The following is a 72,089-nucleotide window of genomic DNA, read 5'->3' on the forward strand; positions in this document are numbered from 1 at the left end:
ATGACCAGGAAAGCAGCCCTTGACATAGACCCATGGGAACAAACGTCTGAAAGCAGAGGCAGCCCCACAATATTAAAAACTAAAGAGTAACCTGTATATCTATGGATGAAGGCCACACGTGATAATCAGCCCTACAACTAACCTCTGTGCAATTTCAACCCACACCATGGCCATAGAAATACGCTCTGCTTCAAAGTAGAGAGAGTAACGTCCGTAACGTCCCCCGAGTGCCCTCAAAGCTCACCTCGCATGCCTCGACTAAACCCGAGAGGAAGAAACCTAGACTCGCCTGGTCTAGTAAAACCTCGTAACCTACCATGTGAGTAACATAGACCGTATTGGTCAAAATAGCGTAATGTGACCATATACCATAATGGTCTATTTAGTAACGATATCAAGTTGTTGTAGTATATTCCGTGCCTTAGGCTACTGTATTATGTTTCAGTATGGGTTCAAGCTGAGCCGAACGGTTCACTAGCGGTCTGGTAAGCCGTCGTGACTCTATCATGGTTGGGGTGAGGTAGGAATTTGAATAAAACGCTCACCAGTAATCCACGGACACACCAAAATGACTTGCACTGTGGCCTTTGCACCGTGGGAATCGAATCAGCTCGAAAGTATACAACAAATTTACGAAGCAGATTACGGACAAATGTTAGTGCGTATAATCTAGATGGCGCTATACGTCTTCTATTGATAGTGACCCCTCTTCCTTGCATCTGGCCTCGTGTATATACACATATAAATGCATGCAATATAACTTACACTAGTGAAATAATCAAAATTCAATGCCAAACATTATAAAAAACTTTAATCGTATGGATTTAAAATTTCAGTTAATATTTCTGTAATTCCCAATAAAAATTTCTACATTTCTAATAAAAATTGCCAAATTTCTATGGTCATCGACGACATTTCTGGAAGTGAAGGACCCCTCGTGTCAAGGTCACCCTACCCCATTCAGTCACCTGCGATTTGTCTGGCGCGGCCACCCTTTTGATTAGAATTGAAGAGACGGTCGCGCCAGCACAAACCTCTTACTACAGCACAAACATCTATTACTCATAATGAGTGAAATAATAAAATATTACAGGTGACAACATACAAAAAAGTTACAGAAATTATATACCGAAAGAATGAAATTGTGTAATCATATATTTCAATATTTAAAATTATTTAACAGCAGAAATACAAAAGGAATTATGTTATTAACTGCTGCAGCAATTTCCACCCTTTTTTTGCACCTTGTCAACACGTCCAGTTGATTTTGGCCCATTCAGATGCAAAAGTTCTTTTGCAATCATCTCAAAAAGGCGGTTAACTCCATCACCTGTTTTTGCACTTGTCTCTACACAGGCAAGGAATCCTTTGTTAGAGGCCAGTTCTTGAGCAACTTTCACATTCACAACATCTCCAGTTGCAGCCATTTCTGAAATTTTGTCTTTCTTGTTTGCAACTAATACAACAGGCATCCCATCGTCGAGCTGTGGAGCAAGATACGTGTTTATTTCAGTGTACCACTTGTCAACATTGTAAAATGATTCTTCCGCACAACAGTCATATACTATCACCACAGCTTGTGTGTCTCTGTAGTAACGATTTGTTATTGACATGAATCGTTCCTGTAGAAGGGAAACAAACGTTGCAGTAAAATCATAAACACACATAAAAACCTCATGATAGACCTACATCTGCCATACTAAAGGTACTACAGAAAACAATACCTTGATAAAGGTTATATCAATAGAGGGAAACTCTGTATCATTATTCAGTTGCAAGGTATATGAACATATACTATGATGTATGTAACTAACTCATATTATATAACACTAGTTGGGAGAAAATTAGTAGGTGAGGTACTTGACTGCTCTATTAGAACCCCTGGCTGCTCTATTAGAGTATATATATTTGTAGTTGGGGACAAACTACCAAGCTCCCTACCCCTGAATGCAACGGTTTGAATCATCTGCAGACTTTACACAGACTTTAGGTGTGACCTACTAGACCTGTAATAAATATTTAATGCTCCTCCAGTCCTCTCTTCCTCCATACAAGGTAACTTTGTAGTAAATATATTTCACAAAAGGTTTATTAAATACGTTTGTTAAATTTAATGGCTACCGTTTATTTAGTATCATAGTAGGTATGATAGCCTAACTGATTGACTACTGTGTGCTTAGGTATGTCAAAGTCACAATGCAAAGTACGACAAGTATACTGACTCCATAAATGAAACACTTTCAAACCCAATATGTTGTACATCTCCTACTAATCATTCACATGCACAGAGCAATGCCAACTGTACTACTACATAGTCACTTTCAGACCAAAATTTTTTTGATCGTACAAAGTCTTTACTTAAGCTGGCCTTTATAAAGAGGTGGCCTCTATAAACAGGTGGACAGGTTTCACAGTACAGTACATACTGTAAATGGGTAAAGTTTTGCTGGGCAATAGTTTCGCGGTTAAGGCTTACTGAGGACTATTCATGGTGAAAGTTTCACGGTAAAGCTTAACCATAGTTATTAAATATACTTGATTTAGCGGGGAAACTTTTGCAGTTTACTTTGAAAACACAAAAAATTCAAAATTTTCCCCAATTACAATATATCCCATCCCTATAGATACAAGTGTACATAAGATGACATCACCGAATACCACAAGATTAATGAACCCACAGGCACTTCAATGTTTGACATCTCTATTGACCAGCTTCTTATCAACCCACACACCCCACAAATTCCCAATACAACTTTATATGGTCAAGATATGGTACACTAACACATACAGTGTAAACCTACTATACAGAACCCAGAATACTGGCTCTCTACTGTGTAAAGGATAGTTTGTGGGATCTCCACAATGTATGTTACATTCATAACTTGCACAACTTCTTGTACAAGTACATACTAAATATTAACTGGTCTTAAATTTAAAGAGCTTGGGAGAGGTGTCATGATTATCAGAGTGCTCATGTTGGCTCAGTGACCCAAAATGTTGTGCACATTTATCAGAATGTATGTCCACATGTTTGGTAGCTTGTTTTACTAGTACACATATACATATCTACAATCCTTTACTACAACTCCTTGGTAACTTGCCTGTCCTGCCGTATCCCAAACATGAAGGTTTACTTCTTTCCCGTTGACATTTATCAACTTCTTACGATCACTGATGTACCCAATGCTTGTGGTTGTAGGTGTGAACTTGTTCTCGATGAAGCGGAGAAGTAAACTAGTCTTGCCAACATTGGCATCTCCGATGATTATCACTTTAAACCAGTCGCCATCCTCAGTAGGAAATCCATCTGTCTCATGTTCTTCCATTATATCTGTGTGTAAAGTGTACATAATACTTTTAAATTTGTTGTACTAGTATTTAGTATGTATACTATACCTAATGGGACTCCTAGTCAATCATGGTACCATACAGTATGTATAAAACTCATTGACAGAATTCATAATTCACAACTGCAGAAACAGCTTGCTTACCAACGAATTATTTTTCAATTTAAATAAGTACAGGTGGCCATGCAACTAGTAGTTGATGCAATTGTACCAATTGGAGGGAAATTTTGGCAAATCAAACAAAATATCAGTTGGTAAAAAAAAAGGCAAAGTGTTAGCAAAGCTCACACCTGTGTTAAATTAACCATTTTAATTGTGGAATGCCATGCATAGGAAATGCAGCAATCAATTACAAGTGATCCCTCTGGAATAGTGGATATGGTAGCACTCACATTTCATCTGAACTCCAAGGTTCGAGAAAACCACATGTTCTACCAAGCTTAGTTGATGGTGTTGGCAGCTCAAACTCAATGACAATGGACCAGTATCCCTTGTTACTAACAAGGGACTTCTTAGTTTCATCAGCAACAGGTTTGCACACTTGAAACACATACACCTATATAACAGTTCCACACCTCAGACCAAAGGAATTCCAGAGGATATATTTGCCATGTATACCTCTTTACAGGGAGACATCTAAATGTACTTGAAATGTATCCCGGGAAAGTGGTTGCACTTCTAAAAGAGCAAGCCACTTTCATCAAAGCAAGCATGGCCTTGATGAGGATGAGGTAGTGGTACCACCCTCTGTTTGTTTTATACAAGCTCAGACCGGAATCAATTGTGGAAATAAATCACTGCTCACGTGATGATTACCACAAATTGAAGTGTTGCCACAAGAAGCACTCAAATAAAGACATTTCAGTATCCTTGCCGTTCTACAAGTTGGGAAATATTACTTAAAGGTGAGGAATATTATTACAGTGCATTCACAAGTGTTTCAGCATGTTTTTGAATGTGGACACGCCCACATTATGAACGGCATGAGTTATCCACTTTATAACAAAGCTTACCCCTTTAGGTCTTTAGTATACATTGCGATTTGAGTTTTGACAATGCGAAAGCATTAAAACACTAGTAAATTCCCCGAAATTTGCCCTACTTGACTTTTCCATGAAATCCGTAGGACTTGTCCATTTATTATAACAATCGTAGCTACAACGTTACTTGCTGCCTAACCATAATCGAATCTTTCAGGCATACATATAAAATGAATGCAGTTGTTACACTTGTATTGGCATCAAGGCTACCAGCCTGAAATGGAAGTGTTACATACTAGTTGGGCACTCATGATTTGCCTATATGTATGCCCTCAGCCCTCGGGCTTTGGGCATACATATCAGACAAATCACTTGTACCCATGTTACAACTATAAAATATATTGTAAAACTGACTTGTCTACATGACGAGCCTTCCTCCACAAGCAAAATAATATTATGGATTGGCAAACCGATTAGTGCAGTACATAAGCCCTTAAAATTGACATAATCGTTCACTTTTTGATAAAAGCACCAATTTTTTTACAGAGTATATGGAGCGTGCACTAAGTGTTTTAAGAAGGGGGGGCATGTAAAAAGTCCTCAGGAACACCCCTTTTTGCACCCTGACAAGAAAACTATTTGTTACTATTAAAAATCAATCATGTTTCTATCAAGTTAACTGCTGGGCCTAGTATCATAGTAGTACAAAGCATACAGCTGGAACATAATAGCCTATTAGTAATCTATAAAAAAAACAAATGGTTTTCTCACCTAGGCAGTAAACAAAATCACTAAAATTTCCATTTGCAGGGATTCTGTTAAAGTTTTGGACCTTCAATGCTAACGATTGTGTAGTACTATGTACAAGGATCATCCTGATGTGTATCGTTTCTTTATTAAAGGAGTATAACAAAAGTTATTTAATGCTAAAGTCACAGGTGGATAGCTCAACAAAAAACCATGAACTACAGCAGTTCAATTATCAAGCACAGAGCTTGAACAAAAGGTCCCTTGTCCTTATACTGGGCACCATATGAAAGGTAATTAAATTTCTAGTTTAATGAAGGCAGTTGCAAGTTGTTTCAACATCTTGTTCTCAAGTTACAGTGCTTTCAATTCAGTGTAATATAGCATAAGCAAGAAAAGCACACAGATGAGTATTAAGGCATTTCTTAGTGCTGTGATAATGCTCAAAATAAGCATAAAGGAGCTGGGTTCCAATGAAGTGAGATTTTGAGCACTAAGAAGTACCTTATGACACATCCTTGTGCTTTTCTTGCTTATGCTATATTACACTGAATTGAAAGCACTGTAACTTGAGAACAAGATGTTGAAACAACTTGCAACTGCCTTCATTAAACTAGAAATTTAATTACCTTTCATATGGTGCCCAGTATAAGGACAAGGGACCTTTTGTTCAAGTTCTGTGCTTGATAATTGAACTGCTGTAGTTCATGGTTTTCTGTTGAGATATCCACCTGTGACTTTAGCATTAAATAACTTTTGTTATACTCCTTTAATAAAGAAACGATACACATCAGGATGATCCTTGTACATAGTACTACACAATCGTTAGCATTGAAGGTCCAAAACTTTAACAGAATCCCTGCAAATGGAAATTTTAGTGATTTTGTTTACTGCCTAGGTGAGAAAACTATTTGTTTTTTTATAGATTACTAATAGGCTATTATGTTCCAGCTGTATGCTTTGTACTACTATGATACTAGGCCCAGCAGTTAACTTGATAGAAACATGATTGATTTTTAATAGTAACAAATAGTTTTCTTGTCAGGGTGCAAAAAGTGGTGTTCCTGGGGACTTTTTACGTGCCTCCCCTTCTTAAAACACTTAGTGCACGCTCCATATACTCTGTAAAAAAATTGGTGCTTTTATCAAAAAGTGAACGAATATTTGGCTTAGGCGCTGGACTAGATAGTCATTTGCAAAATCCACCAAGTTTTATAACACCAAAGTTTCCCTCCATATAATAACTAGTGATAGGAAAAACCTTGATACATGTTTCTTTGAACGTACACCATTCCTATGAATATGTTCAAAGCAGTGTTAAGCAGAGTTTGCCCTATTACAGGTTATGTGCACAGTACAAACAGAGAATTCATAATATTTGTATTAGGCCCATAAAAATATTATGAAATCCAAACAACAAAAGGCATGGGTGGGGAAAATGACTAAATACATGACATTATAATTCCTCATCAACACTACAACCAACTGTAAAAACTGTACAGACAAAATCTAGTGAATCAGGACACAAAATACATGCATCCAAACACATACACTTTGAAACTTCAGGTGAAACCTTACTAACAGGGCTGTACTGTAACTATGAAATCTAAAAAATGTATAGCCTCAGTAATATGAGATGGCCTTATTACTGAGGCTACATAGTATTTTTCATACTTTTATTATAATAAGACGTAAGGTTAATTCATGAGGTAGCCACAAAATGAAACTTCATGGCATTGTTGTAAACCAAAGATGGGCGGAAACACACATCAGCACGTTTATTTGTATGGAAAACATAATGAAGCCTTTAAACAAGTACCAGACGACTACCATATGTTGGAAGCACACATCCAAGTTTCATGTATTCAGTTAATCAACAACACTACTCCAAGCATGTAAACCATTCTTGTATTAATTCTTAGGTGATTATGTATGTAGTAAATTTAGAGGTGGAATCAATGCGTAATATTATAGAGATACGTACCTTGTGTGTTTGTTGTTGAGCCCAAGAAATTAGATGTTTATTTATGTCTTATCTCAGGGTAACAAAAAAAATTAAAATGGAAGCTGTTAGCCTAGCCTGGGAAACCTGCTTTCAATCAGAATTTTTCTGTTCATTACAAGAAGCCTATTGCTAACACATCTTTGTCATCTTGGTATTATAAATACACAATTAACAGTAATAATGTCAGAGTAGTGCTTAAGCATGTATATCATTAGTTGTACAAAACTTGAAAGTATTCAGAGATATGCACAACGAAGATGTGAGCAGAAAACCAAAACAAAACAACAGCTCTAACAATGCATTGACTGAATCCAAGGCCAGTTGCTTAGCAACCTGAAAAGTTCTTTTACCAGCACAACATTCCAAAGATTTAGTCAATTCTTGCAAATTTAATAGCTTTATACATGTCATAAAATAAATTGCATATATGTAGTTACCTCAGAGAATATCAACATACAAAATATCTTCAAAGGATTAACATTTTACTGTGAGAAACGTGTGCACTGATAATTGTGTAATGTGGTAAACTGACAAACTAACAAGGAAGTTTTTAAAAGTGTACATACATTGCGCATACAAGCACGTGTATACATGCACGCACGTACATACACACACAAACAAACATTTTAAGACGTCCTTCCCATCACTAAGACAAGAAGAAAAGCTCAAGAGTAACAGAGGTGCTCCTACATGTACATAACGGACACACTACACACTAGGGCTGAAACGGATAGCAACTTTTACTTTAACTAAATAAAGGTTACCCAACTGCCTAGGGGAGGCTGAATAACCTATTCAGAAGACAGTTTGGCAGATACGCATGCCTCAGTCAGTGAGCAAAATCTCCAGGATAATAGCAAGGCCTTGGTCATTGACCTAGTCCAAATCCTTCTACTAAAAGTATGTCAATTGAGTGTACACATTATGTTGTTGACTTGCAAGAACTCTGTATGGTGCAGTCAGGGATGGGGGCTGCTGCGCAGGTGGAATGTTAGCAGGCCCACAACAAGGACGTCAACAGCAGAGTCATGGCCACTTGTGTACTACCCAGGTGCCAGGGAAAGCCTAGGCATCCATGTAAAACACAGCTATTGTCACCCAGCAAACCAGCACTGGGACGTCAGTGCACCATTCAGGCACTTGAGCCTTGTGCAGGCAAATCCTCCTGGAGCAGCCCCGTAATTACGCCATATTATAAATAAGGTGGGAGATTTTGTACAGAGAGGTATTGGTAGAGATGGCAGTTCACTATGAAAGCATATATCTTCAAACAGGGGCATTAGGCGAGACTATGTTGCGCTGTATAGCTACTTTCCATAAACTGTATAAGCACTGCATTTGTACAGTAATAATACCATGGTTTCATGTTGATTTATACGTATATTATTGTATCACGATTAAAACGCATGCAATAATCACAACAGACAATATATGAAATATTCTACAGCACACAACACTAAAAGGAAAGTTCCTTTACAATTACTGCATGATGTTATCACGGTCATTCTGTCAAACAAATGCGGAAAAGGTCTGTAACTTTGATAACAAATATGGCTACTATGGATGTGGGTGGTATTAACTATTTCCAAGTTGCTATAAGTATGGATGCATACTACGAAATATTAATACCTACTTTACCCTCACCATTAGACATGCTGGCTATAAGAGGTATTGTAGGTTAGCTCAAGGCAAGCTACGGTTAGAGGGTATGAAGCTATTCTTCTCTACCCACATGTACTATATTTTTCCAAACCAAACAAAAGGAAAAAGTTGTGATCTAGCTAAGCAAAACTAACCATCACATGGTATAGTGGCACAACCAAAAAAATTGTGTACTTTTTCAAAAGACTATGAAACTTTCAACATAATATATATATAGTACTCCGTATTTTTAAACATATACCATACAGCGGGTTACTGTTGCAAGATCCAAATTTTTTGCGAGCAGAAATATGTTATTGTGAAATCTGTGAGACACGAACCATTTGTCTGCAATTCTATGAATCTCCTTGGATACTACGGCAAAGTTACAAAAACTTAAGAATGCTGATAGTTTAGGCAAAAGTCTGCTCACTTGAAAATATAAGAAATTCAGCTGCACAGCAGGCTAAGCTTTGACTTGCAAATTCCACAAAAAATTGGACCTTGCACACATAACCTGCTGTACGCTATTGCAGATTTGACTTTTAGTGACCCTCATGGCCATTTTTAAACAGCAAATTGATCATTTCTGCCTTTAACTACCTGAGGCACTAATTAACTGAAACATGGTACCAAAGTAAATGTCTTGTTGAAGAAACAACATGATTTGTTTGAAGCCAATAAGTGCCAAAGTTATATTACCCATGAATTTTTTTTACATTCCCAAGAGTAATTATACCCCAAGGGCAGGTAAATTTAAAGAATGAACATTGCAGCAAATAAAAGTAGTTATAGCTTCACAATGAATCATCTATTGTCTTCAAAGTTTTTTTTTTTTTTTTTTTTTTTTTTTTTTCTATTTTTTCAATAAGAGCTATATATTGGTACAATGTTTTACCAAGCTTAATACACTATAAAGACTGACATTGATTTTCTGTGCAAAAATAAAGTCACTGAAGGTCAAATGTGCGATGGCACAATCTAAAAATACATGTCATGAGGAGTATACTAGCTGTTCACATGGAAAGGTTTCATGGTTTGATGAAAAGTTTACATAATTATTTTGGGGACTATGCCACTATAACACCTGCATAAGTCTCCCAACTGTGATTATGTGGTGTTTCTTGTTTCAAAAGAATTCAAACTTTTGTCTATGTTTTTTACTGATGTAACTGCCATCAAAATCACAGCCACATATGCATGTGACCCACTGCCGACTTATTTTTGCGTTTTCATTTTATGACTTTTGCTGTCTAGAGCAAAAAAATCAATGGGCTGTTACAGTTTCAGCCTTTTCTGGTAAGTGATTTTGGAGTTATAGTGATAGACAACAAGAAGAGCAAAACAATTGATTTGGACAATGCCTTACAGGAAAAAATCATAGGAGCTTGTTTAATCGATCATAAGTCTCGAGTGCAACAGGCTACAGAGTTGGGACTTGTGTTATTCTATTTACCATGAACTGGGGCATTCATTATGGTATAGTTTTTGGCCTTCATACACCCATGCTATTAAGCAAGAAGGTTGATCAAGCTTAGAAATGGTGACAACAAAGGGATGTTTTACTGCATGTTCAACATAGCCAAACACACATAACTCACACTTGCTTCAATGCAACATAGATATTTTCTTACTCTTCATAAAGGTGCGAATTGATTGGTGTTTACTGAACCGATTAACACATTATTTATGTAGCATGCATTGTTACCCAATGTAGTTCAATGGCATTTATCTCAAAAACAGAATATGCAAACAAGTCGGGGGCCATTATTTGTGTGGTCAGAAAGTATAGCTTAGATATGTTTGAAACTTAGCCACTATAATGAGGTGGTCTCAATTAACGATAAGTGAGGTTTGCATTTCTCACTTATTTGATAATACCCACAATAACATGTACCATACAACAACAACCTTCACAACCTGCAACATGAAACTATTTTAACTGTTGGAAATTTAAAGATATAAATAAAAAACAGTTAATGTATGCTACCAAACATAAGCACAGTGTTGCTGTTCATAATCACAATGATTAGAAATGAAATACAACATATCTCCAAGCCATACTATCAGCTGGTAAATACAGCCAAGTAGAGGATATTATTATATAACAGTCTCGTGTAACCAGACTGCTATCTCACCTCCTTGTTCTCTTCGTGACGTCATTGGTCAGCTTTGGTGAATTACAGTTGACAAAGTTGCATTCACGAGTGAACAGTTCTTGCTGCTGCTGTTGCAGGGAAAATGCTATGTAGCAACAGTACCAACCTTGTTCATAGTTTGGCGGTAAAGTTTACGTTCTGCCACACCAACGTTCAGCCAATCAATAAAACTTTGGTGGAAAGTCACAACTGTGCCAACAGTAATTCACCAGACCCTATAGGTATCTCACCGACCAAAGAAAAAGAGGAGGCAAGATAGTGGACTGGCAAATTACATCACAGCTAATATATATATATACATATGTATGTAAATGTATCAACAAAACATATCGAATATCTTTTGTCATCAAATGTCAAGAGAAATTTAAGGATACAATGACCACCGGTACCTTGTATATAAAATAAATTCCAATAAGTGCCTAGTTTCCTTGAAAAATTGTTGACAGAAAGTCACACTCACACATACACAACAAGGACACCTAATACACTGAATGCTACAATTGATAACTATTGCTAGAGAAAACTGACTAGCTTATAATTTAAAAATTGAATACCACAAGGGATTGCATGTTACCAATAGTTGCAGATAATCAGTTTAGTGAAACAGAGCCAAACTTGTTTATGTACCATCAGTTTTGCAGTGATGTAACCCAGTAGGGGAAGTTGTACACATTAAGTCACATGATTGAGAATTTAACAACAAAGAAAGATGACTAAATCTCTATAGTGATAATGGGATTTACAGCGATAATAACAACCTGGCAGTCCCACCATTTCGGCTACCACTATACACAATGCTGAGATACACAAAACACAGCTCACAATCTGTACTACCCATCTACCCTAAGATATGTGTGGGGGGAGTATAGTATATTGTACAATTCCAATAACGCACTGCAAGAACTTTAGCGCAGTGTGCTTTTATTGAAATTAAATCTGGATATTTCCACCATCACAAAACATCACATTAAAAACTACACACGACTACAATAAACACCTTCAAAAAAAACAGTGTCTTCAGTCAACTAACGCAGTAAGTGTGACGGCACTGTACTTGGAAATATTTGTAACCCCGTACAAAATCGCAATCATCGCACACCCAGATATAGACATTTACAAACACGTTCTTACTCACGTATTGGATTCTCTTCCACACGTAGACAGCGGACAAATGGTCACCTTCTAATCGCGGGCCACTAAAAGGTCTTTCACCTGGAGGGACAGCCCTAGATAATTTATAATAGGATCACGTGGAAAGCCTATTCTCACGTGATACTTTAAAATGGTGATTTCTATAAAGGAGATGTTTCGTTGAATGGTTTGCAACATCATAATTTACCTAGCTCGTTTCTTCGCTAGATACTGAAAACGTTGCCATTTCCACGTCCTGTGAGGTAGTTTGAGTGTGTTTGTGTACTGTGTCGATTGTTTTGGGAATTTTTTTCGTCCTGCCTGCGTTCTTGTTTTGTTTCGTGCCTGTTTCACGTCTGCAGTGTGTGTAATGTTGTTGGTATGGAGTGCAGATGTTTCGCAAGTCAACAGCATATTGTTAGGTTGTTTGTAAAGCGGGTACGTTGAAGGCGCCAAGTTTTCTTTACCGCTTTTTTTTGTTGTTGTTTTCTGGTTAGCCCACGTGTGTATTGTATGCTCCGAAGTTTGCTATATCTTTCACCTATGGTCGAAGGCAGTGCCCTAGCTTACATTCCCTAGCCCAGTCCTTTAGAAGGTAGTAAAAACCTTTGTCGTAATGCAAATGTTGAATAGTTTGTGTGTGCACACTTTGTAAAGAGGTGCTATTATATGAAATCTGTTTCACACCATGATTAGTGCTAGTGTTAGGAATTCTGCAGTAATCCTTTTTTATGTGTTAAATAACACTGTGCACAAGCCGTAAGCTGCTTCAGATAATGTAGCATCAAAATTTATACGTACCTTTATTTGAGCTTGACTAACATAGTACCACTGATGTTTTATTATCTCGTTGTTTGTGAAGGTTAAATATGTGAATATGTTGTGTATGGTTATTGATGGAAATTAGTATAGAAACTAGTGTATGTGTAAATGTGTGTTGTATTGTGTCAGCTTTAGGAAACCTGTTTGTTTTCAATAGAGAGGAGACCTGTGTAGGTTTTGTAATTCGCATTAATATCCTGTAGGGAGACCTTTGGTGGTAGTGGACATATGTTTAATACAGACTTGTTATTGCCTTTTAAAACTACGATTGATAAGCCTAAGTCAAGCCTTTTTTTTTTGTTTGTTTTTTGTTTGTTCACATAACTGATATGTTCCCTCAGCTTGCTATATATGGAATTATTTTACTGGGAAATGAAAATATTGTCATACTGTATAATTGTGTAGAGCAAGTTGCACAATGTTGAGTAAGATTGCTGATAATATTTTTGTAAGGCTGAGATGGTCCCTTGTATCTGGGATGACAGTTTGTTTGTGCTGTATGCTATGAAGCAAGGAACTACACATTTCATGTTGTATTCTACAAGGAGACCTAGCTGCAATGTCTTTGTAGTACTTTATGGAGAGACTTGTTGTAGCTGCCTATAATAAATGATATCACTCACTTCTTTCAGTTTCGATTATATATCTTAGCCTCCACCCTGCTATTGGTGACTACTTGTAGGTGTTTAGGTGACTGCATTCTCAAACAGCAGTGTCACCCTAGGGACAGGATGGTGGAGGGATGTGGGTTGGGTTTGCCCTTTTGTGGTGGAGTCACACGAGGTGTTAATTACATCATATCAATTGTTGGATTGTAGAGTGTGTCACTCTGCAGCACAGCTTGGAGCATTAATTGCAAGGTCCTAGGTTTGATGCCCAGTTGTTATTTTTATTTCCTTGAGCAAGAAACTATACTGACATTACTTTAGGATGTCGGTCCAGGTGGGAATTAAAGGTCTTTGCATCTTTAATAGTACAGCCTCCTGTGATGTACACTGTGCTAGTCCTGCCCAGAGCTTTCACTGACATGTAGTACCTGAGAAGTGCATGGCTATTGCTTCACTGGGTAGGTGTGACCGTGCAACCATGACGATGACTACTGTACCCTTTCATTTTGCCTTACTGTATGTATGTGCATGTTCTAAACATTCAAAGTATTCACATGTGCACACACACACACACACACACACACACACACACACACACACACACACACACACACACACACACACACACACACACACACACACACACTGCACATGCTTAGATGCTCAAGCAAATATGCAATATGCATTGACTATACATACTTGTATTCACTTTCGTATCTTATTGATGTGCAACCCACATTACTACTGTTCACAGAGTTGATCCAGTCATTGGCAAGAGGTCACAATGTACAGGACACAGCTGAAGATGCAGCTGCAGAAGCAGCATGCTGAGATGTTGGCTAGGAAGGAAGAGGAGGAGGAGAGGAAGAGACGTGAAAAGCAGCGGATACCTCAGTCACACAGTGTTGATGTACCTGTTAGTAATAATACTGTCACTCCACCAGCTGTACCAACTGATGTACTGAAGGTCTGTATAGGTGTATTGTGTGTTTTTGTTCATCCTTCCAAATATGTTTAATAGTTACGTTTGTAAACTGATCAGCTCCTAGGTTGAACAGCTACCACCTGCCATGCATACAGGAACTTCACAAGTGACATCACACTACATGCAAGTGGCTCACTAGTTTTTGAGTCACCGGTCTTTGCAATAGCTTACAAGTTACTCACATGTAAACAATCAACCTACTGCAAACAGCAGGGCATATGTTAACTCACACAGCTGTATGATTAGCTTAAGCACTCGTACAAAATGATTAGTGCCTAAGGCTTGTGATGTGCATGTAAGATGCCACATCTACTCATTTACAACTAAGGCTACTATGTTATGTGTTACTTTTCTAAGTTACCTATCACAAGTGATGTTAAAGACTCAAGTCCATTGCCATTGTGGCTTGTGATTTAATTTTTGATAGCTGCACCATGCATAAAATTGAATATATTTCACCATTACCTGGTAAGTCCCCTTGTAAGTTGATGCATATGTGCAGTTACCTGGATAATCATTTCCATTATTTTATTGATGCGTAAACATAGATATAATAATATCTATGCATGGCCATACAAGACTTCTTTAATCCACTTCGTAAGGTGATATTTCGTCTCTGTACAAAGCTGCATGAAACATGCTTGCACCTCATCATACAGGTGTGATACATATGAACCTGTTAGCTGCTGCAAAAGTGATGCAGCAGTTGCTTTGCTCATCTTCCAGACTGAAAATTACAAGGCAATTATAACAATGCCTACAAGAAATTCGCAAGTTACTGTAGTGTTATTTGTCTGCTGTACTGTACATGGAAAGTTAGGCTTTTGTGAGCTGATTTGTCCAGTCTACAGAATATCCGTCCAGATTAATTTGATAATGTGGAAGTGTCATAGTCTAGTCCTGAGAGCCACACCCACTTAGAGATTATGTGTTACCTGTAGACATACATGTTGGAGCCATGTCCAATTATTTGTAGTCTGTAGGTATGCACGAATTTATGTCCATTGCTGTCTGTAGAGACATACCAACTAATCAATCATAGAGTCTTGCAGCAGGCCAGCTTCTTTTATGAGCCATGCCCACTTACCAGAAATGTGTATCTGAGGTATGTTAAGTTTGTAAGTATGCATAGAGCCACACCTACTTTTGGGATTATATTGTACTGTCTGTAACCATACCCACTGATTAAAAATATTTGCCTGTTCAGTTATCATAAAGCTACCCATTTCCTAAACATATGCTAGTAGAGTACCCAAAATGTAGCTCAGTTATAATTAATCTGGGTAACATTTGGGTCTGATATACTGGTCAGCAGTACTAACCCTCACTGGCCCACACACATCCACCACATGCACACACTCGCGCGAAGCCTACGGCAGCCATACAAAACACAGCTATTGCCGCCCAGCGAACCAACACTGGGATGCCTGTGCAAAACTCAGGCGCTTGAGCCTTGTGCAAGCAAATCCTCCTGGGGCAGGGCTAGTAACCAGCAGTAGGACTGTCCAAGTCTCACAGAGAGAGGTCGCAGAATCCAAAGGTCCACAACAACCTCAACATCACTAAGCGAGACAAGGACAGTTGGACATTTGCTTCCCCAGTTAATACCAGGTACCTGTTGTTGTTACAGCTGCTTCCCCAGTTGACACCAGGCCACCAGGTCCCCATTTAAACAGCTGGGTAGACTGGAGTAATGTGAGTAAAGTTTCTTGCTCAAGGAAACAACAACAACACCAAAATGGCATAACTGGGAATCAAACCTGTGACCTCTCGATCACCAGGCAGATGTCCTAACCACTCGGCTATGCTGCCTTCACACAAGCGCACACACACACACACACAGACTCGCATTACAAAGTCTTCTATCCCTTTGTGGCAAGTATTGTGTAACTTAGTGTGGTTAATCTAAACAAATTGTGATAATTCAGTTACACATCATGAGAAGGTTAAACATAGTCACTGTGGGGATTTACTGAGCACCACATGACACAGAACACGTGATAACAAATTATGACAACTATTAACAGTTGTGGTTTGTATGCTATAAACACCCAGCCTATATAAAAGGACTGATTAACTTAACCAAACCACAAGTTAGTTAGGGTCATGTGCCTTACCACTAGGTTTCTAAGTGGTTACTAAGCACATGATAAACTAAAACTCCATAGATGGACCAAGGTTTTTTATTTTAAGTCATTGTTACTATATATGTTGTAAATCACTGATATGATTTCATCCATAGTTTTGGTGACTGATCCTTGCATACAGGAAGAGGGTAGCATTCTTTTTAAAGGGTTTATTTCCTGATTGAACATTGTTTAGTAACTGAAATGAAATTGTTGTGCTTTTAGAGTTTCTGTTTAGTTTCAACTGTTTTGTTGGACTAAATTCTTTTTTTTAAGTTTTACATTTAGTTTAATTTTTCCTCAGAACTGCTGAATAGAAGCTAAAATCCTAAATGCATCTGAATACAATACAGTACCTACTGAGCTATGAAATTTTACCCACAAATAAACCACACCCTCCATATGATAGTGTGAAAATGGTGTACCAAATACAGGGGCGTAGCTAGCCAGAAGGTGATGGAGGGGCAGGCATGCCCCCACGAAACACTCAAAATCATTCATAATTGCAAAAAAGGCTAATGACCCAATGGTGGGCTAGCCAACATACGGTGTTGTATTATTACAGCTTAAATAACTAGCTACGTAACCATTTCAGTACTGACTGCTTCCAATCGAGGTAGCTATATTCGTCAAGCATCATCGCACGTGCCACAACTGTACTCCAACAAATTCATCCACAGTCCGGTAGAGCTAATACTTTAGTGCAAATACAGGTTACTTTACGTTAGCCACAGCCTGTGCTGCAGTCCTAGCACACTGCTGACAGGATGACGTATTCACTCACTTCACTCAGCGAAATTCAAATGCCATGTATTGCACGAAATCCCACCTGTCTTGCTAGCAGAACTTTTAAGCTTGACTGATCCACCTGACCGGCTGACTGACAAAGTAAAAGCAGACTGCACTGCCGTACGTACAAAGGTCCAGTGTGATCGACTCGATAAAATAAACTTGGTACATTTATTTAGCTAACACTTTATCACCTCGTAGACAGTAGGTTCGTAGCATCATCTGGTCTCCTTTGTCACTTGTGAGTTGTGACTCCTTCCGTGGAGAAGCGGGTCACTCTTTTTAGATTCAAAAATGTTCTATCACGCGAGTAATCTAGGCTAAATATAGAAGTATGTGTCTAATATTTTTGTTCGATGGGTTCATGAGCGAGTTGAATGTTGTGTGTGCGCATTCACTAGCAACCCCTGGTGATATCGCGTAGTAGTGTACATAATTTACAGTCATTTGCATGTCAGTTTAATACTGGTAAACTTGTGACGAAGGTTTTAAAAAAAATCATTTAGTGATGGGGGGGCAAATTCCCCCCCTTGCCCCCCCTTAGCTACGCCTCTGACCAAATATGCAGTGAAATATAAGAAAGAAATGAAATGAATGTAATATTCTGAACTACCATCTCCTTTAAAACTGTGGATGTTTTCTTTATTTACTGTAATTAGTGACCACCTCACTGAGTGGCCACCTGTGTTATAGTGGCCAGTTCTAGGTGGTCCTATGCATTGCATTAGGACATTGTTTTGGGATCATTGCATGGCAAAATGTATATTGTAAGTTTTTCATTGAATACGTGTAAATGTTATATCTTGCCTCCTTTTGTTAGTATTGTATTCTCTCTACAGGTACAAACTACACTACAACACCCTACACAATATCACGTCAATGCTCTGAGACAGGAAAATGTTGATCAGTACCTTGAAGCCTCACCACAACAAGGCAATCATTTCATCGGCTCAAATTCATCCCCAAACTACCAATCGGGTACTAGTCCACACAATGCCTATCGTGGTACCAGTCCTGGCCAGTACAATGGTGGGTTTGTCAACGTCAGTTCAGCAGAGATCAATTATGAGGCATCGTCAGTATACAGGCAAGCACAGAACATGCTCAACACTAATGGTGGACGAGATCCTTTACTAACATCTAACTATCAACCAGTGAGTTGTGATCCCTGTCGAGTTGGTTGTTCAAGGTATAAAACAAGGTGCATTGGTTAGGTTAGTTAAAATTACTGTTGCTCGTTTGACAGTAAAAGGGCACCATTTTTTTATACACCACAGCTTTAATTTTGTGATAGCTTTGTTTTTGTTTAGATAGAATAGTTATCATAGTCTCTGAAGTCATAACATGTTGTTGATGACTTATTGCTCATGTTAACCATAGACTGTTGAGAACTTTGAGAGGTCACCAGTTGACTCTCCACTATTCCTAACTGATACGGGCACAGCAGAAGACATGCAGGAACAATACATGGATGATGTGATGCCGTGAGTACATGTGTGAACTATATAGTATGTATGCCAGTTGTTGTGCTATCTGTGACATTATGTGTTGTTTGTGGTATGTTGTATATGTGTAAAAGTAGAGGCGTGTGTGTGTGTGTGTGTGTGTGCATGCGTGTGTGGGTGGGTGTGTTTGTGTGTAGCATAGTGTGCGTGTGTGTTTAGTGTTGTATGTGTATGGGGGTAAGCGCATGGTATAGTGAAATCTAGCAGCTGGTCATTTTGGACATATTATGCAATAACAGGGCTTTTTAAGATGGCTGGTAGCCTCTTTACACAGTTGCCTGATTATACTTAAAGGCCATGGAACACAACAAAGACAAAGGAGGACTGACACAAAGTAGCGCTATCAAAAAGATTTCTTGTTAATTCCATAACTTTAATTGCTGAAAACAACATCCTAACCACTGTTGTATAGATTGTAAGGATCCCTGGATACATTTAAAATCTGTTTGGCTGTGTTTGTCTTCTTTGGTGGATTACACTAGTGTAAGAAACACTTTCAATTGGTGCATATATTTTAGCATTACCTTCCCCAGATAAGTTCTATGTACAAACCCTATGGTTCACATGAATGCATCGGACCTTCTCTGCAACAAGGCAATACAATTGTGCTACCAGAAAATGATAATAGGAGTTTACTATAAATTTTGTTGTTTTGGGGCTTCTAGCATGGCTGTGGATTAATGATTTCACCTTTTGCTTTACATGTACTTGTTTGTTGGTGGGTTAACAGCAAGACACTGTGTATGATGTCATGTTATTAGTGATGCCAGTGTTATAACCATTTTAGGGATTCAGAAGTTAAGCCAGTGGTTTGCACTTTCTTTCACTGTTTGACCTTGCATAGTGCAACAGTATTTCAGTGAAAATTTTCAAATTGTTTTAGTAACCATGTCTTTATATGGGCAAAATGAATTTTCATTTCAATATCCATAGGAAGTTGGCATTGTGTGTTTTTAAAAGTATATGGCTGGAGCTTTTTTTTATTTTAAAGAAAACCCTTAGATTATGAGCAACCACAATAGACCAGTCTTTGTCAAACTTAGTCCCATTTTTAACCCTGCCACACATTTATCTCTACCTTACAGAGGTTTAACTATGATTATAATGATTATTTGTTGTTTTTTCCCCCTTTATCAATCATTAACACATTGATTTGATTTGTTATAGGTTTCAGAGTGATCAACAAAACAAGTTGGGTGAAGGATTCCGTTTCATGGATACAGGCAATGTTTTCATGCCTTCAACAGTAAGTTTGTATGTGTGTGTGTGTGTACACATGCTATTTTATAGTGCACACACTATCACCAAGAGTTAATAATAGTAGGGAGGACTCCCTACTATTATTAACTCTTGCTATCACCATACATAATATAGTACAAGTAGGGATTCACAACAGTGACATCATATTCATAGGAACTAATAGTTTAATGTACGGGAATCCTCGTTACGGGTTTGACTTGGTCTTGGTTACAGGTTCAGAATCAGCCTCGCTTCACAAAATATAACCTTTGTACAAATCTTCAGTCATTGGAGACTTTGTTGATGCTTGAAAAGTTCTTGTACCTTGTCACAATCCTCAGTAGTATAGTGCCACTAAAATTATTGGTGCCACGTCTGAGTAACCATAGCAAAGAAGTTACAAGACAAACTAGCTGCAAACTGCTGTGATTTGATAACACTCACTTAATCTAATAGTGAATAGGAAACTGTCAAGGTAAATTCAAGAAGAAACAAAGTAGACTTAGTGAGATATGGCTACTCAAAATTCCTACCCGCAATGAGGATTGCCTGCAGTGATGTCACTGTTGCGAATTCCTACTTGTACTATATATTATCTATGTTATCACACTAGTATCCTGAGTACACTGGATACCTCCACTTTCTTACTGCACTATGTTTTTAACACATTGCACTCTTTCCTAGCTACCAGTCACCAGCAACTTGTTTGAGGCGTTCACATTTGCTCCGTCACCTAGCAACACGGGCTCATCACAGGTTTCATCATCTTGTCCCATTGATACAGCTCTTGAGGACTCTCAAGACAACTTTACCAACCCACAATCCAAAGGTTTGTTACAACTTTTATTCCCTTATAAGGGATGTTACTAAATATATATTATTGATGCTATAGATGACACGAAACATTTACAAAGAGAACGGCAAAAGAAAGACAACCACAATATGAGTGAGTGAATGTTATATGTATTGTTTTATAGTAGTTGTATTATCTACCATCCGTTTGGCCTGCATATGCCATTCACCCTACATATACTGGGTGGTTTTGTTATTTGTACTTGAACTGTATCCACTCGCCTAATATAGCTCAAAACCTTATTCAGTTTCTATAGGTCACTCTCTAATGGTATTAGAGGCCTCCCATTTGTAAACTGTCACCTGCCAACTACAACCATCAGATGTTGTAACTTGATAGATAGCACATGCTCAAATACACACCATAAAGTGGCTTCACCACTGGAAGTACAAAGCTTTGTATCATGTGGTTGTGTATGGCATCACCAGTAATGTATAATATATGTGTGTGTGCATGTATGTATATAGAAACCCTGAATACATTGCAGTGAGACCTCTCTTTAACTAGCTCTCTTAATCATACAGTACATTGGTACTTTATAATAGGGATCATGACTGTTTGAGTTTTTTTGTCTGAAAATATCACCCCAAAACCAGCCTCACTTCTCCTTCATAACAGCTTGACGGTATTAGTTAGACATATCCAAACCTTAAAATGCCTTTAGAACAACCCCAAACTCTTCTAATCAGTTTCTATGAAATTGCAAAACATTTTCCACTTCACTAAATATCCTACTAACTGATGCGACTATGGTTAACACTACAGGCTTGACTTCTTCACTGTGTGATGTCACTTAATACCCTTCCACCAAACATGGTAACTGCAGTGCAAGCATACATCATGTACATCCTTTGTGTCCCCACTACTGTGTAGGTGTTAATTCACTGTAAAGCATGGTGGCTTTAATGCAGCTGGCTGTCTCGAGAATCGTCCATAATTTCTGTATTGACTACAGAGGACTGCAGAAGTGCTTCTTTGTAATGCTGTGTAACGGGTAGAACATACCTGAAAACAAAGCAGACTGAGCACTTCACTTTTCAGTAATTGATAGTCAGGGCTTGCATTTAGTCACCATTTGGATTGATTACAGGCACTTCTAATATTGTTCATTACTTGTAATGTTGTATAACAAGTGGAACAAAGCTGAAAACGAGCAGAATGGCTGCATCGCTTTCTAGCAATTGATGAAACGAGATAGGTCATCTACACCTGCAGCTATGTTAATCCCTACTTCGGTCATGGCTATACTCTGTGTATGACTAAAGTAGGAATGAAATGTCCGCTAGTGTAGCTGCAGGTGTAGATGATCTCCCTTGTTTCTAGTAATGCCATGATATATTGTATATCTTGATAATCGTGATAGCAGCACTTCATGACAATCATAATAGAGAAAAGCACAAATTTAGTGCGTATCTAGACTTTCCCTATTGGTAGGGAATAGCTAGGGCCTTGGCTAAGGCACTGTATATGCTGCTGAAGACAGGGATGCCCCCCTCCCCCCAAGAAAATTTTGAATTTCAACAGCTGCAAATGGCATCTGAGGCTATTTCAGCTACAGTACAAAAAAAAACATGCTTTTTGATTTTCGTAAAATAATTTATTTATATATTTAACCTGTTCAGATTGTACAGTAACACTAATAGCATCAGAACAAGACAACACTACACCTTATACATGATGAAACGCTAATAGATATGATGATTATAAATTACAAGAACACTTGTCCTTATCAATATCACCATTTAATCACATGCTCAATTGGTGGGCATTAATTAGAATCATAATTATTGGCTTCATGACAGCTTAATACTAATAATTTGGTGAGTAATTTAGTATAAAATAAGTTTCACTTGTTAGATAATGCAATGACCTGGTGATTGTGAGTTTAGTAGTCTTCAGTTTGGTAGGGCACTAACCAAATTTAGCAGGGTCTAGGCCCTACAAAGCCCTGATGTAGATTAGAGGTGTACCGATATACCGATACATATCGTATCGGTGGCCAATATAGACTTTTCTACTATATCGGTGGGAGCCAATATTGTTGCTAAAAACTGATATGATATACCGATATACAACTGAACTATCTTTAGGACACTGTCCAATGATCAAGCCACATTATAAACCCTATTATTTAGCTAACAAGGGCGGGAAACAGTAGTTATCTTCCTTGTCTAAAAGCAGTACACTACGTGAAGCCATCCAAGTGTGTGGATAATTACTGTTTTGTTGTCACAAAGCTTACCAATCATACAACAAACACTCATAGTGGTGGGCCTGGGGAAACAGCAAAAAGATGAACCAAGAGCACAACATAAAACAACCGGCCATCTCTACAAGCCATCTCTACAAGCCATCTCTACAAGCCATCTCTACAAGCCATCTCTACAAGCCATCTCTACAAGCCATCTCTACAAGCCATCTCTACAAGCCATCTCTACAAGCCATCTCTACAAGCCATCTCTACAAGCCATCTCTACAAGCCATCTCTACAAGCCATCTCTACAAGCCATCTCTACAAGCCATCTCTACAAGCCATCTCTACAAGCCATCTCTACAAGCCATTAAAATGCGGAGTGCATTAAAATGCGGAGTGCATTAAAATGTGGAGTGCATTAAAATGCAGAGTAATCCAGACTAATCTTGGCAGGGGCATGTATTAAATATTTGTGGGTGCCTTATAGTCTGAGCTGTCAATAGAGGCCACACCACCATGGGTAACCAAGCTTAGCCAATAATCATAAGACTGTCTTCAGTTGTTTCTTCAGTAGTTAAAATAAAGTTGAACATGGCATATGTCGTTCCTCAAATATAAATAGCTACACTTAGTATATCGGATCGGTATCGTATCAGTTTCAAAATGATTAATCCATATCGGATCGGTTTAGTTTTCTTATATCGGTACACCTCTAATATTTCACTAGTCCCATGGAATCATGAAAATTTATATATCGTGGCAATACTACTTGCTTTTTTATCCCTACTCAATTATAATTTTCCTTACACTTGTATAGTACACAATAGAAAAACACTTGTAAAATATGATAAAAGATTTTTTTGGTTAACTGATTTAGTTCCATACTTCTTTATCCTCTAAACCTGTACATTGCAGCAAAAATTTCATGGTCCCAAAATGTCTGTTATAGAAAGGTACAACTGTATTACTCCACCATATACAACTGCAGCTCTCTTATTGAATTACTAGGAATTGCCTGTGTAGGTCCCAAATCAAAAGCAGCAGGATTTGTACTTGTGTGTAGTTCACTAACATTTTAAAATTTTTTATAGTTGAGAGAAGAAGGAGATTTAACATCAATGATCGCATTAAAGAGTTAGGAACACTTCTGCCTGCTTGTGAAAGGTTAGCAGTAAATGGCTACAGTACATGCACCATCAGCTACTTGAAAACTTAGCCACCATTGTATACTGTCATATTTCCATTCCAGTGATGCTCGGCAGAACAAGGGTTCCATTCTGAAGGCCAGTGTTGATCACATACGACGGTTACATCGGGAACTTGGTAAGGTGAAGACTTACGAACTAAAACAGCGACAGTTGGAGGAGTCTAACCGACTGCTACAAATGAGAATTAGAGTGAGTACTGTTCGGTGTTCTAAAATATGTATTCACCATGTACACAGTATACACAATGTACTCCTGATTGTTCTATTAGAATAATGAATGTTATATTAGGATAGTCTTCTAGACTATTCTGAAGGAGATTTATTTTAAGACGTCCAATAAAATGTGTTAGATATTAGTGGTCATTGATGTGTACACTGATCAATTACACACTGTTCTGACTTGTAGGAGTTAGAGTTGACAGCTCGGGCTCATGGCATATCTACACCGGCGTATACAGCAGACACAAAGAAACTTGCAGATTCAGCCGATATGTCATACGGTCATCTCACCCCACGCAGCACTACCCCTCATTCAACCAACACTACACCTCTAGATCTCATCAATGCTGGCATGTTCGGCAATGAGGATCCAATCGACAAGCTAACACGCCAAAGCCCTAGTATAGAGAACCTTCGACAAAGTCCTGGAATTTCTGAGTTCTCCAAATTGAACATCAAAACAGAACCCCTGGATGGTGATTTCTATCATGGCAGATCAAGTCTACCTAAGATCGAAGAACACCAAGGAATGGAGGAAAACAAAGATATACTTCGTTACTTTGGTCTAGAAGAGGGACAAGACCCTTTAAATGAAATCACATCACACACCAGCTAACAGTGTATATAGGAGGCACTTGTATATTTTTTTTCTGTTGTATAAGATCTTTTGTATGCTATATAATATTATTTTTGTGTTGGGAAGTATTTGTAGTTGTGTTCTATACTGTGTGTTAATGATGTAATTGTTATCACACAAGATTTGAGTTACAATTTATGTGTAAAACAATTTGATTGGCTACTTATAATAGCGATGAGGTAATGATTCCAATGTTTTGGAGCCTATAATTTTTTTCTATGAAAATTATTTATGCTATCGTTTTGAGACATTAACACCTACAAAGTGCTTTGTTCGGGTAGCTAGCTAGGGGAAGCATTTTAAAATTGTGTATTGCAGCACAACTTTTAGTTTAATATATACCAATGTTCATTTCAAGAAGACATCATTCAGCTGCTAAAGGATTGGCACGTTATTTGGACAGTCTGAAGTTGCAATTCTAATTGTGTGATGATTCAAAATGGAAATGGCACACCTTTCAAATGGGAGTATTTGAGGAAATATTGTTGCTCAACATTGGTCCTTACCAGGGATTCTACTTGGACCAAAACTAATTGAAAAAGGCTCATGTTTTGTAGCAAGTCTCTTTGTAAAATTGACTCATGTTTACTATTTCAGTGACAGATAGCACTGTACAACCTTTTCTTAGGCACCACTATAGTATAATTATATTATTAATTTGTTGCAACACCTCCACCTGTGAAAGCCATATAGATTTGCAATTGTGTTGATGCATAGCTACAGCAATCAAAAGTCTCATTGTAAAAATTGACTCACATTTAAAATTTCAAATAGCTACCATTGTTTCATCTATAGTAATTCATAGCTAAGTGGTCTGTACAAGGGAAAACGGTAAAGGATCTGAATTCTCTTGAACAATGCACTGATAGCTACATGGACAATGCCAAAAGTGTCTTGATCCAAATGGAGTATAGCCACTGCAGTTAATCATCCATACAGCTCTGCGTTATTCTTTTTTCTTTCTTTACCTTTTTTCCCTAATATTTCTGGGCTGATATACTCTAATAGAGCAGTCACATTACATTTGTGTAACTGCTTACTATGTTACTATGTAGCCACATGTGACAAGGTTTTTATTCATCAAAATTGATGGTTTTGAAGGGTAAAGTGAATGCTCTATTACAGGATCTCGATCTTTATTCCACCCCTATTATTCCGGCATTAAACGTATTTCTGATTATTTTTACCACCTATTATTCCGGAAATTATCATAATCTGCAGGTCCCTACATAGTTACTTTCAATAAACCAAACTTATTCTGCTCTGAACACATAAAGCAGATCACCACGTACTAAGACAGTATTATAGGTCAAGGCACTTTTTAGTGACCTACCAGGGACCACTCTCATTTAGATAATATTGATTATCAAGATAAAATAATGGTCACTTATTGAGATATAGGTTTTACTACTATCACACAGCCCTAATATTGAAGTGTCTGTTTATATTTATATGCACAGGTACTTGTACAGTACAGAGGTGTTTGTGGAGCAGTCTACAGACTTGTAGTCGTAGTTTAATTTGCTACACACACTTGAATGTTGCAGGTAATTTTACATAGTCAGAATTTTTGTGCTCCAAGTCTGAAGGTTACACGTCTAGTTGATGTACATGTACTGATAAGTACAATTGATAAAATTGTCTCACCACTGTTATAATATTGTGTTGCAAGTCTTGCAAGTGCATCATTTTGAAAGAACCATTGCACCACAGCATTGAGTGTTGTGTGAACGTGATGTTATTGTAGAGCTGAAACAAACATTCAAATCATTTGGATATACTTTGCTCATGCTTATTAATTGATATAGCATATCAATGGCAATAATATAATTATTATATTCTTTTATAGACAAGTTATTTATTTTATTATTTCCAAATGTACAGTACTATATAACATTGTGGAATACCGTATACCTGGAAATTTTCGCAGTATGTATATTTCACGGTTTTGTCCTTAGTCAGTAAAGTGTGGAGGTATCCTGCTTGATGAAGATGAATGGGTGGGGAGTGGAGGATGACCATGTGAGGCTAAGAGATGACTCTCATGTCCATATTGTATCCCAGAATCATTGTGCAAAGAAAGAAATTACTCTCTAATGTTTTCTTCTTCCATTTTAGTTTCTCCTTCAACACTATGAAAACGAAATTGTGATGGTGACAAAGCTTGGAATATTTTTCCTCCACAAGAGGTGCGCATGAAGATAATTCAACTATACGTAATGGAATGGGTTTAAACTGAAACATGTACTACAGTAAAATCAATATGATTCTGCAGTTGTTAAGCGCATGTATGTAAACGGTGGCTTGCATATATCTCTTCTGCAGGATTCCAAGCTAGACAAATCGGAATAGTAGAAATTCTTATCAATGAATATGGAATAGATACTAATAGCTTGAATAAGGAGAGTAACCCATGCTTCCTTGAGTTGTTTTCAGGATGTGATTCCTCTGAGGTTTGCCAATCTCTCATCATTGAGTTTATCAAAGAAGTTAACCTTCATGTTAACACAGAAGTTATAGGTAGTTTTTCAGCAATTCACTAGTATGCTGTTCTATGCATATACAAAATGTTCCCTGTTCTCAAAGTTTTAGTAGAAGAATGCAAAATTGATGTGAACCGACAAAATATGTTTACTACATATAATACAACTCCCTTGCAGTTAGCATATGGCACAAACAGTTAGATGCTGCAAAGTATTTAATAGAACATGGAGCTGACCAGAGTGCCATAGATACTGATGGGAAGAACCCTCAACAATGTCTGCTACAAGGTGAAGAAAAAATAAATATCGCCAACTTTCAAAATATCTGATTAAGTGCAGAAAATTATTAAATAAAATTGTAAGTAAGAAATGTGTTCATTTTGAGGAATTATGTGACACAGGCATTCCAGAACACAAAGCTGTAGATATCACCTTTGAAAAATTCCCTGAGTTAAATAATGAAGTCACCCCTACCCAGCCACTTGACCTAGAGGCAATCCCAACCATGAACAAGCTCAACCACTATACATTACTGATATGGCACCATATTATCATGCTATTGGGTTGGAGCTTGATATTCCTAATAGTAAACTGAAGGTGATTAAGTGTGATTCCAGTTTGGCTAATCTTCAAGAGAAGTGTCATAAGATGTTAGAAGTGTGGTTTGAAACTGACACCTCAGCTAGCTGGAAGAAACTGTGTAATGCTCTAGAGGACCATAAAGTGTCACTGTGTACTCTTTCTGAACAGACCATGTAGTTTATATAACGCCATGTGGTGTCCCGTCCCTACAATGTAGAACAATCTCCCTTCCTGTAACCGCAATAATGATAATTATTTTAGTATTTTAGTATTTCTGTATATGTGTGTTGTTCTAAACATTGAAAAAGGTTCTTAGTATTGTTTGTTGCAATATTGGAATACATTGTGAATGTGCATCTGTCCATCCATTATCGGTGTTCCAACACAGAAATTATGATTTTTGATTGGTATGCATACCTCCAGCACACAAATCAGTGGCTAATCATTCTAGCTATATAGCTATCCAGCTGCAGCTCACTATCAGTATTGCTTCCAACCAGACTTGCATGTAACTAGTGGAATGGAGTATATATTAAGAGCCTTGGACTTCTCACACTCCAACATACTTTACAACGAATGATATTAAGAGCTTTCTAGATCTGCTTGGTGTAAAGCTCATGCAGTGTCGACTCAAAACTCCATATTCATACATCCCAGACCACCTTCAAATTCGCCGAATGACAACTACACTGGACTTACTTAAACAAAATCGTCAAAAATTCCCTAGATTCAATCTCTGCATTTGAATTGATTGCATATATTATGGCTGTTGAGCTCGAGGTAGGTTCATAAGGCAATTGCAAATAACATGAAGTTGTGTACTGACATGACACTCTTGCACCCTTGCCCAAAGGAATGTAATTTCTTCCTACGTAGGTGAGCATACAGGTAAAAGGTTCCCTTTTGGCAAGGTGTTCATGTTTCAGCACACAACTTCATATAACTTTCCTTGTGAACCTAACTCAAGCTTGTCAGTCAAAGATAATGGCAGTGGAATTAAAAGCTGCTCATGAGGAGTTGATGAAGAGGAGTGGGTAGGTAGTGGAGGATGATCATGTGAGACTAAGAGATGACTATCATGTCGACAGCCATTGTACAAAGAAAGAAATTACTCTCAAATGTCTTCTGTTCCTGCTCTAGTTTCTCCTTCAACACTAGGCAAGCAAATTGTGATCTTGACAACTTTGAAAATATATTTTTTTACTCCACAAGAGGTACCCATGAAGATAATAGCAACTATACAGGATTTTGAACTGAAACGTAAAATCAATATAAATGCATACCAAAAGGCTGAGCTGTGAAAAGGCCAAGGGTGTAGCCCCAAAAGAGGCCAGGGTGGAGAAAGTTGTGAAATCAAAGATGGCAAATTATGCAAACGTCAATGATCATTAAAGCATCTTGGCTGCCACCTTTGATTTCACCACTCTGGCCATAAGCTGCAGCTGGTTTTTAAACTGACTTATTACTTATTTTTACTTCAGGAAGAAGAGCTTATTATTCATGATGTGTTCACTCCAGAGCATAAGTTAATAATCCAGCATTTGAAGGAATGCATGATGAATGATGTTATATTAAAGAACTCTATAAATCAGCCTCTGGTGTGCCTGGCTGTTTTATTAGAGTACATGACTACTCTGTTAGAGTACATGACTACTCTGTTAGAGTACATGACTACTCTGTTAGAGTATCCTGGGAGGTGAATTGCTGATTCTGAATAAAAGTAGAGAGGCTGCAGTCCATGCAGCTAATCCACTCCAATACATCTGCACGCACATGTGATAATTAATAGACAGTCTTGTGCAGCCGTTGAGCTGGAGTGGTGTTGAAAGTTAACTATCAAGGCGATTCCAGGAATATATTAATTATAATAATTGTGATTATAGGTTTCCTGATTTTCTGTGGCATGTACATTATCAATAAATCTAGGAAACAATATTTATCCTAAGATTGAATATTCTGCTTAGTATGCTTGCTTCTGCTGGAATGTTATCAGGAGCAGGCCGGCTAAAGAGTTGAGAGGTAGAGCAATATGAAGTTTGAAGCATAGCTATGACAGATATGCACAGATGCCACTTTGCGGATCTGAGGGAAGGAAATATATATATTTCAGGTTTTAAATACTCTTAGATATTTAATTTTGTTGGTACAGGTAAACCAACTAGCTAAGTACCCAAGTTTTACAAAATGTGACGGTCACTGTGACAGGATTGGGAAGAGTTTGCTTCTCTGCATGCCCACAGTTTGAGCAAGGCATATAGACTTTCTTTTTCTTTTACTGGTCAAAATGCTCAGTATATTTGTTAGAGCAGCTCCAGTTATTAGGGTTGTTGACTGCTCTATTAGAATATCTTAGCAAACATGATTAGTGCAAAACCAATTTTAATTACCTGAATATACTGAATTATTTGACCCGTCAGTCTGTAACTTTTTTGAACCTCATGTTGTTATGCACATAGTCTGGCCAGACCACCCCTTCAATTAGACTTCACTCTGAGGAGGTAGGGCATGCATGTGTGCTACTTATTTTAATTATATATTTCTATTTGGAATTTCACATGAGTCTCAATAGTCGCAATACAAAACCAGCAAACATTGGAGTTCAATGGGGCTTGGTAGATCTTTATAGTATGTTCACGTTGAGCTGAATCCTCAAAAACATTTAATAACTCATGGATGCAAATTTCACATGATCTTGAAATTTGGCCCATTTGTAGTACTGTTTGACCCCCTAAAAATATTTCAAAATCTTTTTGTTCAAATGTTTGACATAATAAGGCCAATCAAAATTTTCACAAATACATTTCCTATGGGAAGCCATATAAGTACAGTGTCCATTACAGCCCTTTCCCGAACTTGTGATGGAGCCAAACTGTACGTGTCTGTTGTTGACACCTTTGCTGTTACCAATAATCATCTGGTTGGCTGAAATGATAATTCTGTTGAGAAAAAAATCCACTTTTAATTTTTAGCTGTTTTTCAGGATTTAGCTCAATGTGAACATGCTATAGATAGTGCTTCGTGTAAGCTTCATAATCCAGCGCCTAAGCCACTAAACTGTTCACTTTTTGATAAAAGCACTAAATTTCTTATGGGGTTTGTAGCACGTGTACTAAGTGATTTTAGAAGGGGAGGCATGTAAAAAGTCCTTTGGAACCCTATTTTTTGGAAGTTGAATCAAGTTTAAAGGTTGGATCTAGTATTAGACCAGTGCAAAGCCTGCAGCTGTGACATGATAGCCCATTAAAATACCACATGAAGCAAATTGTTTCCTCAGCCTGGCAGTAAACAAAATGACTGAAAATGCTATTTTCAAGGGGATTTATTAAAGGTTTGCATTTTCAATACACACAGTTCTGTAGTATCATGTACAAGGATCATCCTGATGTGTATTGTTTCTTTATTGAAGGTGCTAACAAAAGTTATTGAATGATGAAGTTTTAATTGGTTACAGGTGGACATGAAATTATTGAAATCCCTCTGTATATGCATAAATCAAGCAATTATCTCTGCAATGTTGATCAAATTTAATTAGTATATTGTAGAGATAACCTGTTGTTTGGTATATACTCTGATATTCTAATGATTTTATGTCCACATGTAACGAAATAAAATTTCGTCATTTAATAACTTTTGTTATACAACTTCGATAAAGCAATGATACACATCAGGATGATCCTTGTACATGATACTACAGAACTGTGTACATTGGAAATGGAAAAATTTAATAAACCCCTTGAAAATAGCTTTTTCAGTCATTTTGTTTACTCAGTGCCAGGCTGAGAAAACAATTTGTTTCATGTGGCATTTTAATGGGCTACATGTTACAGCTGCAGGCTTTGTACTGGTCTAATACTAGCTCCAGCCTTTAAACTTGATTGTTTTACATGTAAACAAATAGTTTTGTTGTCAAGGTCCAAAAAATAGAGTTCCAAAGGACTTTTCATGCCTCCCCTTCTAAAATCACTTAGTACATGTGCTACAAACCCCATAAGAAATTTGGTGCTTTTATTAAAAAGTGAACGATTATCTCAATTAGACGGTCTTAGGCGCTGCACTATCAAGAACATGCATGTAAATATCCATTATGTTAAGGAATTTCATTAGTGGAGTTTTTCAGACTGACATCCTAACTGAGCATGACCTTATACTGCTATAACTTTGGTGTGTAGCTAGTGTTTAAAGATATAGAATGCCAGTACTTTATCACTTGGGCGTGCAGAATGAATCCATGCTATGCATATTTTGTAGTTATACTGTTTTGATTGTAAGTCATTCCAATTGTATCAGTGGATTCATGGTTCCTATGCCAGTGTAGTCCGGTAAACATAACTGAAAAAAGGGGTGAGTCTGGAAAAATTCAAAGAAAGCTGATTTTGGTATCATTAGAAAGCAAATTTTTGATAGAATAACATATCCAAAATCCTCCTTGGGGAAAAAAATTTATGGCCAATTTAGTATTGAGGCATATGTGAATGGATTCAGGAAAGTGGATCTTCCACACATATTCAATTTACCAACTTTGACAACTCATAACGTCAGATTGGAAAATGGTATTGACTTGAAATGTGATCAGTAGTGAGCACCAACATCACTTATTAGCTGGAGAAAATTTCAGATTGATATTCAACTTGAACACTAAGTTGTGGTTTCTCAATTGGATGCATTTGCAAACCCATTTTTGCAAATCTGGTCATTTGTGACCAACAAAAATGTGTTATCCTTAAATATTTTTTCACAAGAAATGGTTTCCTTAGCACTTCTGCAACTCTCTCCCCCACATTTTGCAACACGCTAATAATCCATGTTTGCAACAAGAGCATAATATTGCTACCACAGGATTTGCAGTGGAAAACTTGCATTTATATTGTATACAAATATATAAGATCTCTGGGACTGGTCCCATGTCTATCATCATCAGTTGCAGCCTTAATCCTTCTAGTTTCTAGCCCCATATTAAGTTCCTTCCAATGAATAACTTCTGGCATCAGCTAAAATCATTGATCCTTGAAACTCCACCCAACTGCAAGGGTCAGCACACTTTCACAGCTCACATGTGTAATAACTTTCTGATGCCACCATTTCCATGTACTTTGTTTTGTATACCTGAGACTCCTCAATGAATCAGACTGATTCCCATCAAACTCCAACTTTTCAACATGTGCAATTGTTGCATTATACAATCCATCAATAACTTTTCAATTGTTTGCACATCATTTGATTGCTGATTAGGCCGACTTTACCTATTCAAATGTTGCAGACGTTGTATCACAGCCACCCCAGGCATGTGAAAAGAGGACCTACGTATGTGCCCAATAATGTCATCATTTTTCCAGATCTTCAAATGTTTACAACCTCTGAATGAAAAGAGATACGTACTTGTCATGTTCTGCTTCCAGCGTGTACCAGAATGCACAAGAACTTCACTGTTGTCATCAGCTACAACATTCACTCTACTTCCTTCAATTGCAAAACTGAAGTGCGCATTGGACCATCAGTATGTCAGAATCCCCATGTGTGCAATCAGTGTGTAGGGCTGTCGGCATCCCCGGATATGTTAAAATGGTATGTGCAGGTGCAGATATTCAGTCAAGTGAGTCTATGGAAGTATACAAGTCAGGAAGTTTTCTTGCAAATGAAAAGAACAAACATCAATTGATTGTCCAATATCTGAGATGATGGCCAGATTGTGCATCAGAGTAATTTGGATGCTGACACACTGATTGTTCAATGTGCATTTCAATTTGCAATTGAAGGAAGTAAAGTGTGTTGTAGTTGATGACACTGCAGATGTTCTTGTCCTCCTGCACGATGCACCAGAACATAGCAAGTATATATTTTCTTCCAGAGGTTGGGAAACATTTGAGCATTGGAAAATGACATTATTGGGCACATAGGTCCTATTGTAACATCATAATTACATCTTCTCTTTTCGCATGCCTGCATGGAGTGGCTGTGATAAACAGGGTAAAGTTGGCCTAATCAAGAAGAAAATGATGTGCAAATGATTGCAAGAGGAGCACACTTTCACAACTTACATGTGCATCTACAAGTTATTCATTAGAAGGAACTTAATGACTAACTTGATCCATTACCATATAATTATGAAGCTGGAAACTAGAAGGATCGAGGCTGTATGCAACTGATGATGACAGACATGGGACTAGCACCAGAGATCTTACTTAAATTTGTACAATATAAATGCAAGCTTTCTACTGCAAATCCATGTGGTAGCAACATTATGCTCTCAGTGTAATCATGGATTAAAGTATGTTGCAGCATGTGGCAGTTGCAGGGGAGAGAGATGCAGAAGTGCTGAAGAAACTGTTTACAATAATTGTGACAAAAATATTTGTTCAGAATTTACATGATAGGCACCTTTTTATTTCTATAACCAGTCTTATTCGTATTTCATACAGCTAATATTATTTGCAATGAATTTCTTATGAGAATACATTTTAAGGATAATATGCATTTTTTAGTCACAAATGACCAGATTTGAAAAAATGGGTCTACCAAATGCATTTAATTAAGAAACCACAACTTAGTGGACAAAGTGAATATCAACCTGAAATTTTCTGCAACTAATGAGTGGTGCTGGTGCGCACTACTGATCAAATTGCAAGTCAATACCATTTTCCAATCTGAAGTTATGAGTCGTCAAAGTTGGTAAATTGAATATGTGACTTTCCCAATCCAGTCACATACATGTACAGTATACTAAATTGGCCATAAAACTTTTTCCCTAAGGTGGATTTTAGAGGATTTTGGATACGTTATTCTATGAACAATTTGCTTTCTAATGATACCAAAATCAGCTTTCTTCGAATTTTTTCTGGGTCAAACCTTAATTCTACCGGACTAGTGGGATAACTATCACTTACAGATGTCTAGACTCTAATTGTGTGTCTCTATGTGTTATGTTGTCTGTTTCCACTAGGTATGTATAGTACAAGCTCCACCCCAGAGGCACTTATAATTATATAGCTATGCATGTATTATTTTTTTTGCATAAAATAATTATAGAGTTTTGATTCATTAAAATATTGTGGAAAGTCTCTCTGGGGGTTGCACCCCCAGACTCCTGGTACCTCAATACTGTTGTTGGAACCCCCCTTCAAAAAATCCTAGCTACGCCCCTGTAGTGTGTAATGTTCCCCTGCAGTCAGGGTGAATGATGATTGCTGCTGGTTGGCAAAGCCCTAAACTTCTTAGACCTGTTAAAAAGTGACGCTCTAAGATGTTTAGGGCTTCGACAATCAGCATCCACCCTGACTTTTTTTTTTTTGAAAATTAATACTACTTTTCGGCAAATGAATAAATACAAAAAGAAAAACAAGAACAAACACTATATGATAGTCACCAGGGGCAGATCCAGAAATTTTCAGGTTTCTGGTTCTCTGGAATTGCAACTTCAGCCTAGCTGCAAGTTGAAGACCAAAAAAAAAAAAAAAAAAAAAGAGAGAAGGTCGCAAATGCTGTGAAGGTGATTTCAGAGGTAAAAGTGTGAAATTTTGCCAACAGAAAAGCCATAATATAATAAAGTATGTATAACTCTCTGTAATTTTTTTATCATCCAGACGAATCGTAGGGGGTGCAAGCTACTTCAGAGGGGGTTTCTGGGGTTTACACCCCCTAAAACCGCCCCCTGGTCACCATTTAGAAAGCTGGCAATTTAGTCTCATCGTGGATAAGATCAATTGGTGCTGTTCCTAACAAATGATCAAAGCGGCCCATTGAGGACCTAGATCCCCTTAAACATCTGATTGCAGACTTCAGAAGTGAGGAGGACAGGCAGCACCGCACCCATCCCATTACAGCTGCATAATTTGTGTCCCACTTGTCAGATAGCAGGGAGGCTGTTGCTTCATTAGCCATTCCTCCTGTGGCTGAGAAAATTAAAGGAGTAAAGGAACTGTGTTCAACTTCATGGATACTAGCTTCATACAAATGTTTCTTACTCAATTCATGTTTTCTGTAAATGCTCTTGGCATTGGTGGTTCGATTACTAGGAGCATGAGGATTGAAAAGTTTTACGTCAATGTAGGTTTTCTCACATCCACCCTGACTGCAGTCCCAGACTGCAGTGGAACGTTACACAGAATTCTTAATGCAGGTGTACCAGACCCTTTTTTCCCAATGCCTACATAAAAGAAAAAAAGTGGTCGGTCTGGCTATATACTAGGCATGAAACTAGTAGTAGTAGTAAAAAGCTTTATATAGTGCAGTGTTAAAAATGCATAATGATACAAACAATAGTTATAGCTGCATGAGCAAGTTGCACTAAAGGAATCTGGTAACAAGTACCAGACCCTGAAGTTATGTACTTAATAACTTATAATAACTAACTATTGTGTGTATTAAAGTTAGGTGGCTTGGGACAGATGCTGCAGGGACAAGAAAAATGAAGACTGTGTAAGTTATCAGGATTAAAGTTCTTTATAAAATGCTGCCATAAAATTTGGATTAAATGAGCTTTGATGGTAAGAAATGGTTTAGTTAAGTCAATTGTAGGTAGGCTGTTGAAAATTTTAGGTAGGCTGCTGAAGTAAAAATTTCTTTGTTTGCTAGATGATGTGAAAACATGTTCAAGTTTGTTACAGGAAGAAGACCTGATAGAATGGTGGCAGAATTTAATGAAGGTTAGGATGTCAAAATGATCGGATGGATTTTTCATTGATTTAATAAAGAACAGGATGTCACATAGATCATAAGTATACATTAACGGTAACAAGTTGAGTTTGATAAGGCATGTTTTGTAGTCAGAGATGTAATCATTCAGGATATACTTGGTGGCTTGGCGCTGTATTCTTTCAAGAGCAGAGATATCTTGGATAAGATAGGGATGCCACAATGGGGAACAATATAGTAGTTGGGATCTAACTAGTGCTAAATCGAGGGTTTGCTTTGTTGTAATGTTGATAGATTGACTGAATGTACATCTAAGTAATCCAAGTGTTCTGTAAGCTTTGGATGAAATGTGATTGTAGTGATCTTTCCAAGACAAGTCAGTGGATAAAATAATACCTAGGTCACGATGGGTGTTGCTAGACATTATCAAGGAATCGTCTATGTTATAAGAAGTGGTAAGCTCTGTGTTAAAGGAAAGGTGCCTAAATTTGTTGGTGTTGAAAGATAAGTAGTCATGAGACCAGTCAGATAGAGAGTCAAGGTCATCCAGAAGTTTTAGGGAGTCAAGTAGTTCAAAAATAGATTTGAATAATTTTGTGTCGTCAGCAAAAGATAATGCATTGGAGTGATGGATGGATAGGAATAAGTCATTGATGTAAACTAAGAACAAGAGTGGTCCAAGGATACTCCTCTGGGGCACACCTGATAAGACAGGGAGAAATGTTGAATAAGAACTATATTGAGGTGCACACATTAGAATCGATTATTAAGATGAGATTTAAACCACCACCACAGGTCACCAGTAATACCCGGCAATTCACCATAGTTTTAGAAGCAGTAAATTATGTGGAACTCAGTCAAAAGCCTTGGAAAAGTCTAAATAGATCACGTCGGTTTGGGTTTTTTGCTCATAGATATGTTTAAGAAAGATAAGTTGTTGTAGGGTTGAGCGTCCTTTCATGAATCCAAATTGAGAGGTGGAGATACGATCAAAAATAGAATTGATGACTCTGTCGTAAATAATGCATTCAAGTACTTTAGACACAATGCAGAGTAAGGATATGGGTCTGCAATTTGAGACACTATTCTTTTTGCCAGCTTTGAAGATAGGGATGATGCAACGGATCTGCCATTCAGAAGGAAGACAGCAATTTAATCAATGATGGCATATGAAAATAGGTAGTGCAAAGGTTTAGCTAAAACAATTGCACAGTTTTTTAGGACTGCAGGGCTAATTCCATCAATGCCAGTTGCCTTTGTAGAGTCAAGTGATAGTAAAGCATTGTAGATTTCTTCTTCAGTGATGCTACTCTGGACATCGCTGATGCATTATTTCCCTCCCACCTGTTCAGAAACCATTCAATTGCAGCCCTCATCTGCTCATATATAACTACATCCGAGACTAAAGCACTTATACTCGATAGTTAAATTCCTTTTTTGGGTAGACGAGTCAGTTAGCTACGGAGTTCGCATGCTGTAATGGCGGTGGATTTAAATGCATCTTTATCACAGCAGCTGGACAAAATCAAAACTTCCCTGAGCCCTGGAGACTACCTTGTCGACACTGAGGAAGATCTTTGACAACATTATTCAATACCCAAATGATGACAAGTATCGTCAAATCAAACTGGCTAATAAGATATTTAGTAGTAAAGTGTGGAGGTATCCTGCTTGTGAGGAGTTGATGAAGATGAGTGGGTGGGTAGTGGAGGATGATCATGTGAGACTAAGAGATAACTCGCATGTCCGTATTTTGTCACGGCTTCTGGAATCACATGGTGCATTGCTTCCCAATGAAACATTATCGGATGCACTGTGTAATGAAATAGTGGATGCTATATACCAAGGAGATGGTCCAAGACTACGCAGTATACTACAGCAATGCAAGACACCCGTTCGTGATATTTACCTGCGTCAAAGTGGACCTCTATTGTCATATGCACTATCATTTAAGCAAATGGGGATTGCTCGCATATTAATTAACGAGTATTCTATCGATGTTAATGCTATAAACAAGGTTGGCACGCCATGTGTTTTTTCACTTTTTAAAGCATTTACAGAGTCAGAAATAATTTCCTTTGTTAAAGAATTTAGTCCAAAAGTTGATGTTTTCAATTCTACAGATATCAGTATGATCCAATATGCAGTGATCAACAAATGCTTAGATGTTGTAAAATTTTTTGTGGAGGAATGCAAAGTAGACATCGACACTGTTAGTAGTGCACCTGACTCATTCTACTGGACTCCTTTACATGTTGCGTATACTGTAGATGACCCTAGGATTGTTACTTACTTGATACAACAAGGAGCCAATGTAAATGCGGTAGACATTCATGGTAGAAAACCAATTGAGTATGCTGGAGGAGAACGAATTATGATCGAGCAATCAACAGCCTTGATATGTCGCAGAAAGATATTCGAACAAAAGTTTGAAAGCGATGAGTTCAAATGTTTTCTGTCATTCTTAAGTGAAGGACATTCTGATAAAGAGGCTGTTACCCTTACATGTGAAAAGTTTCCATCTCTCAAAGATAATGGCATTCAGAGTACCCCAACCATGAACAAGCTCAACCATTACATCACTGATATGGCACCATCTTATAATACCATTGGGTTGGAGCTTGATGTTCCTAATAATAAACTGAAGGTGATTAAAAATGATCCCAGTTTGGCTGACCTTCAGGAGAAGTGTTGTAGGATGTTAGAAGTGTGGCTTGAAACTGATACCTCAGCTAGCTGGAAGAAGCTATGTGATGCTCTAGAGGAACCTGGAGTGGGATTGAGTGTTCTTGCTGGACAAATAAAGAAAACTTATTTGTAGTTTAGAAACCATTTCCTGTCTACTTTTTCTTTCTTTCATTTCATAAGTACTTTTTATGAACTAATAGAATCACCTACATACGTAGTATATTTTATAGCATGTAGTACTTAGTCTTGTTAAGAGTATAACATTTTGTACTGAGTATTATTGCAATTACATTTAGTGTAACACATGCAAACATTGCTACTGTACTTTTCATTTATCATTCAAGTTATTGTACCATTCCTACTGTTACAACGTACATGAAATTATAGCACTTGTGCTGCAGGCCATATTTTGATATTACATGCAGTCAGCTGTAAAAAATTATCTCAATATTGTTATAATCCTTTTGTTATAAATAATACCACTAATATAGTATATATATAAAACTATACATGCCGGAGAAGTCATGTGATATGTATGTACAGACTAGATGAAGGCGTTCATATTACCAGGGAGACAAGGTAGGTTGCCATGGCTACCCAGTGACTAGCGAAATCCAGCTGTGCCCACTTTCTTAAAGTGTGCCACATTGAGAAGCCCTACAAATAATATTACAAATTTACATAAAAGTATTTTGAGGATGTATAGTACATGCATAACATAAAACACCGTACTAGTCAGACACATTCTTTTTCTACATTTTCCTACTGTACATAAAAGTCAAACAGTAAATGTACAGTACACATGCATGTATCCATACACTCATGTACTAAAATGATAGTATTTTAGTGCCTAAATAAAAGTTTTGTGCTCCACCACATACATTATCTTATTGATATGGCAACAACGCACATTATATTCATAGATGAAACTCAGTCATGCATTACACAGCATAAACATTGACATTTTGATTTACTGTAGCTGTACAGGTTATAATGGCCATGAATTATGATGCGGATTCAGGCATACCTTTGATACAACAGTTAAAAGTATTTAATAAAGCAACCAGGATAGAATCAGTATACCTGAATCATTAACCCACTCATTTCCATAACAACTGTCATCAGGTGGAACCAACTACAACTGCTTGTAGTATCACTTTGTAACTCAACATGTGATAATCACATGGTATCCCACCTGATAGTCAAACTCCTGCATGTCAGGTTCACTCCTAAACATCAGTCCCAGGTAGGCCAAGTGGAACATCACTAGTAGTGTGAACTGTATGTTGACCAGCCACACCCACCACGTGTCCTGCAATTATACACAGTATGTGTGGAACACATTGCTAAAGTGGTAGGAGACTGCTCTCTATTCTGAACATGTTGGTACATACATACATACTATCTCTGGTCCCAAACACATATTTTATAGAGGTGTCCTACATTCATAATTTACAAGGATCTATATCGTTGCCTATTTACTCACTCTATCAATAAAGCGAGCACAACAAAATAAAATACTTTTGTAGTCCTGTACAATACAGTACTGTAGTCCTGTACAGTACAATACTGTAGTCCTGTACAATACAATACTGTAGTCCTGTACAATACAATACTGTAGTCCTGTACAATACAATACTGTAGTCCTGTACAATACAGTACTGTAGTCCTAATACAGTACTGTAGTCCTGTACAATACAGCACTGTAGTCCTGTACAATACAGCACTGTAGTCCTGTACAATACAGTACTGTAGTCCTGTACAATACAATACTGTAGTCCTGTACAATACAATACTGTAGTCCTGTACAATACAATACTGTAGTCCTGTACAATACAATACTGTAGTCCTGTACAATACAATACTGTAGTCCTGTACAATACAGTACTGTAGTCCTGTACAATACAGTACTGTAGTCCTGTACAATACAGTACTGTACGCAGTCTGTGTGTGGGCAGACAAGAACATAATTATGTTAATTGACACAGCAGTTTCAGCATCACAAACACATGAATACCATTATATGGCAGTGTGTGAATGTAGTTTATGGTCATAGGGAAAGATTATATGGCAGTGTGTGAATGTAATTTATGGTCATAGGGAAAGTTTTACAATCAGAGTAATTAGTAATTTAATTTGAACAGCTGTCTGGAACAGACTGTTGTCAAAGGTGATATTTTAGCCACAAAACAGAACTGCTGAGTACAAGTCTACGTTGTGAACCTATCACAGCAGAAAATGTTTCTGCTGCTGAAATACTGATAGCAGATGTTGCTAATTACTGAATCCAACATAGTTTAGCTAATACCAAGAATTCCATGCTGAAATTGATAACCAGTTGACATTGCATTTTACTTCATTTCTATCCTATGTTACTGAAGTTCTGTCCAAATTCATGAACACCAAGGTGTCAGGATTATCAACTGTAACTCATAAGCTGTAAAACATCCAGGCGATGTAATTTTTAAATTATATCATTCAAACTAACTCTTGCCCCCACCCCCTTCTATTTGCCTGTGGGCACATAGTTCTACATTACTATTATGTTGTAAGAAACTGCTCTCCACAACAATACTTGATAAGATTACACTCAATTAAAGATATTCAAACCATTTACACAACCCTCAAAATAAACTTTGTATAATATATATGTGGATACTGACCAGATTTGCAAAGGGGTCTTCCACGTACAACCAAATTTATGAACTTGGAAGAGCATAACCTAGTGTTACAGGAACATTATAAGCCTGAAATTTTCTCCATCCATTAAACTACTGTATGTTGGTGTTCACCACTAACCAAAATTTCAAGTTGATAGACTTTTCCAATGAGTCATCAATTAGATGTACGGAAGACCCCTTTTTTCAAATCCAGTCACAATTATAGCGTTTCATGAGTCATGTGAGAATGCAATGCAAGGCTATGTGTAGATGCTTACATTAGGTGTGTGGCTGTGTCCACACTCTGGACCACATGGTCTGTCTAGTACACAAGCATCTAACCTCTTACTGAGCTTGCTACGTAGTCCTGTAAAGATCCAGTAGATGATTATAATAATTATGTAGTGTGTATGTGTATTGTGTGTGATGTGTAGTGTAGTGTGTGTGTAGTGTGTGTGTAGTGTGTGTGTGTGTGTGTGTGTGTGTAGTGTGTGTGTGTGTGTGTGTGTGTGTGTGTGTGTGTGTGTGTGTGTGTGTGTAGTATGTGTGTGTGTAGTGTGTGTGTAGTGTGTGTGTGTGTGTGGTGTGTGTGTAGTGTGTATGTAGTGCGTGTGTAGTGTGTGTGTAGTGTGTGTGTGTGCAGTGTATGTGTATTGTGTGTGATGTGTAGTGTAGTGTGTGTGATGTGTAGTGTAGTGTGTGTGGTATGTGTGTAGTGTGTGTGTGTGTGTGTGTGTGTGTGTGTGTGTGTGTGTGTGTGTGTGTGTGTGTGTGTGTGTGTGTGTGTGGTGTGTGGTGTGTGGTGTGTGTGTGCATTTAATGTGTGACTATATATGTAGAGATACGTTTCTGCTAACAATTTACACTTACTATTCTCAATGTATGCATACACTCCAATAGAAAGCAACACTGCAGCTAGTTGAAAGTTTAAACCCTATAAGGTGCAACAACAACAACAACAACAACTGTACAGATAACAAACTGGACACACACATATGCTACTATACAGCACATATAGAATATGCACTGCATATACAATGTATAGACACACAACTATACATGAATAAACAAAAACCACAGAGGTCAACTGCTTTTATTCATACTGTGCAAACCTCTGAAAGAACATGATACACAAAAATTTAGATTTCATAATGTGACCTGTTCTGACAAAACCAGTCTTATAGCCTTTCTAAATATCCAGCTTTTGGATCTCATAATTTCTTTAATGAATTTACTTGAAACTTTGTCATGCTATTGTGCCATGCATTAGCTGTAAGCTGACAAAATTTCTTCAAGTTACTATGCTATTCACAAGACAAGTTGTGACATGTCAAGTCATGCCATTTGGAAGGGCTACAGTATATGACTGGTCTTGTCAGTTGGGTCATGTATAAGATACTGTAATGTACATGTTATGTACATGTAAGTATGTAAATGTTAGACCTGTTACAGTGGTCTCTCCATTATCTGAACTCATTGGGGCCTAGGTGTGTTCAGATAATGGAAACTTTCAGATAAACGACGCCCATACTGTATATACAGAACTCAGTTAAATACTCTAATAGAACATACACTTTAGGCAAAATACTGTCACTTCCACAGTTTGGATAACAGCCTATACGGGCATTAAAAAGCTTTATCTTACAATTACTGTATGTTGCTGATACATCAGGGGCACCAGAGCAAAGGTAAACATGGTATCTAAGGTCCCTACTGATATAGAGGCCAGAACGTTCGGATAACCGATGGTTGGGTTATAGAGGGACCACTATAGTTGTAGCCATGTTTACCCAGTAAAACAGTTGGGCACCCTCAATTACTCAGTTTCTAGGAGTCCATGGGAGCAAATCCTCCTGGGGATAGGACTAGTACCCTGGAGGAAGTTGTACTACAGTATGTCTCACATGCACAGGTAAAGAGGGTAATTTAATGAGAACCTCACCCATTATGAAGGACATTAACAGATGTTTTCAGTAACACAACTGATTGAAGTAATGTGAATAAAGTTTCTAGTTCAAAGAAAACAACAACTGCAGCACACACAATTGAAAAAGCAAAGCCATGGCAACTGTGACATGTTGCCAAGGAGCCAACACTGGAATATCTATATACACATGTACATGTACTAGGGTACTAGAGTCAGACCAGGGAAATCCTCCATATGCACATACTAGGGCTGGGACAAAACTTCAAATGTTTCGTGGGTTCAAAGGTTAAGTAAAGTTCGAATTATAAAAGTATCCTTCGAAGCTTCGTAATGCACTTATAGTCTACGAAAGAATTACAAATAAACGACATCATTGCCTTTATTGCAGCTGCTTATTCCTCTTGTGTGATCAATGTTCGTCTCTTCGCGATCAATCTTCGTCTGCGACGCCCACTTTTAAACCATCGCAGTTCAGCTTGCTACCATAGTTGCAGCCTTAAAACACCTTATAAAGTGATAGATAATGCATGGAAAGCGTACTTTTAGCCATTACTTGGTGTTTACCTATGCATGATTACAGTATAGCGGACACGCCCATTTGAAATTGATCGATCACACCATTCAGTACTGCTCACGGATAATATATATGTTGCATTATCTGTGGTACTGCTGCTATGCACTTTCCAAATGCTTACAAACTTATTAAATAGGTTTAGAGTTTAGAAAGGTAAAACCTAATAAGGATGTGCATAAATACAAGAAAACCTGTAACTTGAAAGCTAACACCAAAGATTCGAATGTTTGAACATTTTATTAGCGAATATTTGAAGGTAAATTTAAATATCCGTCCCAGCCCTAGCACATACGTATATACCACACACACACAGACACACATGCATGCAGACACACACTACACTGCACACACATGCAGAAACGGACGCATGCATGCACATTACTCACATGCAATATCGAGCTAGCAACAAAAGTGAGAAAAATGGCTCCAAATGGACCAACTCTTCTCCTAGCAGGTTTGAACACATCTGCAAATGAAAAAAAAAATACAGTATGTATAATTCAAGAACACAAATTGTTAACAAGTGTTTGCATCCTGACAGTTTGTATTCTAGGGATGCATGTATTTAACTGAAAAAGAAAGTAGAATATGAGCAACATCTAACCAAAGCACTACCAGTCCCACACTTTCACTAAGCATTGCTACCAACTTTAGTTAGATACTGAAGGGTAAACACTGAAGACAAATCCTATATGAGGAGTTTACCACAAGCTAGAGAGCCCAACAGTTTAGGATAACTTTTATTCACAAAGGAACAAACAGTACTCTACGATGCCCATACTTAACTAAGTACACTGCTGGTATACAGGGGACAATTGCCTATCAATAATCCAGTGGCGGATCCAGGGGCATGTCCCCCCCCTCCCCAAAAGGAAACCATTATACAAGATTGAGATACTCTAATAGAGCAATCAGTCAAATACTCTAATAGAACAGTCACCACACACAATGCTACCTTCATAGCTGTGGAATAAAAAAAAAACTAACATCTACAGCACTATTCCATGTATGGGCACACTTAGCCAGCTAAGGATATTTTACAAATGAAATTCACATGGTCTTGTGTATGCCATTCTTTAGGTCCAGCTATAACTAGCTCAACTACATGACTGTAACATCCCTATACAACTCTCGATCAATGTAGTCCACTTAGAAAGCAGTATGATTTAGATATTTGTGTATAAAGCCACTCTACATCAATTTTTAAGCCCTGAAACATATGAAATAGCTTTAGCTTCTGGGGGGCACACCCACTGCTCTATATGCCTACTACCTTGGTGCACCCCCCTTGCCAAACCCACCCGCCCCTGTAATCTGATGCTTGTTTATCTCTATATTCTGCTTATACAGTTTATTTTGTTACAATTACTGTACTTACAATTCTTCAAGAATAAATGCATTGACAAATTCCAATTAGTGATCACCATACTGAATGACCGTGGCAACTCAACATGTCTTGGATGACATACTGCCAACTTGTCCCTATAGCAACAGCAACAACAGTGATGTCACATCTCAGTTACAGGTAATCTACAAGAATCAGAACTACAATGTCACAAGTTGGAGTACATTACACACATAATATAGACATAATCTTCTAGATGTAAATTAACTGAGCGGGAGGCCAACCAATTTACACACTACATACACTATGTGCATCAAAACGGGATAGAAGCGTCCTATATGTACTGTACACATTACACAAAAGCAGTTACATATACAACAATTTCGTTTCAAGTGTTTAAAGAAACCAAATTGTCGTAATTCAATTAAAAATCATAATGGATTGTAGGTACAAGAGGACGATAATATTATGTTGTTACGATGTAAATATTACTCTATCAATAAATATAACCTATGGTTTTGCATGACGACTTCTATAAACGTGCAGTAAACGTACAGTACAGCATGTGTTGGTGAAATACTGAAATCAGAGTCACCAATAGTTACCAGTGTAGTGACATGAAAGATTATGTACACTGTGCATTGTTATCTGACCAGCTCAGGACAAAGAAATGTTAACTTACAAACTATTGCTCAAATACTCTAATAGAACATACATGTGTCACACAACGCTCTAAAGTAAACAATCACACTTGGCCACCATAACTCCATCTTCCTTGCATGAAAATGCACAATTACTTACAGTGCATGTTCTTGTTGGGTGAGGATCGGATTCCATTCGTGAAATTTGAACACCCCACCCAGACCATTTAAAGACATGTGACTTCAAAAAATCACAGACCAACGATATATCACTTTGTAAAGACCTCACATACTGTACATGTGATGGTAACTAACTGTATTAGCATCAGTGTGCTTTACATAGAAGCACACAGCTGTGTGTATAGGGTATCAAAGTTACTATATTTTCCATACCAGTCTTGTGATCCATCAGCTCTATTCTCGTAACCAATACCAACAGCTGTGGCAGTCACTTCAGACAAGTAACACACAAAATAATGACTTGTCCTGAATGACAAGGCAGCTGAGTAGGCTGTCAACCATCTGTATGACAAAACAATGAAACCACAATCAAAGATACACTTATACCAATGTCAAACCCTTAGTATATGTACTGTATCAGTCTGTATGTATAGCAAGGGTACATTGTTTTCTTCAATTACAATGGAAAGTGTGAACAATGTAAATGACACCTCCCTTATATGGACTTCTATTGGAGTGCACATCAGGCAACTTTAAAATCCTCACCCTATTGTTCTAATACATTATCTCTGTACTAAAAGGATACGTACATAGATATTTGGACTAATTTTAAGCGGTGGCTTGGCTGTGCCAATAGTATTATTTATTATTACTAGGACCGCGTCACATACAACCAAGTACATACACCAACGTGACAACCCCCTAGTGAGGCTATTAGGTGGTTAAGGCACGATCAAAATAATTATGATCCCAAATCAACTCAACCAATGGGACAAGCTAGCACACTGCATTCAAGACAATAATAAAACAGTATATAGCTACTCTTAGTGGTACTATATAAACATCAGTCACATAACAGTACAATGCAATTACATTACACCTACATAGATTTTACCGAGGTAGTAGCTAACTGTAGATGTGACAGCTACAACAGTTTGAAACTGTTTAGGGTAAGTGACTGTTCTATTAGAGTATATATCAATTTGAGAATGTCTGCAAGATAACACACTAGCTACTTTAGCGACCTCACTTTCTTGTAAATAGTATAACATAACTAACCAGTAGCCAAACGCACACTGTGGGTAATTAAATGTGTGTGCTCTACTACAATTAAGTGACTGCTCTATTAGAGTATCTCGATTGTACATTACTTTATAAGAGACTTACTTCCAGCCTTCTTATATATTCTGCAAGCACCCTCTCTCCAAGTTATGACTCCAATAGGCTGATGAGCTGGAGAAACCTGACACTAGCTAGCTAGCATTATTTATAATAAGTCGCCTGTAAATAACCAGCCATAATGAAGCACTGTCACCTGACTAATTAACACTAACCCATTTTACATCTACTTTCCAGCCCATCTTCTCTCTAGGATCCATTACTTCTCTAAGATTGACAAGCAAACCGAAGAGTGAATATGTCACTACAATGGTATGCATGTCACGTGCTACTTGTTTTGATTGGCATTAAACAGAATCGTCATACCATTTCACTTACCATCACAGATAGACCTCACTATTATACAACTATGTCTTCGTTCAACAAGGATTGTATTCCCGGTGAGTACGGAGCCTTAGGCCTTCTAGTTTCCTCAAACATTATTTATTTATTTATGACGTAATTTCAACCGCATTTCATATTATTCTTAGTACTTGGTTGTATAACTAGGCCCGGGGCAAATACAACCAAGTACAATTACCAACGGGACAACCTACTAATGGGGCATGTATAAACAGTGCACGGCCAACACAGTGTGTTCAGGTAGAAAAGGTGACCCTAGTTATGTGAGACTAAAGAAACAAGACTATCAAAGTATTTTAACCAACACAAACTAACCTCCAGCGATTAGTAGCAACTTCCAATCATGTTGTTTATTAAGCAGGCGTAGCAACCACTTGTCTTCCAATCGAAATAGTCGCTGTCGCCCACTTTCAAACACAAATGAACAGTAGTTCACTTGTCTTGCAGGCGTCACGTGCTAACTGTTTTGATCGGCATTAAGTAGAATCGTCGCACATTCCTATCACCTCCACGAAAACACCCGTCCATTATACGATTGTCTCTTCATACAACATGGATTCTATTCCCGGTAAGTGTGAAGCTTTAGGCCTTGTAGTTTTCTCAAACATTATTTATTATTCATTCATTATCAGAGCTCAAAATAATGGTCGGCAGTCGGCAGTTTTCAGTACAAATGCCACAAATAGCCGAGCAAAATTTGCTTTGATCTGCAATTACTGCCAGGCATTTGAATACAATAGCATGTCTTGTGACAAGTGTGTACAGCTGGAACTACTTAGAATCAACATAGGAACAAGGCGTGAACTACAAGAACAAGCTTAATAAACTTGGGAAAGCAAAATTGCTTGCCTCAATAGCTCAATCATATTGTAACATTGCAAAGTGTAGGCCAACAATCAGTAACTGCAAGACAAAGTCCATTTTGGTCTGCAATTACTGCAGTACATAATTTTTTTGGTTATTTTGAGCACTGCATTATTGACGTAATTTTAACCGCATTTCTTTAGTACTTGGTTGTATAATTATTTATGGATGTACATACATAATAATTCAAAAATAAAGGTTTAGGCTCCACGCCTTTGTTCATACCCACGTCCTGTAACTTCCCAGAACTCATCAAGTTTTTGTTAAAGGAAGATATAGTAGGTGCTGAGACTATGTCGGATGGTAAGGGATTCCACTCATTAACAACTCTCTGGCTAAAGAAATTTGCTCTCAATTGCAGTCTGGATGGTTTTTTAAAAAGTTTCAAATAATGGCCTCTCATGTGGTGTACAGTGCTTAGTGTAAAAAAAATTAGACCAGTCAATATTGTAGTAGTACTAGCAAGAGTTCATAATATTAGTATGGGGGGGGGGGGGGGTGTAACTGTCAATATAAGCACTGCTACAAGTTTACTTTTGATAATATGTACACTAGCCCGAATCTACTGATGATCGGTTTTGATAAGGTCAAGCCTGACGTGTTATGTATAGCAGTGCTTTTGCTAAATTAGACACTCGATCTCCCCCATACAAATATTATGAACTCTTGGTACTAGTGTACTGATGTGACTATTCAATCAGCCAGACAGTGAGTCAGTTGGTCAGTCTGTCCATCTGTTCGTTAGTCAGTCAGCCAGACACATACAGTGATATGCAGTCAGGCTTACTTGTTCCAAACAGGTGCGGGAAACAAGAAGTTGGCTATGCAGACTGATACACATACGGCAATGACTGCTTTGACCAATGAGAGGACCAGCTTGAAAAACCATGGATAGGTCTGTGATGAAAATAAAGATGATAACATCAGCAAGTGAACACTTATTATGAGGTCGTGAAGTGTACGCACACCTTACATACATATGCATATAAACTGAAATAGAGCACACAAACACATCTCTCTTTCTCTTGTATGTAGGTGTTAACATTAATTGCATACATACATGGTTAACAGAATGCATGCAAACACCACACACTAGCATGATGCAATACTCTGTGCGTAAACACCCAAGCACACACACACACACACACACCAATGGGGTAGGATTCAGAAATCCAAGATGAGTTTGGTATGAGATAAAAGGACCAAACACGGTTGTTCCAGGCATGATGCAATAACAGCAGTACTCTAGGAAGGTAGGCTTAGCTTGTGGAGGTTGTAAAGTAGATGACTTGGAAGAGTGAGGGGTGGGTCTTGTCTCCATGTCAAATCCAATAGAAATCATCTTCATAATCATCAGTAAAATGGAACCTGAAATTACAAGACTGATAAACTACAGGTAATAAACAGTATGACACAAATACCTCATTATTACGTTATTTAGCTATGCGTTTTATAAGTTAATCATAGGATACAAAGAAGTGTTTAAAACTGTGCTTATAAATACTGTACCATCAAATTTGGAGAAATCTTCTCAAATTGGGCAGTGCATCGCCATGTAGTTAGGGGAGTATGGAGGTATACCTCGTTGAACCATTTAATTAATATCGGTATTTGCCTAACCAAATTTGGATAAAGGTACATGTGCCAATGGCCTTTAGTGGCCTTCTTGCGGATAGTGACTAATAAAATGGGACAATCATTAATGACTTATAAAAGATACCCATTGTTTACGAATGGTTGAACAATTTCTAACAATTTTGCACACAATAACATACAAAAGGACACACATGGAATAATACTTGCCTCTTATCTTGTGCCAGGATGCTGGGGCAACAATTAACTGCTCACTACGGAACAAGCAAGAATCTTTTGTATCCACAAGTACAAAATATTAATATGGTACTTAAGAACATTGTGTGCTAATATAGTCTATTAAAGCATTCACAGAGTGTGTATATATACGTACATTCCCTACAAACTCCTTACCAAGCGATGATAAATGCAACAGACAAAACAGCCACAGATGTTCCCTTCTGGCTCACAGTAGCAATAATGAAGTAGCAGACGATACAAAGGACAAAGAAATATATTGAACTTTCTTCATAATAGTGAACCAACACTGCTGCACCGGATAATGCTCCCATTAGGTTGATGTGCCAGTCAGGCATCAGTCTAGATGCAACCATTAGTCTTAGAAGTAGGCATGGTATTAGGATTGGAGTCACTGCTGCAACACCTTGATATGCTACCGGTGGCAGGCACTCTTGATAGATAAACCACCAACTAACTGAAGACATCACGTGATCACGCCAATCCTACACAACGTAAAACCTGAAAACTAAGCCTGTCTTCGCAGAACAATAAGTATATAACAAACACAGAGCACATTTCCTATTTGATACAACACATAGTTCGTACGTACGCTTGGTCTAGATCTTCACCGAGTTTCGAGGCAGCCGACCACCTGGGAACCACAATCGATTTAATTTTGAGCTGCGCAAGAGTGCTGGTAATCTCAGTCGGGAATAAAAAATAAAAAAATCCATCACAGATGTGGATGCCATGACTGACGAAGAAAGAGAACAGATGATACATTCAACGAACTCGAATCTTAATGTGTTTTGAATTCCGAAGCGACACCACATACTGCTATGATACATCATAGACAGCTTTTTTTCCCGGGGTAGATGGAATGCCCTTGCCTACCACCCCCTATGGATAGACGGTTAGTTAGCTAGCTGACCTATTTTACTTAGACTCTCTGAGACACAATCAAAGAAGGAGATAGAGCCAGTTTGAGATACTGGAAGTACTAACTTTGAGTCGATGTCAAAAGCACTAGCCTACGTGCTTATACCAATTAAGGTAACAAGAAGAGCTAATTAATACTGAACAGATTTGTGAACATTTATTTATTTAATTTGTGTACAGGACTCAAGAACTGAGTATAATCTACATGTACAGATACAATTGATTAGAATATTATCGGCATTGAGATGATTTTCGAAAAGTTGCTCCTGATGGCATCAAAAGCACTTACACAGACTGTAAAACAGCAGTGCAAAATCTGGGACTAAGTGTATATGGCGATCATCATTTAGCTAAAAACCAAAGGACTTCCTAAGAACTCATGCAATAAATGACTGACCACATAAATGCATACAGAGAACAGTATTGGATTTTTCAATGCAGTCATGCTGTACAGTTACGTAAACATGTTAGAATACTTTTCGAGATTGCCCTTATTTACACATACTACCTTAGCACATGATATCACAACACATGCACAAATCACTGCTGCATGTATATCTTCTTTCATAGTTTTCAAAAGTGAAGTCTCTTCTACAAACAGTTTCATTGTTCAAGTCTTTGATTATATTGTCATCTAGATGATTTTAGTTGGTCTTGCAGCATAGAGCAACAGATTACATCACATCCTACTCTTCCAGTCTCTTGCATGTATATGATTTAGTTGGGGAACTAATGTATAATGGTAATTTTGATGAACACCTGAACCATCGATGGCCATTTCAAATGTGACAATGGCAATAAGTATATGATTCCTTCATAAATTCCTTCACTTCTGCATGGGTCAGTGAAACTCATAAACATATCTGCAGCAAATCCTTTCAAATGTTTCTTCCTTGCATAAACCCCATGATTTTGAATATTTGATTTAGATGTCTAAAACTTGGTATATTTTCTCTATGTGCCCATGCACATGCCCAGTTTGCATAAGACTGGTGAAATGTACAGGAGTGCATGATATTGTCTGCACTTAGACCTACCTACAGGGGCGGATCTAGGATTTCTAACAGGGCCCGGGGTTTCCAGTGGCAGTAGGACTATGATGCATAGGTGCGGGGATATACCCCCCAGATGTTGGCATGGTTTTAATTTTATAATGCTTGAAATTTAATAAAACTAATTGATGTTTAAAACTACTATATACATTATAGTTTTGGTATACTGATCCTCACTACTATATGCCATCACTTTCTGAGTGTTTCTTGGAAATTCTGCAATGCAGAAATACAATGGTGTCTTGACTATAGCTTATCAATTTTACCTATAATACTTACAATATTCAGGGGCGTAGCCAGGGGGGGTTCAAAGGGTTCGGACGAACCCCCTTTTCAGAGTTAAGTTTTTTAAATCGTGATACTGGTTAACTAGAACTGAATTAACTTACACAAATCCACTGAAATGGGTAGCTACAGGTCTTCAGGCAGAGGAATTCAAGTACCTCTACTCGCTATTGCGAATGAATTTATAAGAATACACATGTTTACACGTGTACACGTGTTTACATGTGCACACCTACGAAATTCTATACTTAGGGCAGAACCCCCCTTTTGGAAATCCTGCCTACGCCCCTGGTACTTACACTCTATCTAGCTATATGTGTGGTAAGTATGCAAGCCATTCACACTCGTGTTCAGTCTTCCATATTCTATATATAGCTAATCTTGTAAGAAACTTAAAAACACTAGGTAAAATACAATGGAAATCAAACTTAACTTGGTGCTTATAAAACTTCTTTTCATCTTAGTTAAAGCCTTCTTCCAATAAAATTACTGATGGAAGTCATTTGTTGCCCTTGTAGCTACTCACTGATCTTACAAAATAAATTTCTGAATCAGCAAGGTTACTATAGCTGACCAGTAGTTATGCAGTTGGCCATGGATATCAAGGTCTATATAGAATAGATTACAGATAAGTCAATCTATCTACTGAGTTCTTACAATATAGTTAGCTTATTTAGCTAGCTTTACGATAGCTATATATAGCTCAGCAACATTTTTTACAATTGTTTTGGAACATTTATATTAATACTTGTATAACTAACAAAAAATTGAGTAGGATTAGTAATTACTGTTCATAAGATATAGTTGGAAAATGTGTTCAAATTCAGTTAGTGTACAATCATTAGTAATTGGCAATTTGTTCCACAAATTTATCAAACTAGGAAAGAAGCTAAATTTGTAAGAATCAACTGTGAAGTTCTGAAAACAAAAAAACAAAAAAACAAACAGTGAAGTGGGGTAAATTAAGTTTATTTTCATTTCCTTCTGTACCTGATCTGTTACCTATTGGAGATGTAGCTGAGCAAGGAGAGTTCCACTAATTGTGTACAATCTTGTATAACATCAATAATCTCATTTTTGTATGCACAATACAATGGCGGATCCAGGATGGGGCATTTGGGGCAAATCCCCCCCCCCCCTCATGGAGGAGCCAGCCATGCTTCTGATTAAAATAGCTACGAAACTTTGTCAGACCAAGATCAGTTTATCAACTCATGAAAATATGCACATTTTACTAGCATTTATTACAAATTCACCTGAAACCAAAGTCAAACTAGCCGTGAAATAGTTATCCAGCACCTTCGTGCGTACTAAGCGCCTCCAAAAATAATTATCGTGTTGCTGTTTGAGACATTCGGAGCCTTTCAAGCAGCTTATAAGACTTCACAACCATCTGACAAGGCCAAAATAGCAAAAACCAGCAGTGAGACACTACTAAGAGGTGATTATTTGCTGCTTCAAAAATGCAGCACTGAACTAGAGAATATGGCTCTCCCCAACCACCTACAACTTACCCTGTTTGTGCCCCTCCCCTTGCCAGCTCCTGGATCCGCCCCTGCAATAGATTTTAGACCCAGAGTTGTGCATACGCCAGACACTACTTGTCCTTTGGTAGTCTTTAAAAATAAAACAAGCTGCTCCTTTTTGAATTCTTTCAAGTTTGTTATTACAATATTGTGTATGGGAAGATCATACGGTCTCCCCATACACAATATTTTTGGTACTAATGACCCAAGGATGTACTTGTTTATTAAGATATTACCCAGATTCCCTATAGTCTCTTCAACCTCTAACTAAGTGGTTGAAATAACCTTGTCATCATGGTCATTTTAACCATCAGTTGTTAAAATTAACTCACATCACAAAATATTAGGTCTTTTGAAGCGGTTGTATATAACGAGCAATAATTGAAGTTGCTCATTGCATTTTAAATGGTTGAAAGCAGTCAGATTGTTACTGACCAACACAACTGTAATGGCAACCGGTTATAATGCCTGTTAAAGGACAGCATTTGTAATGTGGGAAAAAAATTATAGGTATTACTATAAGCACAATTGGTTTTGGGCACTGCAAATAAAAGCACAACAATCACATTTGTATATAATAGTCTTGTACACTTATTAATAAATGCCGTTCCAAGTACAGGCTTGTAAGTTAGATGATGCAGAATCAGATGATAAATAGTTATACAGTGGTCCCTCGATTATCCGGCCATTGATTAACCGAACTTTCCGTTATCCAAACTGTAGCGATGACTGCTCTATTAGAGTATTTTTATATATAAGGTGTGCGTTCTATTAGAGTAACTGAGCAAGGCTCTGTATATAAATGAATGGGCTTTGATTATCCGAACTTTTCGATTATCTGAACACACCCAGGGCCCAACGAGTTCGGATAATCAAGGGACCACTGTATATTGCACAACTTAAAATGAAAACATGCAAACGTAGTACTGTCACTTTGTTAATTTTAAACCTAAATACTAGGGCTAAAACATGGCAAATGAAATTTAATGTTGACAAGTGTTGCATTCTCCAGTTATCCAAACACCACCATAAAACAACATTTCTTTATCACATGTCAAACAAACCCCTCAAAGTTGTTGAACAGCATTCTTACCTTGGAATAATAATAGATCACCATCTTTCTTGGGGACCACAAGTTAACAATGTATGCAACAAGACAACCAGACTAATCGGTTTTTTACAGCGTAACTTAAGAAATTGTTCACGTGCACTTAAAGATAAACAATTTATCTTACCTGTGCTGGAATATGCTGCTGCAATTTGGGACCCATACCACCTAAAAGACATAAATAAAATAGAAATGATACAACATAGAGCAGCTAGATTTGTCCTGAATCGACCATGGAGAAGGAATATGCGAGATAGTATAACTGAAATGCTAACATCATTAGGATGACCACCACTCCAATTAAGGAGAGAATGTGCAAGATTAACTCTTTTATACAAGATTATCCACAACCTAACCGAAATACCTAACAGCTACTTACCAACATTATCACCTGTCACCATTACAAGATCTAATCATGAACAAAAATTCCTACACTATCATACATCAATAGACAACTATAAATTAATACTCATTTTTTCCAAGAACAATACCAGAGTGGAATGGATTACCACAAGACATCATCAACCAACAAACTATTGACAGCTTTAAACAATTATTATACAATCACTTTTGATTTTAATGTACATTAGCACTTATGCCCCAGGCGGGCTCTGCTAATTAAACAATATAATATAATAATAAAAAAAAACCATTCTATACAACCTTAAAATTTCAAAAATTTTGCAGCTTCTACCTTCCATCATGTACCACAGGGAGCCAGCCATAATTACTGTGTTAGATATTCCATGTTTGAGTGTGACCGGGCCTGCAAAAATAGGGAATGCATACTTGGATGGTTGGAAAAGCGGATACGGGCAGACACAGACATGAGCATTTTCAAAATACACTTTTGTATCTATACAACATTTAATTTTCATACCTAACGTAGTTCTGTACAGTAGTCTTCACTTCTAGGCCCATGCATACACTGTTAAAACTGATGTGCTATGGTAACACCTAAAAGTGCTATGGTAGCTAGCACATAAAAATGTTATGGTAGCACCTAGAAGTGTTAAGTTTTGACTGCACCTCTATAGGTTCCACCATAGCACTTTAGTTTTAACAGTATATGTGTCCCAGTGTTGGGCAAGTTACTTTTAACAACTAGTTACATATTACATATTACTTGCAACAGAACTATTTAGTTACAGTTACATATTACCCAAAAAATAAAGTAACTATAATAATATTACATATTATAGCTATTACTTTGTGTCCACAGCTTTAAGCTGTCACGTGTGAAACTACCACCTTATGATGGCGTTGTTGGGCGATGTGCAAATCTTGGTTATAAGTAGGAAGCTGGTGAGTAAGCTTCATTCAGTAGGCTTCATTACTTCGTTGTGGCTAGGCGTTACTCAGTGGATTACTAACGAGATCAGTAACTTCGTTACTTGTAGTAATAATATTACGTAATATTAGACTCGTTACAGTAACTATATTAATTAGGTAACGCGTTACATTTGTTAGTAAAGTAACTTGAGTTATATTACCTGTTTTTATAGCGTATTTCGTTACATTACTTGTTTACTACAAAAGTAATAATATTACGTAACGCGTTACATAAGTAACGCATTTAATACTCCCAACGCTGTGTGTCACACGGAAGGTCATATCTCAGTTCTGGGGTAGAATGTTTGCATTCTATAACTTGTATTATAAATGGGTCAGAAGGCTGAAAATTTCATGGCCAAATCAAATATTATGAACAATGACAGCTTGAAAAATTAGACATTTTATGTGCTCAAATGCCATGTTTTCGCAGGCCCAGTTAGTCACATAAACAGTTTGACATACGCAAATTTGTATATAACACTGAAACACTGTGTACATTATTAACATTGATCTATAGCGCAACAAGAGGTTCCTGAAACTCTTTATAATTGTATGTCACATCTGGTGGAACATGTCTAAGTTGAATTTGCTGTATACTGTTTGCTGATGATGACTTGTTTAGTAAAATAAAGATTTTTTTAATCCTTTTAGCAGAATTAATGACATCCACATGCTGCAAAATGTGCAGACAACCATGTCTAAGTACAAGGTATATCAACAGCAAGAACGTTATTGCTATCAACACATTAACTGCAATGGCATTCAAACTAAAAGTAGAATAATTTGCCATTGTGAAAAGAATTTGAAGATTTAGTAAGAGAAAAAGCTCAAGAACATTATTGGTCTTATCTTTGAATGGAAGAACATAAGCATGAATGGATATCATTACACCAAGTAAGGTAATGCTAATTGTTAAATTAGTGCTCCTATCCAAAGCTGACAGACCAAAGAACACAGCTCTTAATGCAAGTTGTAGGCCAGTCCAGTAGTAGAATTGGTCCTTGTATGGACCTTGAAAAGCATCCAATAATGGCTTGAAATAGTTTATAAATTTTGCTTGTGACAAAGTTCTAGTGAACAGCAATATTACATTAAATGGTATCAATGCAAGGAATAACAGAAAACATGCTATAAAGAGGATAGTGAACTTCGCTTCAAATAGTGGAATATTTGCATCCACTGACCAGACAACTTTAGTTTGTCCACCTGGCAGGTGAGTGATTGTAGAGTAGAAGAACATCACACTGCATACTGTACGCAAGATCTTAGTGTAAGATAATAAGAACAATGTGGCTAGTACTGGTAAGGCTCTACGTGCAGTAATTCTCTGTATCATAGCAGAATAGCGACTGGCTATAATAAGTGATGTAGCAATGAGGATGATGAAGGTGGGAAACGCTAGTTGTAGCCACATTTTAGCATAGTCATCCATTCCATTGTAATAGCAGGTTTCAATTCCCAAATCAAGGTTGGCCAGTGAGATGAAAGCATATGGAAATATAAATGAATCAATATCATTTTGGAAAAAAAATGCTGAGTTGATACTAATGATGTTAAAGTATAGTAGGAATGCATTCACATTTCCATCTGTAACTGTAAGGTTAAGAATAAAAAGTACAAACACAAGAGTAATTCCTGCTATTGCAAATGGTATAGTTATCAATAAATAACCATTAGAGCAGTATTTGCAATTAGAGGAGCCAAATACAGCACTGAGATCTGGCCGACAATGTCCACACAATAAACCATGTCTATTAAACTGGCATGATGAGTCAGGGATGGACAGGTTAATGTGTGTTGAGTGAGGCAGACAGTAGTCAAATGGACACTTCAGTGACACATCATACGTGTGTGAGTTGTAAACTGCTGTAGCCGATATCCAGCCATTACTAGGACATAGTATGGTACCACTATTTATGTCACAGATAGTAAATGTTAATGCATTTACTAGAACAGGATCACAGTTACAGTGTCCTATATTTGATAATGTGAAACCAATAGGACAAGGGAGTAAGAGAATATAATATGTATCACGGATAGTATTGTAATGATAATGGCCTACTCCTTTCTCACTAACTGTCACATATAGCTCACAATAACCTCCTGTTCTGTACTGCATAATGTATTTTACAATGGAACATGTTTTGTTATTAATAACCTGGTCAATAGACACAGTATGACCTCTGCAAGCACGTTGTGGAGTGTCCTCGATTCTCAAAAGTCCTTCACTGTATGAATTAACTAGTGTAAACTGAAAAGTAATGAGTTCTCCAGGATATACTGAACCCAAACTGTCTTGTGTACAGTTACTGCTATTCATGTACATGTGGTGACATATACAAATCTCTTTGTATTCATAGTTTGTAAATGTATTGTTATGAAAATGAATAAATTTTTGATTTACATATTGTGGATATATCTTTTCAAATGCAGTGTTTGGTTGCCAGCTGCAATATGATGTCCTGTACTTAACATCTAAAAAATTCCATGCTTCATTGCCGGAAACCAGAATGTAGTACTTTAGTAGTAGTGACTTATTATCATTTATACTATCAACCATTCCATGTGTACTCAAATACTGAAATAAACATGGCCAAACCAACATTTCAATGGGTATGGTTTCCCTGAATGATAATGGAACTAAAGTCTCTCTTGGTAATGAAAATAACGATCTTGCTTTGTTGTTTGTAAAGTTAAGAGTTGTTTCTTCTTTAAGATATATTTCAGTAGTGTCTATCAATTCAACAACAGAGTTGTTTGTCATTTCAATGTAGGTGTGAAACTGTAAATAACTGCTTATCGCTTTGATAATAAACTTACTACGTATGTTACTAAAAATCACTGGTCCTTCAAAATACATGTTAGTCTTAAAGATATCAATTATATGGTGGTAACAAGTGATTTGCAAAAACGTAGTATTTTTAATCAGCACATTTAAGCATGCTGGAATTTTATTTTCGAAACAGCCAGCTGTATCAGTTTTAATAATACGAATATATCCATATTCATATGAAGAAAATATACAGTTTTCTACTAAAATTAACACATACCTTCCACACATACCCGTGACAAGTTTTTTGCGATCTATTCTAATCACACTTTCACCAGTGGGAAAGTTATCCTTACATTTACCTTCTGTGTAGGTAAATTTGCACTTGATGATGCTAATCAAACATTCTTTATAATAGGGAACGTTGTAGTCGTCTTTATCTTGAATTGATATTGCTGTGCAAGAATTGAAATTAGAATCAGATATTTTCATTGTTATATTGTAACTGCCAGCAAATAAAATTTGCATGGAGTAGATGGAAAGTGCATATGATGGCATTGCTATAATGGTTTTGTAGTTACTTATTTCTACTGCAGCATTCATATATACATACTTGTCAAACCAATACAAATATGTATAGCTCACTACAAGACAGTCTGACACAATGTTGCGGAGAACTAAAAATGTAAAAACATTCTCAACATATAGACTACATCTGTTTGCATACGGATATGAAAATGTATGAAAATTAGTTATGTTTATTCCATAACAGTCCAATACTTGCAGATTTACTACATTATTATCATGTGACACCCATTTTTGCATCACAATGTTGCTGACCAAGACATTTTTGCTATTAACAATAGTAATACCTCCACCTGGTGTGCAATTTATAATTGTATAAATTTTACCGGTTGGCTGATTTCCAATAAGTGAAAAATTTGCAATATTTTCTAGCTTCAATTTTGTATTAAGGTAATATTTACCTGCCAAAAAATGCAACTCTGTTCCAGAGACAAAGTATTTACTGGTGTTGTTAAGGTAGTGCTGTAGAGTATATGTGTTAATGTTGGTAAAATGATGATTATCAGGTACCACGTAATAGATATCACAAACAGCTAATTGTACCAGTTGAATTCCTAGAATCAGTGACTGAATGAACATAGTTATACCTGGGATAAGAAAACACAATGGTAGCTATCAGTGCACAGTAATTCCATAACTTTCAACAAAAAAAACCAGAAGGAGGCACATTTTTACTATATGTGCTGCATGATTAGTCCAACTACAGATCAGCAGTCAACACGTTTACACTGTGTGATATATATATAATATATAAACATTATACCTTAACTGTAGAGGAGATCCATGAAATCAATAGCTATAGTTAGCTACGTAATTACTGATAATAGCTGTAAATACTTGGCTTTTTGTACCAAAACATGTATAGCTTACATACTGCACATGATTTTACTTTCATTATTGTATACTGCAAGTTCACGCCTGCCATGTTCATCAAACATGCATGCATTATGTCATGATGATATCATGGTACTACCATACAGGGACTGATCCAAGGGGGATGGATGGGATGTCTATAGCCACCCACTGCATGGAACTACATACATGCATTGACGTTACTGAAATAATAAAGTACATACTGCAAACTAGTTAGCCACCCTCCATGTATGGTCATACAATTACATAGCTACTTAGTTACAGCAGATACTTATGCATTTGTTTGCTGAAAAGATGATGAACTCATTAATATCTGAAGTACACATTCTTCTGTTTATATAGTTAAATCACAAAATGATTATTGTATCATCATATATACTAAATCCCCAGCATTGCCGATTTCAGTTAAAAGTCAAACCTGTTTCTAGGTTTAATCTCAGGAAGTCAAGTTAATGTTTTAGTTTTTCTCTAGGTGAGCATGCCCCTGAAAGCCAGGTATGCTTTGCATGCTAGGTGCACTCCTAAGGAGCTCCTCAGGTAACTGTCTACACTGCAAGCTGTCTGAGGCCATGGATCAAGTCTATACATTGTTTGGCATAACAGTCTTCAGTAAACTGCTGATATGACACTTTTATGAGTAATACTGACAACGTGGACCACCGGCCCCTTTGATACTTTTCTGGATCAACTAGTGCCTGCCGTAGCTATACTGTGCTTTAAAGTGGTGCAATTCATTTTAAAAACATTCAAGTTATGTTGCTTTGAATGATCACAAGTGCAGCAAAAGAGAATCTGATAATAAATAAACCATTTCTGGGAAGCCATACAAACAATGGATGAACGGACACATATGACCACTTGGGATACCCACACACCAATTTTGTCCAATTTTGAGGGGGTAATGTGCAAAACTTGATATGGAATTACCCGTACAGTAAATCTTTGCAACACAAAGGTGGTCTTTCAATACAGGTGGTCACTAATACAGATTGCATTGTACTTGGACACCTTCATTGTGTAAAACAAAGTTGGCATGGCCTTATCAGGAGTGGTTATTAGAGGTGTACACTCCCATATAGCAATAATAGACTACAAAATTCCACTACATATCACAACATATGTGACCTGATCTTGGAAAACCTACCTTTTTGGCACATGGGTCAATTCTCTGTTTTATAGTTTAAATGAGGTACTAGGTGCTCATCTATCTTATATTAAAATTTCAGCTTAATATCTTTAAGCATTCCTGAGATATGGCCGATTTTCTGTCCTGTACATTACAAACTAACTTTTATGGTAATGTATTGAGTTCTGTGGGTGATTAAGTTTGACAAATGGTGACAAATCACTTTGTTTACTAATAATTCCATTCTTATCATCTAAAATACTTTAAAAGACATTTTTGATAGATTAATGAAGTATTCTTGGTACTTTTCTGCAATTACATGCCATGTATCATTGTCTAAGACTAAGTTTTAGCCATTGCAGCACCTGAACAAATCACCCAATTTGTAAGTTACTTGTTGTCCCACGCATGTGAAATTATGACATGGTCTGATTTAATCATCCATATCTCCTAGGAAAAAGAAACTTTGGGTGTGAAACTTCACAGCAAGAAGGTTTAATAGTTGCTTTATCCAAATGTGCAAAAAAATCAATTAAAATAATATTGCTCAAATTTTCAATTGAGTTTTCCCAAAAAGTTAGCTTGTGCCCAAAAGGTAGGTTTTCCAAGATCCGGTCACATATTTAATTATATCTCTTGAACCCATTGTGGCCCCACCACAAAAATTTTACCAACAATAGACCATAACCTAATTATTATTTATTAAAAATTCAAAGAATTTGAAGCAGCACTATTTGAAATATTAAGGATTAAAGTTTTTAATGTAGCCTTTATGAACTTTAATTAAATTGATATCCCATAGTTTATGGATTACGTGAGAGACCAATTAACAGTCTTTAATTGCTGAAAATTTTATTTCAAAATAGTAACACAGTGGTGAGCTACAGTTGATTTTGTAGCTAAAGACGAGCCAATTTTTTATGAAATATTCAAAATATTTGTGGTCATAAATCAGAAACTATGTGGTGTATGATGCTAAAAATTGGTATGGGTGATGAGCACCATAGGTACTACAAACACACCAAGTATCGTCAAAATCTAAGAGGTGACCCTACAATTTCTCGGTGATTTGACATGGAATGACCCAGGCTCCATTTTAACCAGCACATTTCAAAGTGTCAGCTATGTATGATTAGAAAAATTAATTCTGTAATCATTCACATGATCAGAGCATATAGTACTGGAAGGTGAGAAAAACTTATAGACCAACTTTCGGGTAGAAATTAGGTGGGAAATCACTAAAAAGATGTAATAAAAGCCAGTGTCGTGTATACCCCTGGTTGGCTACAACAAGCTAACTGCATCATTTTAAACAATATTCCAAAACTGTCATTCAGATTTAAAGTATGTTACCTTATCTTCATTCATACCAAGTTGCAAAGTAATTGTGGCATCCGTTAAACAAAAATTGTATTAAAAAAACAGCTTAATGTTTCAAAAAAAAAACTGAATAAATCCCAAGGAAAAGCATAAATCAAAATTCTGTCTTACAGATTGGTTTGGAGCATCAGTAGCATTGCTCAGTAAAATAACTAGCAGTTTTCAATACCCCCTTATTCAAAAAAAAAATTAAAATGGGAAATTTTGGCCATGCCAGTGGTGGTTTTCTAATAAAAAGTTTCAAACTTCACTATAAATGCAAGTTCTTAATATCTGAAAATGACCAATGCATTGTGATTATGTATTTTAAATTGGAAGTGTCTAGCATGTAGCATCAAAAAGTTACGAATCAGGGAAGTTGTGATATAATCGCAGGGTTTATGACGTCCCGCACTAGCTATATTGACATCCTAAGGTGAAACAGAAAAGAGCAAAAGAAAGGAAAACTCCCTCAGGAGTCAAACCACAGGCCACCCAAACTCCACACTCAGCTTTCCCAAGGATAAATTTTCTTCCTCTACACACTTGAACAATTTTGTATACCACTCAACTTGAAAGATCTGAAATCAGTATAATTATTAGGAGCACACCAGGACTTAAGACTAATATAATGCAAGATATAAGAAGACTAGCTATAGTCCACCACTTGACTACAACAACATTGCTAACTATCCTGTGTAGCAGTTTGTATCCTGGGACTGCTGCATGTTTTAGAATATTGATCCTTGCCCATGCATGTTTAACGATTATTGCAACTCCCCATACATGAATCTATAGTCAAAATTTCCTCCACAACTTTAATCTTTCCTTCATATGGCTTACATGTACGTATATAGTTATACCCCTATGTACATACATCTTCAAATAGCAATTCTTGCTTCCTTGGTAAATATTTCAAATAAACAATGATATGTGATTGAATAACACAAAAAAACATCAATGCGTTTTCATTGCTGTGTATGTATAGCTCCCACCTGGTGTAGAATTGTAGCTAAAAATTTCAGTGAGCAACAACGTTAATATTTCCAAAATTTTGGCCACTGATGATTATAAGTAATGTTGCATAGCTGAATTGTTCTTGATGATAGAAGAACCATCCTGCTAAAAAAACAACAACAAACAATTAAGCTGTTATTACATGATGTAAAACAAACATCACTGATGATGTTAAACCCCCTTTGGCCTATATGTTGTATATGTATGTGTGTGTGTGTATATTGTGACTGGATTTGATAAAACCATGCTTCCACACACATCCAATTCTTCAACTTTAATTACTAGTAACTTGACAACTCAGTATACTATTCACCTACAATTTTCACACAGTACATGCATGCATTGCATTATGTAATAACAGATCCAAATTTGGAACTGATAGCATACTCCCACATTGAGTCATGGTCCTTCAAAGGTATTAACGGATATGTGTGGAAGCCTAGTTGTGTCAAATTGTCAAATCCAGTCACATAATATAATGATTTATTGTCCTGGATATTTTCTGCATTCAACATGGTTTTAGGTTCAAGTTTCTGACTCCTGTACCACAATGCTTGCAATAAAAAATTCTAAACAGTATAGAGTATACTCCATTACCAGGTGGCGACTAGATCCACAGACAGCCTGTACTCTATACTTTGATTCAAGATTTCCTTTGCAGTGTAAGCAGCATGCGTGACAGTTCAGCCTTAATACAGAGCATGAGCAATTCCCAGTTGTATTTCAGTAAAATTGTTTGATATTTAACTATGTTTGTATTGAATTTGATCACCTGTTCATATATCTATATAGGTGTATATACTAATGATCCCAAAGCAGTAATGCCGTACAAGTATATTTCTAAGTACGGTATCGCAATGGACGGACTACCAGAAGGGATTATTTTGAAACCTCCTTCTTCATATGGACTAGCTACCTTAAAAGAAATAATAGCCAGGAAAGATCTTTTGAGGGTTACATGTATGTCAACTGCCTCATGTTAATGTTGTATATATAAGTTGAATAAAAAGATTGAGAGCATGCAATTACTTTGGTCAATTAGGCCATGTCCATGTCATAATATCAGCATGCAATAAAGGTATATTGTTAATTCACATACAATACCTGCTGCATAACTATGTATGTCCATACACTGAACTGGATTATTGGACTAGAACACTATCATCATTAAGTATAGCTTGCTTCTTGTATAAAGGAGGCACGTTTAGTTAACTGTCATCTTGTTTTGGTGGTCTATTAGATTAAAAATTAGTTAGAACAAAGTTTTCTCATGTACATAATTAATATTTTCTATCAGATGGAAAAGCACACGTTTGTGAAGAAACTGCATGTTACCACTATAGAATGTTCATAGTACTAAAAGTTGATCGATTTTAAAAATTGCTTGTTATCAAGTCTGGCCACATAGGGCAATAAAACAAAGAATATTCTTGTAGTCCAGTAAACATGCACGAAAAATTTATCAACATAGTAATTACGTACAGAATGTGCAAGAGAAATTTTGACATCAAAAAAATTTGAATTAAGAATTTATCTGACTCTTCAAATTTGTTGAATTTTTAATTTCCTTGTGTATATATGCTATGTGTTTGTTTGTTTATGCTTGCTTGCATGTACAGAGCATACGTTTAGGTGTGCTTATATTAGTAAATATATCCTACTTTTCTAGGCTCCAATGGAAACAATGGATTGGGTACTGCAGTAGGAGAATCATCCGTACGATGGTGTGTTGAATATTTTGTTATTTTTATTTAGTGTGTAAAGGTTGCACCAACCCATGGTCCCATCTATAATACCTGTTTGCATGTTGGTACAAACCTTGGATGTGAAATATTATGGGATGGTGTATAATTATATGCAACAGAATAGGTGTACTTGTTCTAATCACTGCATCTGCCAAGTATCAATATTGTATGTTAAAGGTTAAAGCATATATGCAATGTTTCATTGATCAATGTGCCTGGTATGAAATGTCATAGTTTCACTACTGGATAGGATTTGTGATACCATATATATGTAGTTGTTCTATCTGGAAGATACTATAAACTGTAGCTGGGATCATCGTTGCGAAGTATCAAGCAACAATTTAGAAGGGCATAATATCTTTACACAGTAATTTTGCTTATTGTAAAACAAATGGCCTGGCTATAATGGATAACATCATATGTATGACAGTTGTCTATTTTATGCACGGCATGCAAATTTTCCTGCAAGGTCATGATCATCAAAGGAAATAATTCCTGAGATCTTGCAAATTTGCCTTGATAATTATCACCGTATATCTTAGATATAGGCCTGTGCATAATATTATATATATTTTATTGTGAACAATATTTTATGTACATATGTATAATTATAGTGCCAGTACTACTGTGGATCCTAATCAAGAGGTACCAAAGGATCCATATACAGAGTCAAGTGTAGCTGATTGCATATCACTCCAAGTCCTGATCATGATCACACATACGCACTACAACAATACTATAGTGCTGTTGCCACCAGCTCTGTTGCCAGTACAAGTTGCAGGAATGATCAGCCACTTATTCGTGTAAGATCATCTGTTAAACTTTTAAAGAACTTTAACATTGTTGGGTTGGGAAGAATTCTAGATGGAGACCATGTGCACGGGAAAGCTATTCCACAAGACTACATCAAAATGGAAATAACGCAGATATTGCCAGAAACTAGAGTTATATTTTCCACTCCCTTTGATTATGATTATTTTAATAAACGGACAAATAACAGCATGGCCTAAAAATCAGTGTATCTATACATAATATACATCAATCAATTTAATGTAAGTCAAATGCAAATTACACACTTTGTATCAATCTAAGTTCCAGAGCTGTTATATATTGCACAGGACTTAGCTACGTAACGTTTGCAATATTTAATTTATTTAATTTGTTATCATAACAGTTTCAATTAAACAAAAATAATGATGAATTTGTGTTGTCAACGTTTCATCTGAAAAAATGGGACATTTGCTAATAAATTAGATCTAATCCAAAACAGCCAAGCTGTAAAAAAAGAGTGCGGCCCACAAAAAGGATATGGTGAAAAAAGATGTGAAATCCAAGGTGGCGGCCAAGAAATGGCTGTGATGGTAGGTTAATGGTAAAAATTTTAATAACGACAATTCAGGTGAATTTTGTGCCAAGACCAAGTGGCACCAAGTTCACCTGAATTGTCGTTATTAAAATTTTTACCATTAACCTACCATCACAGCCATTTCTTGGCCGCCACCTTGGATTTCATCTTTTTTCACCATAGCCTTTTTGTAGGCCGCAGTCTTTTTTTACAGCTTGGCTGTTTTGGATTAGGTTATTTGTAGCTGAACTCTCTACAGGGTGACTTGCTTGTAGCTGAACTGTCTACAATATTAACTGGTTGTTGCTGAACACCCTACAGCATAACTTGCAATGTAATAGAAATCTATAATGGAGTAAGTCATGAACTAGCTAAATGCTTTATTAGGGTGACTGTTCTATTAGAGTATCTCGATCTCGCATTTGCTACACGGAGTTGGCTTTCGAATCATAATCAGTGGCTTGTAATCCGATTCTTCTGTACTACTGCAAGGACTTTCTATGAAGATTATTCCAGCTATACACCAATTTTCAGCTCATTGCTCTAAGCAGTTTGCCTAGTAGGCGTAAAAACTAATACTTTTTATTCATAAAAATCGATTGCATAATTTTGACACAGGTTGAATTTTGTGTCATATCTCCATGGTCTTTATCTCGATTCCTTTCAAACCACCAAAAGGCACTCCTATGATGGTTACTCCATCTACATAGCAATTTTCAACTCATTCCATGAAGCGGTTTACCCTTTTGGCGTAACAACAAATCGATCTTGTTTTGCGCGAATAATTGGTCATAAATCCTTAACCGTTCATCGGATTTGCACCTAATGTGATACTAGGATTCACCTTTGGACTGCCCTTCTGTGTGTCAAATTACAAGGCGATAGAAGTACGCGTTTGCGTTTTATAGCACTTTTTGCGAGTGTGCGAAAACACGAAGAAGAGGAATAAGAAGAAAAAAACAACTGAAATTTTGGCTGCTCATATCTCGGAAATGGCTTGAGCTATTTCCTTCAAATTTGAAATGTGGATTCCCCTAGCTGGCGGACAACTCTTCAGCAAATTTAAGTTCAATCGGATAAGGTATCACCGAGATACAAAGGTGTGAAAATGACGTTTTCTTTCTTCCTGTCAATATACCCATGGTGTGGCGCACCGGCTTCTTGGGCCACACAACACACTATCGTGTGTCTTGATATGGTGAATGCATGTTTGCCTTCCTTCACCTATTAGATAAGCATACCAGAGTAGTATATAATACCATTGCCACTCGGGATTTGCCTGATATATGTGCCCACGCCCTCGGGCCTGCAGCCTTCGGGCTAGGGCATATATATTAGGCAAATCCCTTGTGGCCATGGTATAACTATTAATTAAAGTTGAGTTTTGAGTCTTCTATCCATAATAAATCCTCCTGTAAAATACAATGGTCATCTATAGTTTGAATTGGTCTATAAGCTAGGCTATGTTATATAGATATATAACTTTTCTTGAAAGTCTAAGTCTAGTGATGCCTGGCAGAGGTATTGACAGATGAAGAAAGAAGTTCACTGTGCATGTCAGCAAGCTCACAACCCACACATTCAATACTTAGTTACTCCCGGAACACACTTAACAACAAAGAAATTATGGAGAATCAAAGGAAGGACTACTGTGGCATACCATCCCTATCACAAGGAGAAACTCTGATCTCTGATACACCAACTATTGTTAAATGACTGCTTTTCTTCTGTCTTTGTTAAAGAAGATTTAAGCTCTGTACCACCCATTGAAAATTTACCAATTCCAGTAATGGAACCCATCAGCATCAACCCAGAAGGCGTCAAAATTTTTCTAGAAGTTAACAAAGCATCAGATTCCATCTCATTTTAAAAATCATTTGTAGATTATATTACACCATATCTTGTGTCAATCGTCAAAGCCTCTTTACATCAAGGTCACCTTCCATCTGAATGGAAACATGCTATTGTAGTGCCTGTATTTAAGAAGGGAGACTGTAAATTTCCATCAAACTACTTCCTAATAGCTTAACCTCCATCTGCTGTAAACTCTTAGAGCACGTCATCTATTCTTCCATCAGCTCTCATTTGGAGAAATACCAACTTATTCGGGAAGAGCAACATGGTTTCCAGAAAAAGAAGTTCTGTGAAACATAACTTATTCACACCATTCACGAATTTGCAACTATACTCAACAACGGTGGGGAAATAGATGCACTATTTCTTGATTTCAGCAAAGCCTTTGATAAAGTCCCACTTGAAAGACTTATAAAAACTTGAACATTACAGAATATGCCCGCAACTTGTTGATTGTATAAAAGATTTCCTTGGACATAGGCAACAGCAAGTGGTTTTGAATGGCATATCTAGCGAACAGTGTGAGGTCATCTCAGGTGTACCACAAGGTACAGTATTGGGTCCTTCACTATTTATTTGTTGCATCAATGATTTGGCCAGCTCTTGTGACTCTCAAATACGACTATATGCTGATGATATACTCCTTTTAGACAAATTCAAACAACTGAGGATTGTTTAGCATTGCAGAGAGACTTCGATGCCTTAGTGAAATGGAAACTGGTAAATATTTTTCAATTTTAGCAAAATCTGTACTCCTCAAGATTACTACCAGGATATTAACAACTGATTCAACATACTTTATGAAACAACATCAAATCCATTGATCTGAAAATGCCACTTACCTGCAGCTGGGTGTCATGATTGACGAACACCCTCCTCAATTGGGCAAACCATATCCAACATGTTAGGAATTGTTTGAGGCATTACGTAGGGCTTTGGTATCTGCACCAGCACTGGCTTTTCCTGACTGTTCTAAGGATTGGACACAGGTGTTAGTAACCAAGGTGTTGGGGCAGTTCTTTCTCAGGAACACAATGGTGAAAAACATGTTGTGGCGTATGCGAGTCGTTCCTTAACTAAGGCTGAGAGGAGGTACAGAGTTACCCATAAGGAGTTGTTAGCAGTGGTTACATTTCTGAATCAGTTTCGACCATATTTGCTGCAGAAGGCGATTCAAACTACGTACAGATCTAGCTCACTGTTGTGGATTAGGAACTTTAAAGAGCCAGAGGGTCATTTGGCTCGCTGGTTAGAACAGTTGGATGAATTTGATTTTGAAACAGCACATTGTAGTGGCAGGTTGCATAATAATGCGGATGCATTATCCTTCCTCCCTTGTGATCAAGATGTGGATGCTTTGATTGATCAGATGGTAGCCACTACATCCTATCACCTACTTACACCTTTCAAGACCTGAGAAACCAGCAGTTGGAGGATAGCCTGGTGGGACCCTTTCTGAGAGCTAAGGAAGCTGGCAATTTGCCTCCATCTACTCATGGAGGACCGAAATGGAGAAAAATGGTTTAGCTTTGGGATAAACTGTTGGTTAAGGATGGGATTTTATGTTGACTTTTTGAGAATGTGGCTGGTACCAGTGTAGTGGCCCAATTGATTGTACCTGATAGTCTTAAGAAAGAGATATTACATGGAGTCCATGAAGATGTTGGTGGTGGGCACTTTGGAGTAGAGAAAACGGTTGCAAAGTTGAAAAAAAGATTGGGGCACTTTAATGATGTTCAGAGTTGGTGTGATACTTGTAGCAAGTGTATTTCTCAGAAAACGACACCACCACATGGCAGAGCTCCTTTGCAGCCTGTTAAGGTTCAATACCCTATGGAAATGATTGCTGTAGACATTATGGGCCCTTTTCCTCAGAATGAACATGGAAACTGTTATATTTTGGTAGCTGAGGACTACTTTACCAAATGGTTGGAAGCATGGGCCATACCTAATCAGGAAGCCAAGACAGTTGCTTGTAAATTGTTAAATGAGATGTATTATCGATTCTCTTTGCCAGATAGACTTCACTCAGACCAGGGCAGACAATTCGAAAGTAAAATCATTGAAGAGT

General features: G+C 37.2%; 3 protein-coding genes across 4 annotated transcripts; 1 reads left to right on the plus strand and 2 right to left on the minus strand.

Annotated features, from left to right (window-relative positions):
* Positions 1-1,058: 1,058 nt before the first annotated feature.
* LOC136252247 (ras-related protein ORAB-1-like) lies at positions 1,059-12,157 on the minus strand. 2 transcript variants are annotated; one of them, XM_066044649.1, is made up of 3 exons: positions 12,015-12,157; positions 3,102-3,331; positions 1,059-1,622 (listed from the first exon to the last, which is right to left on the minus strand). In XM_066044649.1, the coding sequence occupies exons 2-3, from the start codon at positions 3,324-3,326 to the stop codon at positions 1,209-1,211; spliced, it is 639 nt and encodes a 212-aa protein (XP_065900721.1). In that variant the 5' UTR covers positions 3,327-3,331; positions 12,015-12,157; the 3' UTR covers positions 1,059-1,208. The 2 variants fall into 2 exon arrangements, with proteins under 2 accessions (XP_065900721.1, XP_065900722.1); XM_066044650.1 differs by having other exon boundaries at positions 12,011-12,150.
* On the plus strand, positions 12,128-25,344 carry LOC136252246 (transcription factor EB-like). Its single transcript, XM_066044647.1, has 10 exons — positions 12,128-12,273; positions 14,195-14,407; positions 18,180-18,494; positions 18,721-18,824; positions 20,013-20,091; positions 20,769-20,913; positions 20,977-21,030; positions 24,223-24,295; positions 24,381-24,528; positions 24,745-25,344. The coding sequence occupies exons 2-10, from the start codon at positions 14,225-14,227 to the stop codon at positions 25,171-25,173; spliced, it is 1,530 nt and encodes a 509-aa protein (XP_065900719.1). The 5' UTR covers positions 12,128-12,273; positions 14,195-14,224; the 3' UTR covers positions 25,174-25,344.
* Positions 25,345-40,037: 14,693 nt separating this feature from the next.
* LOC136252248 (protein-serine O-palmitoleoyltransferase porcupine-like) lies at positions 40,038-51,781 on the minus strand. The gene is made up of 12 exons (XM_066044651.1): positions 51,710-51,781; positions 51,274-51,602; positions 51,091-51,134; positions 50,438-50,655; positions 50,075-50,184; positions 47,116-47,244; positions 46,115-46,218; positions 45,123-45,202; positions 43,106-43,169; positions 42,514-42,602; positions 40,771-40,887; positions 40,038-40,232 (listed from the first exon to the last, which is right to left on the minus strand). Exons 2-12 carry the CDS (start codon positions 51,582-51,584, stop codon positions 40,134-40,136), a joined length of 1,365 nt encoding a protein of 454 aa, XP_065900723.1. The 5' UTR covers positions 51,585-51,602; positions 51,710-51,781; the 3' UTR covers positions 40,038-40,133.
* Positions 51,782-72,089: the final 20,308 nt, after the last annotated feature.

The sequence above is a fragment of the Dysidea avara genome, chromosome 4, assembly GCF_963678975.1.
Source record: "Dysidea avara chromosome 4, odDysAvar1.4, whole genome shotgun sequence".
Classification (NCBI taxonomy): Eukaryota; Metazoa; Porifera; class Demospongiae; order Dictyoceratida; family Dysideidae; genus Dysidea; species Dysidea avara.

Excerpts from the sequence above, each read along its gene's own strand:
- LOC136252247 (XM_066044649.1), bottom strand. The coding sequence starts at position 3,326 with ATGGAAGAACATGAGACAGATGGATTTCCTACTGAGGATGGCGACTGG. Across the intron at positions 1,623-3,101 it reads TTTGGGATACGGCAGGACAG|GAACGATTCATGTCAATAAC; the intron begins GCAAGTTACCAA and ends TCCCTTCTACAG.
- LOC136252246 (XM_066044647.1), top strand. The coding sequence starts at position 14,225 with ATGTACAGGACACAGCTGAAGATGCAGCTGCAGAAGCAGCATGCTGAG. Across the intron at positions 14,408-18,179 it reads TACCAACTGATGTACTGAAG|GTACAAACTACACTACAACA; the intron begins GTCTGTATAGGT and ends TTCTCTCTACAG. Across the intron at positions 20,914-20,976 it reads TACCAACCCACAATCCAAAG|ATGACACGAAACATTTACAA; the intron begins GTTTGTTACAAC and ends TTGATGCTATAG.
- LOC136252248 (XM_066044651.1), bottom strand. The coding sequence starts at position 51,584 with ATGTCTTCAGTTAGTTGGTGGTTTATCTATCAAGAGTGCCTGCCACCG. Across the intron at positions 50,656-51,090 it reads ATCCTGGCACAAGATAAGAG|GTTCCATTTTACTGATGATT; the intron begins GCAAGTATTATT and ends TTGTAATTTCAG. Across the intron at positions 42,603-43,105 it reads GTATGCATACATTGAGAATA|GACTACGTAGCAAGCTCAGT; the intron begins GTAAGTGTAAAT and ends GGATCTTTACAG.